We start from the raw sequence: 72,089 nt of genomic DNA, 5'->3' as shown, positions 1-72,089 counted from the left end.
TAACCATACTACCTTACTAAGTTCAAAAGTACATAACAACCCTTCTTTGTGCATAATATGCTCAGGAACATACATCTTACTATTTTGCTTGGATTGTTAGCAAATGCTACTTTTCAACGGTAGTCCTAAACCAAAGCCTATGGTTTTTTTTTCATCTGACAAGCTAAATTTTGGATTAAGTGATCATACAAGTACGGAGGCTAGAATTTATAATTCGGGTAGTCTGGCTGACTTCGTGCAATACACCCGCTCCGTATTCATTATAGTTTTTACATAAATCATTTAAATTTTAGATCCTTCAGTTTGCATATAAATATCATATTATTTAAATTTCGTTTACAAACTTTACATACCAGAGACGAATAGTAACATATGGATTAGTACAACATGCATAACATTTTATTTGATGTCACCAATTGTAAAAATGTAAAATGAAACAATAACTTATTATACCAACACAGACTTTTGTTGTATGTTTATACAAACCGAAACCACTACAACATGAGGGGGTTGACACGCTCAAATTTACAAAATTGTGTTTCAGAGAACCAAAGCACCAAATAAATTTTATAGAATTTAGTTTTACATTTAAACCTGTTCAGGGGATGTATTACTGGACAAGAACAATTTAAATGTAGGACAAAATCGGCTTACAACACGAAATCTGTTAAAAGAATAGTACCAAGCATGTGACAAAATGACGGGTATGTATATATAACAGAGGTATCGCAATTGCAGATGGATTGGTGGATAGTTGCCGTTTGTTTAACGTCCAGTGGCAAGTATTTCATGCATATTCAAGACCAAACTAAGTTGGGCAGACGTCAAAAGCGAAATGGTGACAAATTCATTGTTATATATTATGGAAAGTAAATTTTACTATTATTTATTGAACAAAATAAAAAGATCAAAACCGCCAAAAGAAAATAAACCCGTTGAATGAAAGCTGAAATAAATGAAATGTAAAAAAAAACTATTACACAAACAACTTTAAACTTTCAAGGTTACGAAAATAATGCTGATTTTTGATTATAGTAAAAAAATCATAAAAACGTTTCTTGAAATATAGCGGAGAACTTTTTTTTTTAATTTTGATTTATTAAGTTGAATACCTTGTGTCATCTATGGACACTCCTTGTTGTTGAATTTGGGATTGGCTGACCTAAATTTAACTACGTTTTATAACAATAATTCAATTTTACAGATATCTTTTACGAATAAAAAGAAAAAGCAAGTCTGCCCAAAAATGATTGATATTTCAAAGAAAGATTTATAGTGTGTTCATTATGTTCATAGTAAACTTTAACCAGAATGCGTATAGATGTCACAAATCACTTCTAAATATTAAAAATCAACGATGTAACATTTATGCATTACTATTTTATCGAAAGAGATCGAGATGCGCTAATTGCGTAATTCAAATTCTCGGACACAGAATTTTTTCCAAAACACATTATAGTTAATATCAGAGACATATAATACATGTATTATATGCTGAGATTATATGTCTCTGCTCTAATGTCTCTGTTAATATGCATCCTTCTTTTAAATTTTTTTTGTTATTAAACACTTTAGGACCGTATCTCGGGGGCACTGCCGAAAATAATCTTTCAAACAGCAAATTTAAATTTCCATCTTTAAAACTTGTATATCAGATAAATTTGACCACATGACAAGAAACACTACAATAAACATTGGTCACGCAAGACATATTCCGAATGTAAGACACGTGCCGTTACAATGTCATAGCCAGTTTGCACGCATTTGTCGAATAGGCCAGTTGATTGGAGGAAAGTTACCAAAAACCACGCCTACCTTAAACTAATACCCAATCAACCGCCTTTGACAGAAACATAAATCAAACATGGATAAGATTAGAGAGATTTGGTTGCGTATTCAATATTTGAAAAAATTTAGACTCTTTATTCAAACCTAGAAGTATAGAATATGCACGTAATGCAAGTTTCGCGATTTTACAATAAATTGTATACATCATTTTCACCTACCTAGTGAGGAAAAAATCCAAAATTTAATAAAATTTGCAAATTAAAACTATTTCGAATTGTTCTCTATTCGTTCAAAAAATCACCAGCAATTATCTTAATTAAAAAATCAAAAAGTTCTTTTACCTGTATGCAATCGCAAAAATAATTCTTTTTAGTCTTTGATCTAGATGCAAAAGACGACAATGCTCCCTATTACAAGTTTTATGAGAAATAAAGTATTCGTATTCCTTTAAACTATAAATTACATGATGACCGCCTACGGGTAAAATACAAGTGTATATAATACCATACAGTATTTAATCCTCATCCGTCCTTATAAATGCAAAACTCTGGATTCTCTTTGATATTTACCTGAGATATCATAAAAGACAAATCTAACAAGACTTTCAAAGGTGTTTGCGAAAAATGAAACGAAATAAAAGATTTTTTTGTAGACGAGTAACACATTGAAGTAGGAAATTTGACCGAATGAATGAAATAAACTTTAAAAAAATCATTGCACATCTTTCTAGTGGCGTAAAACACGCATTTCGAGTTACGAAGATGAAAAAGAATAAGTATATTGATAATAATTATGATGTCAATTTCATAAATTCAAGGATTATAACTAGAAAACAATCTTAAACACGATTCGTGATTTCCCATGTATATAGATTAAAACAGATTTATAATTTTTATTCTTAAATTAAATTCTGAAACACAAAGGCATGGCTGTGTTACTTGGCAATTCATCGAACAATTTTAAATGAAATGCACAATGCTATTGATCGAAAACAAAGGTGAGAGATTCAAATTGTAAAATCAGCCGTTGGACGTTAGAGTTTCTATCAATCATTCAATGATAATAAAAGACTTTTGAATGTAAAAGTATGATAGAAATACCTTTAATTTATTGAAATTACTTATTTTTTTTTATCAAATGAAATTTTTGTAAAACTGCTCCAGACATGGTTATTAGTAACCGTCAGTCCATTGCGATATTTCATAGCTCTTTTACAAATTCCGAAAAAAATAATAAAGAAAAAATTAATGTTCCCATGGAAAAAATATATCTTCCCATGGGAAGAATTAATGTTCCCATGGGAAAAATAAATGTTCCCAAGGGAAAAATGTGTTCCCATGGGAAGAAAAATTAGTTTCCTTGGGAACAAAAATTCCCTTGGGAAATTTAGAATTTCCCATGGGAAGAAACTATCTACTAATGTTCCCATTGGAAATTGTAGTTCCGATGGGAACTTTAAAATTCCCATGGGAAAGTACTTTTTCCGATGGGAACTTTAAATTTTCCCATGGGAACTTCTAGTATTCCCATGGGAATTTTTAAATTTCCCATGGGAAATGTACTTTTAATCAGCTGTGGTGACAACAGTGACAACAGTGACATGTTGGGACATATGGGGAAATTTTATTTTTTTAATTATCTATCACTTGGCCAAAAAATACTTTTGTAATTTTGTAAAACAACAAAGTCAGATTTGCCAATTCTGGAATGGCAAATTTGTCCCGCACAGTGTTCCAACTATCAACCAAGGACCTTAAGGTTATGATGTAAATAATTACCGGTCACCGTAAGCATGCGATCTTCAAAATTGTACACAATTCATACCGTAGTATAAATTTAAAAGTCTCTATGCTGACAGAATGTTAAACTATTCAAAAAGAAAACCTACGATATAATTTTTACTAAAACTATCAACGAAAAACAGATATGAGAAACAGCAACCAACGACAACCACTGGAATACAATATAATCATTTGGCAAAATCTATTTCGTATGTAGAATTGCCATTGTACGGATACATTTAACAGAGACTATCAAGAAAATAACAAAATAACATAAAAGATATAGACAACGCCTAATACTGTTCCTGACTATTGAAAAGTTGAGGAGTTTAACGGCTTTTCAAAAAATTTAACACATTGAAATATATATGTGTATGAAGAAGAACAGTCAGTTAAAAAGACAAAGTTATAATAAACCAGGTATGATAGATAAAAACAAGAACGCACCCGTTGACGTGCTAAGCATAACCCCTCTTGTACATATTGAGAAAAAAAAATCGAAGTATCGGTTAACAGTAAATAGGTATCTGACAGACCAGAAAAATGTTCAAACGTTAAATCTCATTGATACCAAGCTGCTGACCCAATATGAAATCATTCTTTAATGTAGTTTCTGAGAAAAGTAACAAAAAATATTTGTTTGACGACCGGACGGACGGACAAACACGGTGGTTGCAATATTGATCCACTCCTAGAGTGGAGGTATAATACAGAAAAGTAAGTCAATGATCATGCGTACCGTGATAAAGAATATTACCCTGAAGACAAGCTAATGTAACTTATCTATTGATATAGAAATCATGCATTTTCATGTTCTAATACCGGCTGCTGTACTTCCTATGAAATGTTATAGTACAACGTAATGGGCTAATTAATGAGACCAATATGACATGAATTGGCACGAAACAGCTCTTAATATTCACTTTTCAAACATGTTTATGGCTTTTATTGAAAAAACAAGCACATGGACCCCTATTTATTTCTTTTGCAATCAATCGAGTACTGTTTCAAGAACGCTCCGCCAAAATTTTAGGAAAAAATCAACGATAGATTATTTTCTGCACTTCTGTGTAGACGCAAAAACATTGTCAGCTTCTTTATTTCACTTATAGTGATATAAATTCAGGATATGATAATTGAGTTTAACCTTAAACTTGTTACAGCATGTTTGATCCAGGGAACATTTTACAAAAAAACCGGTTAGAAGTATATTTTTCTTTGCATATTTCAAAAGTACACATTTAAATTGACCTTCTATCAAAATTTAAAGAAAAAATCAACGAGGGATCTCTACTGTATCGTATGCCCTTAGAACGTGAGCTTTACGCACAATTTGTTTATTGGATGTACTCAGTACTCAGTACGTTGAACAAGTTGTGCAAAACATCATATTTGTATGATAGTGAGTTCTCACCGTCAAGCGTGGATGTCAGAACAAAATAAGTAATAAACAAATTGTGAATATAGGGGACAAAGGAGCTTCACTGAATTGTGTATGAGTTAACTTTCATAAAATTTGGATGAGGAAAACTTAAGCAAGAGTGCGGAAACGAAAAAAAAATGCAATTTTCCAAGTTATAAAGGGGCAAAGTCAAGGGTAACATTAAAAATCATAACTATCAAACAAAGAACATGTATGTCTATACAGGATTTTCATTAAAAAAAGACAGGTTGAAAGGTCAAATGGAGACATTGCATGAGCTGTAAGACAGGGTAAAACCCAATAAAACAGTTATGTAGCTTGTAGTCAAGGATTAGTTGATTGTTGTTTGCCTAACGTGTTGTGTAAATCTTTCAATGTTTCCGTCATAGAAAAATATGCATAAAATTTTTCGAAATATGTAAAAGCTATTAAACCCCTATTTTCCAAGATTATTAGGTACAATGATGTACATTAGATAGTTTTACTATTCCATCTTTTCATAGTTAGAACTTAAGAATTTTTTTCATTTAGGATCGTTCTACATTCCCGTGTTACGAGCTTTCTGTATTTTATAGAAAAATGTTTATACAAAATATAGCAATTCTTCACTTACTTCACCGAAAAGTATAACTTAAGCAAGAATTAGATTGTGACAAATCAGGAAACTGAAGGTCTATATGTAGATATACAAAAATATGTAAATTTGTCTGATTTTTGTGTAATAAACTGAATAGTCTTTAAGACTTCAGTTTGTCAGCTGATAGTTCCAGATGACAAATCGATTGTGTTTGTTACATGTTAATGACAAAGGAAGTACTTATAGATGGATATTTTAGTATAGTTTAATTTGATTATCGGTGTCCCTTCTTAACCATTGCAGTTTCGTCTCACTAACTCTAACTAATTATTGGTGCTCAACATAGGTAGAAAGGTACGGAAGCGTATTAGCGCCACACAACTTTTTTTTTGATATTTCTTCCTTTGTTTGCGTTATAACGCAAACCTTTGCGAAATAACGCAAACATTTGTGAAATAACGCAAACCTTTGCGTTATATAACGCAAACCAACGCAAACCTTTGCGAAATAACGCAAAAAGTATATGATTTAACAAGAAAATAGATATGGTATAGGTATATTTTAATTGAAAGAGCAAAAATAATGTCATACAATTGTGAAACTTGCAAGTCAAATAGACAAAATAATCTTTCTGCTTTTAAATGAATTATTAATAAAGAAACATTTTTTTTTAAATTTTGATGCAAGAAATCGTTTTTTTAAATCTCAGAATATGATAAAGATTCTTTGATAGAAAGTCATAGAATTTTCATTTCAATCTAGTAAAGTAACTTTTAAGATGCTTCGGTAGAAATTTGAATGGGGAGAACATAATTCTAATAATAAAACATCTTCATTTTATTGCAAAAAGGTAGCTTGTTTGGATCTAACCAACCTTACACAATCCTCAAACGAGAGCTTACTTTGGAAGTATATTTATATTTGGCTATAGCTGTATTAGCAGAGTTGATTTTTTATATTCTTCGATATAACTTCAATTTACTCAATTTTCTTTGTTAAATATATATACATGTATTATAATGTATATAATTTTTGGGACCCTTTATAGCTTACTGTTAGGTATGGGCCAAGGCTCCGTGTTGAAGACCGTACTTTGACCTATAATGGTTTACTTTTAGAAATTGTGACTTGGATGGAGAGTTGTCTCATTGACATTCATACCACATCTTCTTATATCTATTATCCTACTCATTATTAGTCAATGATATGTTCTAAATATTCAAACATTTCACTTTGCAATGAGTACAAAGGGGGATACATTTTAATATATGCAGCCTCCTCCATTTATAACTGCTGCTTCCTTTGAATCTTAAATAAGAAATAAGATAAAACAAATGTTTGCGTTATCTCGCAAAAGTTTGCGTTATAACGCAAAGGTTTGCGTTATTTTGGAAATGTTTGCGTTATAACGCAAAGGTTTGCGTTATTTCGCAAATGTTTGCGTTATTTCGCAAAGGTTTGCGTTATATCGCAAAAGGTTTGCGTTATTTCGCAAATGTTTGCGTTATAACGCAAAGGTTTGTGTTATCGCAAAGGTTTGCGTTATTTCGCAAAGGTTTGCGTTATGACGCAAACATAGGAAGAAATATTAAAAAATAAAGTTGTGTGGCGCTAATACGCTTCCGTAGAAAGGAATCTTGGATTTTCAACAGCATTTTCAAAAAGTTGGTTTAGCATCCGAAAATTTGTATGAACAAATCTATGATCCTTATGGGAGGGAGTGACTGGCAATTGATTTAACGAAACTTTGAACAAGATTTTCGGGTATGGGCTGTTATGTAGCACTGCTCTGTTTCTAACATGGGCATGCAGTGTAGCATGCATGGTTTATTTTTATAAATTGTTACTTGGATGGAGAGTTGTCTCATTGGCACTCATACCACATCTTCCTATATCTATGTGTAGAAAGTTTATGAAATTGTACATTTGAGTAATCAGCCGGTCTTAATTAAGACGTTAAGTCTAATAATTCTTATTATAGTGAAATGCCACGCCCTCTGCACACAAAAGCACACTTTGCAGCAACTTTTTGTACGTGGCGTGCTTCAAAGCTATCAACTGTATCTACTTAGAAATAAGAAGATGTGGTATGAGTGCCAATGAGACAACTCTCCATCCAAGTCACAACGTGTAAAAGATAAGCAATTATAGGTCAAAGTACGGCCTTCAACACGGAGCCTTGGCTCACACCGAACAGCAAGCTATAAAGGGTCTCAAAATGACTAGTGTAAACTAATTCAAACAGGAAAACTAACGGTCTAATCTATATAAAAAACGAGAAACGATAAACAGTTAAGAACCATATCAACAAACGACAACCACTGAACAACAGGTTCCAGACTTAGGAGACGTGCAAACAAATGCAGCGGATTTAAACGTTTTAACAGGCGCCAACCTTCACCCTAACCTGAAATAGTACTGTAACATTACAACATAGAAAGACACACTATAAAATATCAATTGAAATGGCTTAACTCAATCAAAAAGACATATTAACAAAAACAAGTAAACATACACTGAACGAATAAATTTACATTATTCTTGTTTCGAAGTAGCTTTAGAAATGACCGCCATTCGTTACGTTTGACCCCCTTTTACATGAAATGTCATTTTTTTGGGGTTTCAATTATGATTAAGAAATATATCCATTGACTGATGACACATGGATTGAACTTGATTCAACATTATCACCACTGTGTATCTTAAAACAAAGAGATAATTGAATTTAATTAAACTGAAATTAAATTCTTTTTTGGAATTAACAAATACGTGAACTGACGGACTTGGCAAATCGAGTCATCATTTACTGCTATTGTTATGCTAATATGAGCATGTGAGAATTAAGCCGTAAAACTCCGTGCATTTAATAGTCATTTATTTTTGAAAACCAAACTGAGAAGACGTTGTAAAAAATTTCGACCCACCCTCCACGACCCTTATAAATTGGGGCTTGTTTTGCTGCTGTTCTTATTTAATTATAATTTTTAGATGCTCCAGTCTTCATACCTCTATCCGTCATGGTAACATATTGAAGTACAGTTAAACAACCGGAGCGAAATTTACTAATTTTATGCAGACTATTGATAGCCAAGCTGCCACATGTGAAATATTGCTGACTGGACTGCCTTCAGTACATCAGCGTTGGATTGCCCAGCTGTGATAGTGATTAGTGCAATCGTCATCTAGATTTTATTGACTGACAAATAATTTGGTTGTGTACTGATGTTGTTGTTTTTTGAATTTTGATTTTGCCATGACAATTCAATATCCAAACAAAATCACTGTTTATTATTTGTTATAGTGATATACAAATCATGTCATCAATGACGTCTGTTTGTAAATTTTGGATGAAAATTTTGTCCTGAATTTTGTTTAGTTGTAATCTCTGTCCTGCCTTTTTATTATTCACTCTATTCGGTCCTGCCCTTTTTTTATTAGTTTATCCTGACTTTTTTTACATAAATTGTCATCCTGCTTTTCTTTTGCAAAGATGCTCATCCTGCCTTTTTTTTACTCAAAACTCCTGTCCTGCCTTTTTTTCAAATTTCATCCTAGCCCCCCATAAAAATCAAATGGAAGCTCCCTAAAGCGGAAACCATGTCTTATAGAATGCGTTTCAGCTTTAGGATATCGTTCTTGGTTTTAAAGGTCAAAGTATAAATCCGCTATAAGTATTCTATAAAAAGGAAGTTGAATGGATGTGAAAATGTATCACAAGGTACGGCATCTTAAAATGAATGTTGAAACAAAACTTCAGGGTGCTCTGGGTTGTATTGTCCGACAAAAAAAACGAAAATATCATACATGGTTATTATATGTAGGAATTTGGTATTCAGTTAACATGAAAAAATGTGAAATCAATATCAAAATGCATCATACGATATAGGTATATATGGTCACATGAAACCTGATAACACATTTCAGGAACCTTTGATGTTTAGTTCCAGAGAAAAAAAGTGGGATAAAAATTTCATACATGGTCAATATGTATAAGAATATATGAATATAAAGAAATTTGGTAGGAGATGAATCTGAAAACACATAATACTGACAGGAAGCCTGATTCCAAATTTTAGGAAGATCTGATTTAAAGTTCCCATGAGAGGGGGAATACACGGAAGGGAGGACGAATCGGGTGGAAACTTCGGAGCAGGGGTACAGTTGTTAATCAGAATGTGGATAGAATTTCAATTATATCTTATATTATTTTTGCTTCGGCATAAATTACATATTATAATCAAAGCATAAAACGTCATGTCTGATACTAAATACATAAAAACTGGTGTACCACAAGGCTCTATCCTTGCCCCTATTATTTATTTTATACATCAATGATTTACCACTGAACATAGAAAAGTCATTATTAGATTTATATGCAGATGATTCTACTTTTCACAGTAAAAGTAAAAATGTACATGATTTAAATGCTAACCTTCAACATGATATTTATATAATTGAAAACTGGTGTTCGGTAAATTGTATGAAACTAAATGCCAAAAAATGTAAATCAATGATTATTGGTTCAAAACAGAGGCTTTATTCAACTGGGGACAGTTTAGATATCAATATTTCAGATGAACAAATAGATAATGTAGATTGTGAAAAACTTCTTGGTTTATATATCGACAAAAACCTAAATTGGAATCAGCAAATAGATAAAATGTCATGTACAATATCAAATAGAATCAACTTAATAATATTACAAAAGATAAAAAAAAGTATTTACCTATGCATATACGTATTATTTATTTTAATGCTTATATTCTGCCATTGTTTGATTATTGTTGCAATATATGGGGTAGTTGTTATGAAAGTGGAATAGATAAACTTAATAAGTTATTAAAGAAATCTGCTAGGGTTATAGTAGAAGCTGACATAATGACATCCTCAAGTTTATTGTTTAATAGTGCAAACGGGTTAAATGTGGAAAAACGAATTCAATATCAAAAGGCAATACTTGTATTTAAATTATTAAAGAATATGGTTCCTAACTATTTACAAGAAAACTTCCATTTTACTGATAATCAAAATTATAATTTACGTTCAGCTGATGAAAAACTATTAAATCTTCCGAAGGCAAAAACATTTTTTTTAAAGAAAACATTTATATATTCTGGTTTTCAAATATGGAACAGTTTACCAAATGAAGTAAAGATGAGTAATACACTTGTATGTATCTTTTAAAACAAAATGTTTCAAATTTTTCACGAATTGTGCAAATTAATATGTTTTTTCATTAATATCTATATTAAATTGTATATTGTGTATATATCATTATAATGTTGAAAAGTATATTTTAACAAAACGTATTTGACTAACAGGTCGAACAACTGATTTTCTTAAACCCTGCTGACTGCCATTGGCGATTGCCAAATACATTGATCACCAGATGTAACATGGATCTTAATTATTAATTAAATACCAAACAGAAAACAATAAACTTGCGGAAAAGATGGTATATCGCAAACATGAGGTGCAAAAGTTTGTACACCATATCCGGATTTCGACAATTAATGTCTCTTCAGTGATGTTAGGGATCGAAACGGTATTTGGAAGGCCATATAATTTACCTCAATTTAGGATAGACTCTTGAATTTTAAAGAGTCGAAATAGAATGAACGGATCATAAAAACCCGAAGGAAAATATAATACAAGCCCAAACGAAAAAATATAAACAAGTTTAAATTGAAAACAACGTCCAAACCTATGATTGCGTTGGATAAAAACCGCAATTTTTATACGTGTGCATGTAAAACAAATTTCTTGGTAGAGGGGTCTAAATGCAGCACAAATGACATTTTCCAAAAGACCAAAAAGTGAAAAGTTTATTTTAACAAAACGTTAAAACTATTTATACACAGTGTTTACAGTTCTACGGGTAATTAGGTCAGATCAATTGCATTTTTAATTGTAGTGTGAACGCAGTGGTTCAGATTAGACCGATAGAGAACAAATTGATGGTAAAGAACTTTTATTTTCTCTACTTTTTATAATAATTTTATTATCGTTTGAATTGTTATCATTTTTAAAATAACCATAGTGTTTTTATTAAAGTAAATTATTTATAATATATTGTCTATTGTAGCAGACGAAAGAATGTCTTTAAGCAGAAAGTACATATAACTTAAAGTTTTTAAAACAGTCTTTTTATTCCAATTTCTTCTTAATCCCCTATGAAAATACACGATTGTTCCCTTAAGTTAAGCATTTTACTAATTGAAGGAAATAAGTAACACTTGTATATATATGTTTTGTGGTAGTCCATTTTTCAGCAGACATTTTTGTTTTTAAATGTCTGCATTCTTAAGTAAAAGGGAGTTTCTATATCGTTTTCCAAGACAGGCAAATGTTCAGAAAGTTTGGCGTGTACAGCCTCCTGTTTGTCTCGCTTGACGGAGTCAAAAAGCGAGACATAGGTATGCTGTTTCCGGCGTCGGCAACGACGGCAATGTATTAGTTTGTGATTAGGTCTAGTTTGTGGTGAACCACAAGTGGTAGGTCAATGATATTTGGTATACAGTTGTATTAGCATTAGCACATCTCGTTTTAATGGAGATTATTTGGCCCTGCTCCCTCAGTCATGGTCTATTGACTTTGAAACTTTTGCTTATTTTACATGTATTAGTTTGTGATTAGGTCAGTTTATGAGGAACCATTTGTGGTAGGTCAATGATATTTGGTATGCAGTTGTATAAGCATTGTCATATCTCATTTCCATTGAGATTATTTGGCTCAGCCCCCTTAGTCATGGTCTATTGACTTTGAAAATTTTGATTAGTTAACATGTATTAGTTTGTGATTAGGTCAGTTCAAGGGGAACCATTAGTGGTAGGCCAATGTTATTTAGTTGTATAAGCATTAGCAAATCTCATTTCAATGGAGAATATTTGGCCCCATCCCCTCAGTCATGGCCTATTGACTTTGACACTTTTGCTTAGTTTACATGTATTAGTTTGTGATAAGATCAGTTTAAGATGAACTGCTAATGTTAAGTCAATGATATTTGGTTTGCAAATTTTTTGGCATTTGTAAGTATCGTTTCCATGGAGATTATATAGCTCCACCCCCTCTTCATGGTTCATTGACTTTGAAACTTTTACATACTTTACAAGTTAATGTTTGTGTTTAGGTTTGTTTAAAGGGAACAACTTATAATAAGTCAATGATATTTGGTATGCAGTTGTATTAGCATTGGCGCATCTCATTTACATGGAGATGGTTTAGCCATGTACCTCAGTCATGGTTCATTGACTTTGAATATTAGCCTAACTTGTTAAGTATTGCCATTTTAATTTCAACATTTGCATAATCAAAATTACAAAAAAGCGAGACATATCTCTGTGATAACAGTTTATCTGTTGTAGATACACACTTCTTAAAGTTTTTTTTTAAATCTGTGCTTTAATTTTCCAAAAAATTGAGTCATGACTATCATACAGGCTTTTGGTTTGTATACATTAAAACGTTATCTCCAGTTGAAAGTTCATGTCCCAAGTTTAAAATGTGATAATAAAATCTGTTTCACTAAAAATGAAAGTGAAGCTATTTTGCCACTGAATTTATGAATTTTGAAATCTTAAACGAGCTTAAAATTTATTTCTTCGCGCCGCATTTTTATTTTCAAATTTGATAACTGTATAAATCTATTATATTCTTTAAGTTACCATAATTATCGCAAAAAAAGTTTTGTTTTACAATGACAAACTATGAAAAAAAAGTAACAACTTGTAGTTTGAAGTTTTTTTATATGATAAATAGCATGATATAAACTATATCTTTGTAAAGAATTAAACATTCTATCGTTTTAAATGTAGACCCCCCCCCCCCCAAAAAAAAAACAAACAAAAAACCTGCCTTAAGTTTATAAATTTAAAAAAAAATGGCTGATGATTTGTAATGATGTGCTTCGAACAAGCTTTGTCAGAAACAAGAAATATATAAAATATTCAACTCGTGTGTACTTGCTTAAAACGATTGTGTTTTTCTAAAATAGATTAAATAACCTTTCAAATTCTTATTTTTTATGACGTCAAAGTTTTATACTCTTCAGAGGGATATTATGAGTGTAATATGTCCCTGCTTGTTTGCATTCATGCCCACAAACCAAAACAATGTGCCTACAATTACACATGTCGAGGTTAACAGTATAATTTAATGACTAGAAATCCTTATCATTTTTGTCACCTTAAGAAACAAGAGGCATACTGTGAACAGTAAAAGAATATTAATAATAAATGGGTCGAAAACAATGCTAGATTATTTAGTTTTAAACAGTGCTTGCAAGGTAAACACAAACGTTCACAAAAACTGGCTGATGTTTACGCGATTTTAAACGGACAGTCGATTCAAATCAATATTAGAAATAATCATTTCATGCATAATACATGTATCAAGCTTATTGTAACTGATCAGATGATATAGGAGTCAGTTGCACACTCTTCACTATAGCCAACTGACTCCTCAACTGCTTTCATCCTGCAAATACAATGAACAGAGCAACAAGATAACACCACCTTGTCAATGCACGTGCATTGTAACGTGTGTGCAAGATTCAAATACAGCTAAAACTTGACCTTTAAAGGAGAAAAACCGTAGTAACATTTATTGGTTCAAAATGTAAAACTCGATGACTAGTTCAAGAGATTGAAAAAGATTGTCACTTAGATATATATTTCTTTTTTTTTATATTTTTTCATGCCATATACATTTTTGTCATATTTTCCCGTTGATTAGTAGTTGTATTATTGTTATAATATGTAAAATAGCATATTCAGAAACTGTAATAATTTTTTTTTTGAAAGACCTTTAAACTTGCTCTTACAAGAACAATATACTTACCATGAGTTAGCCATGATACATGTACAAACAATAGGAATAATGAATGCAAAAATTGTACGTACTCCATTGTAAAGTTGTTAATTTTAATAAATTTTGAAAGTAGATTAAATCTATTAGATATTAAAATTTGTAGATTATTAAATACTTAACAGATAGGAATTTATTGATAGATTAACACTAACTATTTGGTATTTGATAACCTAAATCCACGTTCATATATATATGAAATAACCCATATTTCCCACTCAACAAACTGGCGTGCCAATTAAATGATTGTTGCGTCATTTTGAAATTCTCTAAAGACTTCTGATATTGTTCTTTCATTTGTTTTCAATAGCTTCCGTGGTTACGGATGCTGGTTAGTATTTTAAATTATAAATGCAAATATGTAACCGGTTGTATTGTCATCAACATTGATTAATCAGTCAGTCGCTTCGGTGATAATAAAACTCCAGGTCAACTCGAAAGATAAATGACCCTATCAATTTAGATTGTACTTTCGTATTTTTTAAAAGGTCTTTTAATTATTGTAAAATTATACTAGTATGTACAAATATGTATACATGTTAGAAAAAGGATGCAAATTAAACATAATAAAAATCAAACAAGCAAACAAGCAAAAACAACGCGAGATGCGAGGATCATAATTGTATATATAGAATGCATCTAGACTTTTCATGCTCAGAAAAATGAGGAAATTCATTAGGTAAATAAAGGAGCAAAACCTACATTTTTGTTCTTTCAAAAGGTTAACCTAACCAAATATTATATTTTTCATTAGTTGTCAATCTCCTTATGATAACCACGTGTCAGAATCTCTTGAATTCCAAAAACAATATTTATTTTAGCCAATTATTTAGCAATATTGCGGAACTGTAAAAAGATGATGAGGGTTAAACAATATGACCCAAACTGTAGAAGGAGTTATCACCTCTTATGCAAGTAAAATACTCCAAAAAAAGAAAAAAGTTCAACTATCTCCCAAAAGAGCAAATATCAATAAAAATCAAAACCCTGACCACATGCACACCTTCAATATATGTATAAACAGCCAGCAAAGTGAAAACTTCCTAGCATTCAAACTGTAGGAGGAGTTATCTGGAATAGCTATATACCCATAATGGGACGAACGGACGGACAGGGGTTAAACAATATGACCCCACCTTTCAGTTGCGGGGGCATAATAAGTGAGATTATAGACATGCAATCGAGCGAAGTTTATTTTTTTATTTATATTTTCCGTGCGTTTCTATTCGTTTATTAAACTTACCCATAGTCATTACATTTGTTAAATGATTTGGTGTATTAATTGTTTTGTTTCATAATCAATAAACACGTCTATCTAACTTCCACGTGTGTTTACCTTTTCTTCCATCACGGGTTTCCCCTCGCACTTGCGCTGTGCGATCGCCCAAGAACTAAGGAGAGGTCTCATGGTTAAGGTTACTTCATGCTGAATGCTATTGGCGAATTAGTGCACGGGAAGACCATTATTCATTTGCAGTACGTTCTTAAAGAGTTTGACTTTGAAAAAAGGCTATTTATAGTTAAACTCTGCGTTTCAAGTATATAAAACATATTCATTTTTTATTTAATTTGAAGTATCATTTGACTTTAACGGAACATTAATTGTCAAATTCATGTTTTCCGATTTAGCATAAATTCTCATAATTTATTTTTAACATACTAAAACGTAAATCCAAATTACAAAAAGTCCAAAAGAAACAATTAACAATACATGGACTCTCTATAACGTATCAGCATTTGGTACGTATACCAGACGCCATCTAATTTTCCATCGAAATGAACTCCGAAGACTGCCGACGGTCATATGACCTGATATAAACATAAATATAAATAGATAGCGAGCACGTGCAATCTTATTTTTCTAGGTCTGTTTGATTTCATGTTGCAGGTTAAAAATATATTTAAATCATCGTTTTACCTTTATAAGAATGATTTGTTTATGGGACCAATCAACACAATGGTTATTCCTGGTGGCTCCCTTGTTTCACGTTTCTATGTTGACATTTTTTCTTTTAAATGAATGAACCACATGATAAACACATGCATAAGAATGATTTGTTTATGGGACCAATCAACAAAATGGTTATTCCTGGTGTCTCCCTTGTTTCACGTTTCTATGTTGACATTTTTTTTCTTTTTAATGAATGAACCACATGATAGACACATATACACCATCTCCATAAAGATCAGATTGTCTTTTTCTTTTCTTTTCTTTTTTTGTCATGGCGTTGTCAGTTTATTTTCTACTTATTGTGGAGTTTGAATGTCCCTTTCGGTATCTTTCGCCTCTCTTTTAAAAGGTTACATGAATACGGATTCAAATGAGTTGAATTATTGCAAGTCAATAATTCATCAGCGATTTTTTTTAGCCTATTTTGACGAAATTGAACAAAACTGACTGTTAATAGCAAAATAGTATTTCTATATTCCGATTTTATAAAATTAATTTTTGAAACAATAAAAATCATAATTTATATTGTTGTATAATTCGTAGCTGATATAAATAAGAAAATGTGGTATGAGTGCCAATGAGACACTATCCATCCAAGTCGCAAAGTGTAAAGTAAACAATTAAAGGTCAAAGTACGACCTTCAACACGGATCCTTGGCTCACACCGAACAGCAAGCTATAAAGGGCCCTGAAATGACTAGTATAAAAAAATTCAAACAGGAAAACCAACGGTCTAATCTATATAAAAAACGAGAAACGAGAAACACTTATGAATCACACCAACAAACGACAACCACTGAACAACAGGCTCCTGACTTAGGACAGGTGCATAAAAGTGCAGCGGGTTTAAACGTTTTAACAGGCGCCAACCTTCATCCTAACCTGAAACAGTGGTGTAACATTACAACATAAAAAGACACATAATAAAATATCAACTGATGCCCTTTTACGGGGCTTATCTTATATCACTGTCTATTGAGACAAATATGTTTTGTTTGTTTCTAGCTTATTGACCCCACAATCAAACTATAAGTAGAAAGTTGCCCACTAGACTGAAGAGCAGTTATAACAACAAGAACAGAACACAACAACGGCTATTGATTTCTCTGAAAACACCCAACAATGCCAAACGAGAAAGACAACCATTTAGTAATTGCCGCTTTGAACTTTGATAGTACAATTAATGTTTCATGGAAAGAAACCTTTAGTTGGATCATGCATTATGTCATGATTTAGTCGAAATACTCCAAGGCGCAGGTAAAATTGTATCTTTAAACAAAGAGTTCCAAGTGGTGAAGTTGAAATCATCACTTCGTAAATTTTACGGACGCCATCACGAGTTTGTTGACCGTTATGGAATATCCGTTTCACAGATGACAGCGGATATGTTCCAGTTGTCGTAACTACAATCCCGTCACCTTTACCCCGAATGTGACCTACCGAATTAGACTAATTACCGTTTGTACTAACATGATTTACACGACGGGTACCACATGTGGAGCAGGATCTGCTTACCCTTCCGAAGCACCTGAGATCACCCCCAGTTTATGGTGGGGTTCGTGTTGCTCAGTCTTTAGTTTTCTATGTTGTGTTTTGTGTATTGTGGTTTGTCTGTTGGTCTTTTTCTTTCTTTAGCCATGGCGTTGTCAGTTTATTTTCTACTTAAGTTTGAATGTCCCTTTGGTATCTTTCGCCTCTCTTTTAAAATGTATGATTAAACAATTGTCGTCCATTCCTATCCTTGTCCATGTTCTTGGGAGCAGGTCTGTTTAAAGATCAATATCTAGTGACTCAATACTCTTTTTTACCAAAATAAACACATAGCTGAGAAATGTCGTCAAACGCATATGTCTTCCTCTCCATACCCTCTCCCTTGCAACCTGTATGTAGAATGTTAAACGTATTTTCAAATACTGTTTTTGAATACATACAAGGTGTAGGGTTGAAGCAGAAACGTAATGAAGAAAGCCGCATCACTTAATAATTTATATTCTTACTGTTCCTTTCAAACTATAAAGACCGCATACACCAGCCCAGCCCAGTAGTCGGCATTTCTGTGTTGACATGAATTATTGTTGATGGTTATAAGTATAAATAACTGCATGTTAACAAAACTTTGGATTTTTCGAAATACTAAGGATTTTCTACCCCAGGAATAGATTATTTTAGCTGTGTTTGGAAAAACCTTTCGGAATTTTGTGTCCTCAATGCTCTTCAACTCTGTATTGGCCTTTTTCCAATTTTTGTATCAGAGCGTCACTGACGAGTCTTTTGTAAAAGAAACGCGCGTCTAGCGTACACAATTTTCATCCTGGTATTTATGACGAGTTTAACTATCATAATACCTCTATTCGAGCTAATTCTATGATACTTCAAAGCAAATACTGGTTTCAAAAAGTTCTGTACAATGAGTGGAGTAATTATAAATTGCGTGTCAACTTTATTATTTTTTAAAAATTTTGTAGCATGTAATTGGCAGTAATCGAAAAGTCATGTTATTACTTTGGATAAAGTAATCGATTGCAATCGATTACATACAAAAATTAGAGTAATCGATTATTACACAAAAATCCTTCAGTAATTGTGTCTATTCCTGGTGTCAAGTATGTCTGTAAGGTCGTTGATGAAACCAAAATAGACCGGGTTTAATACTAGGATGGATATATTAAGCCGAATAAGATTCCATTACATAGTGCATCATTTGGGATATTAGTTGAGAAACAGTTACTATTGTCAACCAAAAATCATTTAATTAGGCGTGTTAGCAATAGTTGCAGTCTGTGTATTCTTCATCTTTATGTAGTAAAGAAAAGAGGCCTATACGTTTTAAAAATGTAATTTTTCAAATGGTCTGTGCTAAAAAAAAATCCATACAATGTACATGTTAGTACAATCAATGATAATTTTACAGCAGATTATATTAAATAGTTTGATAAACAGATTCAAGCTGGTGGAGGTGTGTAAATTCCAAAAAAAAATAAAAAATTGTCAACATGCATAACTGAACGTAGACTCAAAGCATGATACATATGGAATCACGTGTAGATGATAGACATTATACTTACTTTGTTGTAAATAGTTAAAGTAATCATTATTTGTAACTGTTTCAACAAGGAGTTTTATGAACAATAGGAACTCCTGTACACGACGAATTAGGGTTATAACACTGATTAGTGAAAATCAAAGCGAATATCATAAAATTGAGAATGGAAATGGGGAATATGACAAAGAGACAACAACCCGACCAAAGAGTAGACAACAGCCGAAGGCCACCAATGGGTCTTCAATGCAGCGAGAAAATCCCGCATCCGGAGGTGGTCCTCAGCTGACCCCTAAATAAAATTGTGTGCTAGTTCAGTGAAAATGGACGTCACACTAAACTTCAAAACATATACATGAACTAAAATTAAAAAAACCATACAAGACTAACAAAGACCAGAGGCTCCTGACTTGGGACAGGCGCAAAAATGCGGCGGGGTTAAACATGTTTTGTGAGATCTCAACCCTCCCCCTATACCTCTAGTCAATGTAGAAAAAAGACACATAGCAATACGCACAGTAAAACTCTGTTTAAAAGAAGTCCGGGTCCTTGAGAGAGAGCGAGGACCGATAACTTTGCTTGGGAGATTGCAAACGTTCTTGAGATATTCTTCCGCATGCGTTAACACGCATTTTCTGTACGTGTGCATAGATATTAAAGATTGTTTACTTATATATATATATTTCTAACGACAAAACATTTTCATATTATTTATTTATGTTTTAAAAAAAATATTTTTAGGAGTATCCATTGAAAAAAAATGAATTTATAACAAGCGATAAGGAATGTTATTTTGCACTAGATAATGTCCGCGTATTTATCATGTTTATAGATCGGTAACAATCCCAACACGAAAGTTACGTAATGGAAATCTATGCACAACTTTTAAATTTGTGTGCACAACTTTTAAACTTGTGCGCACAACTTTAGTAAACTTGTGCGCACAACATTTAATCTTGTGCGCACATCTTTTAAAATTATGCGCACAACTTTGAAACTTGAACGTACGACTTTTTAAACTGTCCACAGAACTGTCAGTCATATATGTCTATAAACTTGCTTGCATTTGCCAGTTAATCAAACAAGGATGGACCTGAACTTTTTTAAACTTGTGCGCACAACTTTTTTAATCTTGTGCGCACAACTTTTAATCTTGTGCGCACAACTTTTAATCTTGTGCACACAACTTTAAATCTTTAATGTTTTAATTGCACCAGACTGAGTTGTATTTAGAGAAGCAATGTTTGGTGAGCTAAAATCGGATATTACGGATATCTTTTTAGTACATGTCTCCATGTGAGAATGAAACTGTGTTATGTGCTTTGGAAAACTTTGCAGGGGTCAACACAATAAACCTTTCAGATTTTCTAGATACCCACTCTTGTAGAAAGAGGAACACCTGACAATTTCAGCAACCAAAGTACATTGTCCGGACCTTGATCGATCCAACGAAATAACAACAGCTTTACAATACTTTACAAACTACTGTTAAACACGTTTTGGGGAGCCTTATCTTTCTTGAAAACCTTTCTTCTGCTGATAGAGATGCCATGCAGTACTTGAGAAAATGCATTAAAGAAAAAGATCAGTCCAAATTGAATTTGTTTTTATGTTTTTGTACAGCGTCTGACTTAATGTTGAAAGACCAGGCAGATATTTCCATTCAGTTTGTTTCACAAGATGGTCTGGCTCTACGATTTATTGCCCACACAATGAGTGGGAGACTTTTGGAAGTACCAAAGAGTTACGAAAATTATCCCTCATATGGAACAGAACTTAACCGTTTCTTATTGATGATGTTTGGGCAATGGATATCATTTAATTACCAAATTGAAGTTTTGATAGATACATGTTTGTCTGCAGATCAAAAAATATTTTTTTTCATTTTTGGAATTTTACTGTAAAAACTGTTGTCAAGAGCTACAAAAGTGCACTTATGACTAAATTGTTCATACAGTAGAAGATTTGATCTATCACAACTGGTGGAAACTAGTTTATTATTCGTCCAAAAGTACTTAAACATCAAGTGACAGTACCGAAAGACAAGCAAACCAAATATTAACGATGAATGCTAGAAGTTCAGGACGCAAATACTGATGAAGTACTGCAAATTCAGAAATTGTTGCGATGATTTTATTAATGCGAATAATGCAACAGGATGTTCGTCGCATTAATAAAAACTCTCATTTTGTTTTATCAGTAACTATATTATATAATATTTACTGAAATCGCAATAAAAATATTAAACTCATATTTTGGACAGTTATCAAGGAATCGCAAAAATAAATGCATGCATTGATTTCTGAATTTCAGTACTTATCAAGCCGACATAATAATTGTATCAGTCGCAAAACTTTCTTATTTATTTCGTATTTCAGCATCGTAGATGATAATGTTCACTTACTGGCCTTCTTCATACAATACCCCGTATATGCCAGTAAGAGAACGTCACAGACATCTTATGCTTATTATATATTTAAGGAATGACTGTAATATTTTTCTGTCTATGAAGAAATAACATAAGAAATGTGGTGCACCACTTTTTTTTAGGTTGTTTCGAATAGACAGAAAAAATATTACAGTCATTCCTTATAATTTAATTCTAAAAAGGAGTAAATCATGAGAAAAACGTTGATTACGTCACGGTCACATGACAAAATTATGTCTATGAGCTGATAGACAAAACACTTTCAGCCAATCAGAAGACGTGTTACATCCAAAATTAAATTATTCTAACATATGTAAAATAAAAATTAAGGACTTTTATCTAGACCAAAACGTTGTTATATGGACCTGCTGAACCAAAATATCAACCTCGGACTACGTTCTTTGTCGATATAGCTTCAACAGGTTCGTATAACAACGAATTGACCTCGTCAAAAGTCCATAATTGATAAGTAATTGATGGCATTAATATTTCAGGTCGAGGTCGAAGGCTTTTGATCATTATAAAATATTTTGATTAAATCAGTTTCGATAAATTAATATTTTACAACTTCAAAGGAAAAAGTTAAAGAAATGACTCTGGCTGTAATGCTTAATGCAAAATACAACTGCCATGTCATTGCTGGTTCTAGAGAGGATTTTAATAGCTTTTTTCCAATTAGAGCTTATTTCAATCTTCGGACTTCCACTGCTTGGATCCTAGACCTTCATCTCCTACTTGTGCTTCATTCAAGATATGACTGCATTATCATTGTTGGTTCGAAAGAATATTTTTAAAGCTTTTGTACATTGAAGATTATTCTAAGCTTTGTCCTCATAAATGCTGGTACCAAAAGATCACTGGGCATTGATTTATATAAATTTGAATCTTTATGTACTATTCATGCTTCGTGCAAAACATGACTGCCTCATCAATGCTGGTTCGTGTGAAAATATTTTAAAATCTTTTCCCATTTAAGCCTATAGATATTCAACTTTGGACTCCTGGAGAGCTAGCATACAAAGGACACTCTCACATTCATTTGTACGAACTTGAATATTCATATCTCTCTCCTTTGCTTTATGCAGAATATGACTGCCTTGTCGTCGCTTATTCTAAAGATTTATATATACATGTACATGTATATCTTGTGTTTTGGGAAAGGATTTATAAAGGCTGAGTCTTTATCCAATCCCTTTGTTTGAATATTTAAACAATACAATCTTTGAATTGGTATATCTGTGTTAAACTTAGAGCATTAAGTACTCGTACCGAATGGACCCCTACTCATTCATTTGTTCAAAATTGAATCTTCATATCCTTTTGATGTTTCATGCAAAATATGACTGCATTGCTACTGTTGATTCATAAGAACAAGATTTTTAAAGCATTTTCAAATTAAAGCTAACTATGGACCCCAATTGTTGTTCGGATCCCATTGACCCCCGGACCTTCATTTATACAAACTTGAAACATCATGTACTTCTGATGAGTCAGACAATATGACTGCCTTGCTACTGCTGGTTCTTAAGAAGATTTTTAAAGCTTTCCCTATTTGAAGCCTATATTAAAACTTTCGACCCCAAGTTCTTAGTCCCCATGGACCTATTGACCACCACTTGAGAAAAAAAACACGAATCCCCTCTTACCAAGGATCCGATCCCTGCCAAGTTTGGTCCGAATTGACCCAGTGGTTTCAGAGGAGAAAATAAAACTGTGAATTGTGGACGGGCGGACGACGGACGCTTATTGATGACAATAGCTCACATGGTCCTTCGACCAACATCTAGAATATTCGAATTAGCTTCAATGCCAGAAAATACAGTATATCCTTATGGTTTATTCCCAAATGAAATACGTAAAATCAGGTCCATCCTTGTTTGATTAACTGGCAAATGCAAGCAAGTTTATAGACATATATGACTGACAGTTCTGTGGACAGTTTAAAAAGTCGTACGTTCAAGTTTCAAAGTTGTGCGCATAATTTTAAAAGATGTGCGCACAAGATTAAATGTTGTGCGCACAAGTTTACTAAAGTTGTGCGCACAAGTTTAAAAGTTGTGCACACAAGTTTAAAAGTTGTGCGCACAAGTTTAAAAAAGTTTCGCGCACAAGTTTAAAATAGTTGTCCGCATAAGTTTAAAAGTTGTGCGACCAAATTTAAAGTTGTGCGCACAAGATTTAAAGTCGTGCGCACAAATAATTTAAATTTCATCTTTGGCACTTAAGGGGCTCCGTAGGTAATGCTATTCTTGCATGGTTTAACCATTTTAATTTTTAAATTATTTTTTTTAATTTTTTTTTATGTTTTTTTATTTTATTATTATTTTTTTTTTGGGGGGGGGGTTCCCAATTCTATGAATTATACAGCTACTCTATCAAATGTATTTACAGCGATTTTGGTTCATCTTTAGTTGTGTATGTTATCCAGAACGTCGAATATACAGCAGCTATATTTGACTTCGACCACTAATGTATATTAGTGACAGAACGAATAAACAGTACAGTACTAAAAGCGTATATGAGTCACAAGATTCTCTATTTTTTTAATAAGATTTTCATTGATTTTGGCACAGTACCAAATTTATTCGAGTAGACGTGTAACAATTTGATTTGAGTTTACTTCAAGACTAAGTCTTACGTAATATACAAAAGGTTCATTTACTATTCAGAGTTCGTAGCTCCAAGAAGTCAACATCGTAAGTATAAAATGCAGTTTTATTAATTATAAATTAATTCACTGTTTCATTATTTTATAAATAACCTGCACAAATGTTAAAATAGTATATAGTTCGTATATTTGTTATTGTTAAAGGTACATACATTCCATTACTTACAAATACGATAAAGAAAATTTGAATGACCACTTTCATCTGTTATTACGCTGAATACATTGAATACTTTTTTTTAATTTCCATTAATGAATTAGTGAATTGTTTATTTATTTTATTTACATTACAGTTACATTTGCTGTTAAAATAACTATAATATATACTGACGTCAATAATCAATTTATACACCTGTGAAAATCCAAGGTATAGTCCTAAATTTAGGAAAGGGACTTTCATATGCATTTACTATTTAAAGAATTTAACGACGTTACTATTTATAACGACTATTAATTCCAATTTTAATTATTTTTAGATAAACACTATGATTACCAATGATAGATGATTTTGGGTGAACGTCAATACGACAGGATCACATCAGCACCCCCACTCCCCCTAAAAAACAACATACAAAACCAATAAACAAAACAAGACAAACGTATTAACATGTCGACATACTTTTATTATGTTTAATGAAGAAGTTTAAACTTTGTGTCAAGCTGTAAATAGCTCGAGTCGGTGTCCTTTTGTATTCGCGTTGTATATAATATATCTTATAAAAATTGGTTATCAAATGCACGCATACACACATGTACATGTATTTTTATCCTTATCATGCCCAAAGTTGCTGAGGGTACATGATGTTTTTTTTGTCACGGTCGTAATCACTTGTCGTCAGGATAGGGTTCTATTTTGTTTGTCTGGATCACTTTAAATTTGTATATTTTAAAGTTTCCACTACTCAATTACCTCGCATGAGTTCAATAATAAAAAATGGAGCGGGAGGGAGGGGGGCTTGTAAAATACTCTATATTACTTTTTTTCTTGTCTCCGGAACTAGGCACTTTATTTTTCTATCAGATCCTCTTCAATTTCATCTCAATACCTCGAATGACTTCGACTATCAGGAAAATCAGAAATGGGGGGGGGTCATTATTCTGGAGGGCACTTGTAGAAAAATATTCCATATGATTTCTTGTTGCTGGGATAGCATTATTTTTTATCAGATCCTCTTAAAATTCGTATTAAGGTACTCCGGCACAGGAAATTTTAGCCAATAGATATCATAGGACATTTCTGTATAGCAATAAAGTATAACCCATTTTAGCGCCAGATTTTTAGCCCATTTAAGCGACATAAATTAATCTTTAATATTGTTTCATTCTTCATAACATTACATATAGTAAAATAATTAAATTTAATATCAAGTAGGCACAATGTAAAAATGTCTGTCCAATAGAATGCAGCACTGAAAGTAAATATGGAATAAAATCAATCATCCACTATTGTAGTTCCGTTTGTGGACTCAACTGTAGCCAGGAATAAAGACAACTCTACTGTTGAAAAGATAACTTAAATGAACGAATTATGTCATGCATTACAATATTTTTGTGTAATCTGGTAATATTGTTATCGATCATATCCGTGCTATATGCTGACCTTTCACAACTTTGTCTTTCCAAGAATGATAATCGTCATCTATATTGCACTTGTCTTTCCTTGGTGTGTTTCAAAAATGTGTATATCCATGCAACTTTAAAATTAAACCAGCGCAAATTACTGTTCACGGTGTCAGTATGGCGAAGTACGTTTTTCGCTAAAATGGACTGTTGCAAATACAGGTGAACGGATTGAACTGGCGTTAAAATGGGCTTTAATGTCAGTGCTAAAATGTCCCCAAGTATAGTTTTGAATTTTTCGTAAAAATTTCCCGCGCCCTCCCACTCATCAAAATCTGAAATGGGGGATATTTGTATTGGTAGGGGTGCTTTTTGAAATACTAGTATCCCATATTAGTTATGTGGGGGCGTAAGGTCTAATTAAATTGGAGATTGTTAAAAACAATAAAAAAATTAACAAAATGATAACGTGGCACCTGTTAAAGTAGTCTCCATAAATGCAGAATTCATGTAGTACCCGAAATAAAAAAAAAACAAATCAGTTTAGATTAGAATATGATGTATCTCCTTATTCTATATACACATACATTGCTTCATAAATTTAAATCAGCAAATAATTAAAAAAACAATCAGCTTGTGAAGGCAAAGTTTTATCATGCAAGCAACCAATCATACCGAATACGTTAACCTGTTACATTTTCTATAGTACATATTAAATTTTTTTTATGCAGATTTTAGAGATAAAACTATATAGACGACGATAAAATGGTATCATTTTCATGTTTTTCGGACATGTGCCAACAAGGTTTGCAATTTTGCGAGGGTCAGTCTCTGAGGTGTAGAAGTTGTCTGGACTTTACAGAGGATTGTTTTAAAAACAACAGACACATTTCAAACTGTTCCGAGTATTGTTTGGGTACGCAATTAAATTTAGCAAATTACATATATATACGCATAGATTCTACCACTACCTCTTGTAAAAAGTTTACATATGTCTGCTCGTGACAGTTCTTTTTTTCACTTTGAAAATGCCAGGCTTACCGACTTGCTTAGTTTTGAGTTTTTAATCTACTATAGCTGTTCATATTTAGAAAAAATAGCATTAAGGTCGATTTAGTTGGATGATTTTTTCTGTTCCCTCTTATTATTACTGTGTGGTTTATCATTCGCTTGTTATCTTCTGTAACAACATCCAACACAAATCAAGGTATTCAATTTTATTCGTATTGAATATTTGTACTCCAAATCAATCGTCACAACGAAGACAGCAATGCACATGTATGACAAATAGAATAAAAATCTGCAGCTCTTTGAAATAATTAGAAGCTTAGTCAAATCAAATTGTTGATAGATGTATGAAACTTTTCAGGACTGAAATTTAAAAAGTTCTTTTATATTAAAACAATATGGAAGCACAATCAAACTTTTTCGACTGCAATTGTTATAATAATTGTTTTTATTGTAAGAACTATTTAATTGCAGACTGGTTGAAGAAAAATATTTCAGAAACTGACAGAACAATACAGAACTGCTCGGCTTCAGGTTAGTAATCCTGTAGTACAATAAACTGACATCTATTTACTGTGACTTGATTGTAAGTGTTCCTACGTATCTATTGCAATTCATTCAAAATTCTGACCAAGTTGCAATATGTTTTATCAATTAAACTGTTCAACAGGTCAGAAATTACCATTCAACACAAATATTCTTATAGCATTGAATTAAAATGTCAGATGAGAGATTCTTTGAAGCCTTTCGTGTATCTTTTGTGAAAAACTATCATAAAATTGACTTTTGTAGCGAATGTCGATAATTTTGGCCTTAAATTCATTTTAAAACCCAAGTCTAAGACTTCCTTATGTCAAAAAAGCAGAATTTGTGAAATATAAACTATTTTGAGATTTAAATCTCTTGTATTTACCAGCCTGTACAGGGCATTTGAATCACCCTGTGGAGTCCTACATGTATGTACAATATTAATTGGACTTTTCAGATGGGTTCACATTGCAAGAAGAGCACCATTTTCTGATTGAAACGATTTTAATATGCATAATAGTGACTGGCCTAGCATTTTGTCTTCTCTGCAAGTTCCAATTGTTGCCTGACTTTATTCAGAAGATATATGCCATTCAAAATGAAAAAGGAAAAGTAATTCCTGTTGTGGATGAAAACCTTGAGATGAATATGAAACAACCGTTAATGTGTGATCAAAAAGGTAAGGCAAGTTTAAAGTCTAGACTTACTACATAGCATATATGCATCTGGCAAATATATGGCGTATAAAACATGCCCGTTTGCTTGCATTAAATTGCATCAACAAATGTTTCTTAAAGGTATTTTTTTAAGATGTTTTCATAATAGCTACAATTCTGTAAGAGTCAATTTCTGGAACTAAAATGAATCACATGAAAAGGGGCTGCTAAAAAACCAAAATGGGTTATCACACATGCATTTTATATACCCCGCTAACACAGTTTGGAGGGGTATCTATAAATCACCATGTCTGTCTGTTTGTCTGTCTGTCTGGGCTTGGGTGTCTCATAAACCAAAGTCAGGTCACTCTGACCTTTGACCCCTATGATATTTAAACCTTGTCTGATTTGTGTCCTGCTTATAACTTTTGTAGCATATAACTAAGTTTGCCCAAACTTGGTATGCTGATACATCATATGATAGGGGAGGGGTCATATACCAAAGTCAGGTTGCTTTGACCTTGCATTTGACCCTATGATAGTAAAACATTGTCTGATTTGTGTTTGGTGCATAACTTTTGTACTGTAGCACTTAATATATTGGCAAAACTTTGTATGCAGAGGCATCAAACTGACCTTGACCTTGACAGTTAATTTCTGATTTAACAGTTTAAAAACTTAAGACTTTGTTTCTGGGTCAGTGTATTTTTATAGATTGAACTATCAGTAGTCATGTGTCAATCTAACACAGAGGCAAATTGAATGCTTATAAAAAATGAATAGATGAAACAAGCAACTAAAATGCATCCACGGAGGGTATTAGTCCCGCTATGCGGACAACTCTTGTTTTTTTTTATTCTTTCCAACCAATACACTCCAGTTAAAATAAATGTTCCTCAGTGTTTTAAAACTGTTTTAAGTATTTTCAAGTAAATGTTTAAACGTTAGCTGTTTGACTCCTTTATATTATGAACATCGTGAAACGTGATACATCGGAATCACTCGACTCCAAATCTCATGTACGTAATCATTATTCTTGAAACGTTTAAACAATACCTACTACATGTACAAACATGCATATCAGAACAATTGTAGTAGTTGAAGCTTTGGAAATGTGATAATAAGACTTTACGAGCTCGAATCGCGATATTGGGTATGTTTGTCTTTCATAAAACGTTCTCTTCACAAACTAAAATTAAACTTTCAGTAAAAAGTTCGAAGTTGAGATATGATATACACTTCACTGGATATACATGTGTCAGTTAATTGGATAAAATATATGACGGTTGGATGCGGCCACTTTGAACAGGCGACCACGCGAAATCCGGTCGATACAAAACGGGTTAACGCGCATTTGATGACACACATCCGGTTAAAAATGCGAGAGGAATATTGAAGATATAAACAAAGAGAGGATTGTCCTGGAAATTCTCTGATCTTGAGTACCTTGAATAACAAAATATATGCTCCATATAGCTTTCTAAATAACGTCTTCAGCCTTCAAGGTTGCCATATAATTTGTGAATTTTCAATAGTATAATGTTTTTGTTTTTGTTTTTTTTTTACAATTAGAACAAGAAGCAAATAATCATGAAGACAAGTTAAAGGAGATACGTGTTGATGGTAAATGTGGATTTGATCACCATAATCAGATATCCAATGCAACGAGAGACGACCCTTCGTTGTGTTTAAGTGGATGTAGAGTTGATCCTACAACAACATAAAATGTCATGATACAGGTATACAGCTTTGTGGTGAAATGGAACTTTCACCAGTCAATGAAATGTAAATAAACGAGCTCATAAAGGAATATCACAATCAGTAAGGGTAAATTTTGCATGGCTGAATGTAATTCAATAATGCAGAGTATATATGAAATTCCCCTTTGTGCCTGTATTTGCGATTTATACATACGATAAGTGTTAACATCCATAAAACAGCTTTTAATGGGAGAAACGATAAATGCTTTCTTGTTTAAAAATGTGATATGCCGCATACGGGAGTTTAATTTATTAATTGATTAATCATTATTGTTTAACTCGGCAATTAAACTGGGGTGATATTTGCTGTTCGAAACATAATCTTAAGACCTGCGTATACTTATTTCCCTTTATACTACGAAATGGTCCTTTTTACTTAATGTTCAAAGGCAACTATTTAATGCATATTGAGGACGCGGTCAAATTGAACAATAAATCATTCGTAAAATACATGTAAGCAGATTTTGCAAAATGGTTTGAGCGGGATAGAAGGCGCGGCATTTGGACCATAATTAGGGAAAAAAATGTATGTTGCAATAAGTTTCTCATGGAACTCAAGAATAGTTGTTGCAATGCTGTCTAATTTCAATAGGGCATGATATTTTCCCAACACGAGGTTTCAAGGTTAACCTCCACTTCCTATAGGACATGGTTGTATACTCGTATATTCAACAGTACAAAAAGGACGGGTCCTCAACACGAGTCTTACTGAGATGGAAGAAGTCTAGCATATTTTGCGTGCCCAGTCAACCACAGGGGTGAATAAATGGATAAAATAATATACAACCCTTAATGAATAAATAAATACAACGACAAAGAAACGTTGTGAGATGCGATACAATGCAAGCCTATGCTTATATAAGCTTGTATATGAATTATAGGGAAAAATGTGCAAAAACTTGTTCATGAGTGAATATGAGCACACACTTAATTTTCACATAAGACATACAATACGCTGCTTATGTATACATGTAAAAGTGAGGAGATATGATGGGATTGTCAATGAGACAACCAGTGGCGGATCCAGAAATTTTCATAAGTGGGGACCCACTGACTGCCTAAGCGGGGGCCCGCTCCAGTCATGCTTCAGTGATTCCATACATACTCAACCAAATTTTTCCCACAAAAGGGGGGCCCAGGCCCCCTGCCCCCCTAAATCCGCCTCTGACAACAGGACATGGATGTTTACATGTACAAAAAAAGTCATGTACTTCCTTTAGTGAGCGTAATTCTGACAAAATAGGAACAATACTATGAACACAAAGTAATTAGAGTTCGGGAGTTCCCTGTTTGAAAAACAAATATGCCATATCAGTTGGTACAGAGCAATGGGAGGGGAGGGAGACCTAAACACATAGACGATGAATAAATCATAGACATTTTCCACTAATAAAAGTGTTATTCTATCGGATCATACATGTATCTAGTACATCTTTTTTTCATGATCATATTGACTAATTTTTCAAGTCTCTCTCAATTCCTGGTGAAAGTTCCATTTTAAAGCTGTATGCTTGGATGTGCAGACTTTCTGTGATTAAACTACTAACAGTAACTCAACTTTAAAGTGCTGATTTAATTCTTGTATAAATATAAAACCACACATATCATGATTTGCTAACTTTGTATTGTTTGAATTCTGACATTGTGATAGATGTAGACGTTAAATACCATCATTCATTAATCACTCACCATTTCATAACATTTTATACTGTCTTGTAGATATTTTGCATGATTTATTTAAAATGAAATGATTTATGCACTTTCTAGAAAATATGACAGTGTGATAGACGTTAGATATGTTCCTTCGTTTATCACTCGCTATTAATAACATAGCATGCATGTAGATATTTTGTATGCCTTATCATTTGTACTATCACAAATCCAAAATAAAATTATTAATGCACTTTCTGGAAAATATAAATATCATAATTTTATTATATTAACATAATTTAACAATAAAATTTATGTTTAACACAACTGTCTGCGAAACATCAAGTGACGAAAGTTTCATGCATATTGAACAGATCATAACTGTTCCAAGGAAAAACGGCCTAGCATCTGTTGAAATGGGAAATATTGTCGGTAAAAAAATCTTCCTGCCCCCTTCCCTTTCCCCAGAGAGTCAAATAGTCGTTTCCTTACCACACGTGTCTATTGTAGAAATTGTCACACTTAAATACCCATTTACATTTATGGAAATCCTTGATTTATTCATATTTATTATTTATTTCAATTTTGGTTTGTGAAATTATTTTAGATCTGTATACATTTTACCTTCAATATGTTCACTTGAGGAAAGGCTTTGGACCGCGTGAAAAAGTTCATGAATATGTATATGACACAAAACATTTACAGTACACTTTAGGAGTTGTAAGTGATTGATAATGCAGAGGCGTGCATGGACATATTCTTGTCGCATGCAATCACTTACAACTCCTAAAGTGTACTGTAGATATAACAAAAGACATGGCCACAAAATGGTTGAAAACTTTGTCAAGCCCATTGTATTAAGTCGTACTTAATAACATGCATGATTTATCTCACAGAAACACGAACAGAAATCATATCATGCGGTTTTTGATAACTCTATGTCATGTTTTATTTTAGATATCATTATACAAAACACTAGAAAAATATTCTGCGACAATTTGGTAAAAACAATTTAGTACAGAACTTTTTTTATTTTATACAAAATAAATTTACGTGGAAATATAACGTAACGCAATTTGTCATTTCTTTTGTCCTTTTGAAAGACTAAGCATTATTTAATCTGAATCATACAAAACAAAATTGATGAGAACTTGTTTCAAAGGATTTTTGTAAGTGTTTTAAATAATTATCGTAACAATGAAAAGAAATGAAATAAAAAACAATCTCAATATATACGAAGATTTGGGATAGAAGTCCATGAGACAGCAACCGAACAATACAATACTAGTATGATAGTCATCTAGAATAGAAAGAGGTTTTATTCCGAGGACGTCTGTTCCATATGTCAAGCTCAAAATTGCCCCCCCTCCCTCCCCCTCCCCAAGTCTAGACAAATGAATTAACAGACACAACTGACGCAGTTCCTGACTAAGGACAGGAACATTAACACTTGGCGGAGTTAAACTTTATAGCTTGCTCTTTGAGTTATATTACCCCCCCTCCCCTTTAAATATTTTTTTATGCTAGAAAATTTTCAGTGGGAGGTTGTACTGGAATGAAAGTATAATTAATCTGCACTTTTTTTAAACATCTTTTGAAAGATTAGGCCAGTTTGTAAGTGTCGGTTGTAGGAAGTTCTATAAGACTTTATTCGTTGTACAATTGGCAGCTTAATATGATGTTTCGGAGACGTATATAATGTATGAGTAAAAACGTCTTATTTATAATGAAATGTTTCCACTTTTGTAAAATTGGCAGGGTAGTCCTTTTCTATTTTCTATGTTGGATGAAAATTTTTTATGGGAAGCATTATCAAATTGATGCAAACTTTCAGAAATTAATTTGATATTCTTATTAATCCGGTTATTAAATATGATGACTAACTATCACAAATCTTAAAACTTATGTTTTGCTATTGCTGTGCTTCATCAACAGGTAATGGGATTCAGTGGCGGATCCAGGGGGGGGGGGGGTTACGGGGGTTGGAATCCCCCCTTTTTTGACGATCAATGCATTTGAATGGGGACATATAGTTGGAACCCCCCCTTTATCCTGGGTTGGGAACCACCCCCCTTTTGAAAATGGCTGGATCCGCCCCTGGGATTAATGTTACATCTATTACTCTTGCACTATATTGTTGGGGCTTTAAGAATTACTGATAAATTCTATCTAAAAAGTGGGTCCTTTTTGGTTATTATTCAAGTATTTATTTATCCTTAAGGGGCTTTCAAATTTTGGAGTTTGAGAGTTCCTAATGAAGGCAAACTAATCGTATGATAGATCAATTTATGTTATCGGTTCTGGTTTTAAGCCACATGATATTAAATTCCTCCCTTATATTGTTAGATTATTACTGTACAGAAAAAAAACCAGTCAGTGCGTCTAGGATTTTGTGTGATTCATATGCAAACCAATATTCTTAGAATGTCAAAAAATCAAGTCTTTCCATAGTGTTCGTGACGTTTCTGTTTGTAATCTGCTCTGAGGAATAGTCGCCGATATCACAGAGTACACGGTATCACTTCATATCTATTGCAGGTTAAGTTCTTCAAAAGATAAATATGCGAGTTACGACAGATAATGATATTAATCAGATTGCTTGAACTCGCTTTGAGTTTGAGTAACTGCAAGCATTTTTTTTATTCGGTATTAATTTTTTTCTTGTATTTGTATTATCTAATAAATTGTTATTAAGTTAATGTGTGTTTTATAAACTGGTATGTATTGAACGTTCTTGTTGAAGACCCATTGGTGGCCTTGGGCTGTTTTCTGCTCTTTGGTCGGGTTGTTGTCTCTTTGACACATTCCCCATTCCCGTTCTCAGTTTTATTCTATTCAGGTTTTTAATTCCACTAATAGAGATTAAAAATGGAGAGGGTTGATTGCTTGAATTTCAACCGAAGACCTGTGCATGTCCCTATCTTAATCAGTGGTTGTCTTTTAGTTGTGCCTTAATGTTTTGTCCTTTTACAGTGAATTGGCGTTGATGGCATAACTTCGATAGTTATTGTTTAAAATTATATTATAGATAAAAATAACGAAATGTGACCATGATGATCAATGAGACATCTATCCATTAAAGATCAAGATACAAGGATGTGAAGAAATACTGATCACCGTACGGTCTTCAACCATTAGCGAAACCCTACCGTAGGTAACGGTAGGAGACTTGTCAACTGTTGAAGAACGCGTATGTTAACCTCGAAATGATTTTTCCCCTATTTCGCACATTCGTGACATTGTTTAATTACATGTTGTCAAAATTTGGTTATTTCAGATTTATAATGATTTAAAACCAAAGTCTGCATGATAAATATACAAAACAGCTGCTCCTTTTGACTATATTTGCTTTACAAAGTTCATTCACTCCAAAAGACAAACCTTTTATATCTTAGACTAATATTTTATATACAAATAATACACGATTACAGAATATTAGGTAAATTTTATATGATGTAATACATGAATATTGTTCAAGTCAATTACGTAACGTATATAAAAAGATTTATATTTTCAAGCGAAAATTTTCACTGATCTACATATTCGGTTTTTCCGATTCAATTGTCAATGTCATTGGAAAAACATAATGATCTAGTTTTATTTTTGTTTCAAATGAGGTAGGTATAAAATTGGGGGTTGAGAATGTAAAATGTTATGTTCATATCAACGAAAGAGATGTGAGACAGCAAGTTCTCAACAAATGCTCATGCAAAATAGACATCTATTTTCAGAATTCCCGACATGTTTTTTTTTCGTAGTAAAAATTCATGTACAAAATGTGTAAATGTACTTAAAAAAAAGGTACAGAAGATATCAAAAGTACAACAGACATGAATCACAAGACAAAGTAACACCAACAACGCCATGACTAAAACAAAACAACGAACATCAACAACGCCATGACTTAAACAAAACAACGAACATCAACAACACCATGACTAAAACAAAACAACGAACATCAACAACGCCATGACTAAAAAAAAACAACGAAAACGACGAAAGCAAAAACAAAAGTTCACAAAACATTACATAGAAAACTAAATACTGAGCAACACGAATACCAATAAAACCCGAGGTGTTCTGGGTGATTTGGAAGGTTAAGCAGATTATGTTACACATGTGACACCCGTCGTGTAGCTCATGGTAAGTTCAAATTCGGTGATAAGTCTCATTCGGTGAAGTCAAAAAAGAGGGAAAGAGATAACAATTTAGTAAATCTATAATTATAGTCATACGGACAGTTCCAAATAAAAAAAAAGAAAACTGTGACATTTCCAAAATGTAATTACTGACTATCTTGACTATCTTGCTACTTTTGGAATATTTTAGATTTTTTATGAATATTCCTACATGTAAGCCAAACATATACATGTACATTTTTTTCTTTTCATAAATGAATATGTATATTCTATTACACCAACTAGCCATTAATAAGATTTCAGTATAACGTTCATATAATCTGCATTTCAAAGTACCATTTCGGATCTGGGGCTATGAATAATTAAGATTATAATTAATTACATTATTAAACTGTTAATTGGGTTAATAAATATTTTACTCAAATGGAAAATAGTAAAAAATTTATGATACAACTTACTGCAGCAGATGTGCATTTTGACAATTAAAGTCTCTTCAGAGGTGCTTGACGTCAAAATATTTGAAAATCCAAAACCTCATACAAACAGCGAGGAACTGATTTAATAAAAAAAGACCATGAATATAGCCAAACCCGAACAAGTAACCAGAGGGAGATACACGATTTATTAGTTTTAAAAGAGTTTTATAACCACAAATTTTAATAAAACAATATCCGTATTTTCATGCCAGTTCCTATGCACTCGGTTGTACAAAATGTACATTGTAGCTTGGCTGGTGATACTCTCCGGAACTAAATCCACCACAGGTATGGACATAATAAAAAGTTTTGAAAAAAAGCAACATGTACCATGAACCTTACAAGTAAATGTGGTATGTTCACCATGTACTAGGCCGGACATCCTTGTGTTGATGACGAGTTTATGTCAGGTTGATTTATATAATTAGTTGCTGCTAGAAAAATACTGTTCTTAAAACAACATACACATTAACACTATCTAATATAACATTTTGACACTTTATAAGGTGAAGTTTTGAAAAGTTTGAAAATAAATTCCCCTTTTTGTAACATTTAATTTATCTTAAACCATGTTCTAAGATGTGTAATTTATTAGCACTTGTTTTACTGTAACACTAAAGATGTTGTTATAAACAATACCATTAATTACAGGTAAACCACTCTCTTTTATCATTTCTTCCGAATAGTGTGTGGGGATTCAGAATGCAGCATGCTGTTTGTAAGTTTATCTTAGATTTACTGTAAATATTTTTGTGGGTCTCTACTGATGTGACGTTCAAGCTTAGCGTATGTCTTCATAACATCCATATTCTACACTGCCTATTATCATCGTATTAATGCTTATACATACTAGCAATTGAATATTTCTTAATCGTTTGTTACTACATTCCTCTTTCATGTCTTCTTCAATTTTCACAATAAAACAAAACGTTTCGTTAAAGATATGAATGATTGACTAAAAAATAATACAGAAAATGGTCCATATCTTGACCGGAAGCATTAAAAGCTTCACATATAAAAATGTAGGGTAGATACACATCTACTGTTGAAGCAATAATCTGACCTGTAGATAAAACAAAAAGACCCCAGTGTCGTTGAATTGTTGTCTCATTCACGTATACCTTATATCACGCTTATGGTGGCACGGTAGTATTTCCTGGCCCATAGGGATAATGATAGCCTTTTTAGAATTTTCACCACTTTCTTACACTGACCAAGAACCTACATATTACACAATAAAACTGAAGTACTTTCATTATAATATTCAGAAATAAATTTGGATAATTTTTATGTATGATGACCGTTTAATTGTTCTGCTATCTTTATAAATCTAGTGCAACTAGTGCTTTATGTCTTTTATCATGCAGTGAATACAAAATTAAAAAAAGAAATCTCAAAAAATCATTTTCAACTGTTTGTAAAATTATTTCATATTTTTCTACACCTGATTCATCCCTCAGCTTGGAAAAGTATGTTTAGTAGATACTGTATTGTTTGTCCAATCACAGTGTTCAGATACATTGACTTAAGAAAGGTACACAAAAGAGCAACCTAAACTCCGGAATGTAAATATTACCGTGCCACCTTTATTTATACTTGGGAATGTTCAGTAGACAGGGATTATGAATATGATGCAAATAAATAAATTTCATTTCAACAATAAAAAATAAATACAGGAACCATTAATTTTAACTGAAACAAATACGCCACAAGACTATGATTTAATTTTCTTTTTCAGAATATGCCACAATATTTTATTGGTTTGGTTATTCTTGTGTCAGCTGCATTTGGTCTAATACAAGAAGATATAATTCCACCACTGCTACAAGATTGTTACTCTAGACATGAGCACTTAATGACAACATCGAACGAATATGCTATCCAAACCGACTGTCTTCACACATTTCTAAATACAACTTTCGGGACCAAGACCGTTCTAACTTTAGATGAAACCGCTTTGAAATGGTTTGATTCTCTTGGGATGAAAACTCGCCGTATATTGAAGCGACAAGCACCCAAACGTCGCCGAAGAGAAATACGTACACTGAGTAATTACGAACGCCGAGCCTTTTTTAATGCAATAAACGCTTTAAAACGTGATAAGGTAAGTTGTTTGAACATTTTCGTAAAATATATAATTAATCTAAAGAAGTTAGAAAGGCGGTCTTTTTAAAGCAGCATCACCTGGTATAAAACCGGAAACACTTGGTTAGCATGCAACCGCTTAAACAAACCGATCTAGATGAAGGCTTTTCTATTTCATTTCCAACTGGTAACTTCCCATTCCTCAGAAGCAACTTCCTATCTGTCCTATTGTATGGCGCTACATACATACATTTTGTGTACATTGTTTCTAAATTGCTTTGTTACGAGCGTGCACGTTCACATTTTACGTACTTGATTAACGAGCTGTACTCTCGGTCTCGCTCAGCTTGGAGTTCATGATATTCCCTCAGTTTGTTATTTTGATTTGTGTACTTGTTAAAAATGGAATTTTCGAGTTCCGAAAGTAGTTGAACTATTTTTGTCTTTGGCTTACTTGACAAGTAACTTGTTATGCCAGGTGTGTCACAATGTCACATGAGATAAAGGCAGTATAAGAGTGTAAGAGTATATATATAAAAAGTCTTTACAAAAATACCGAACTCCAACGTAAATTCAAAAGGGGGAAGTTAATAAAACCTGATAAAATCAAACGTTAACCTATATCAACCAACGGAACGAATGGAAAATATTTCAGACTTGTTACTTGAATTTCCGACAAATATGATGGGTAAACCTGGTTTTATAGCTAGCTAAACCTCCCATTTGTACGAATAGATAATTAATAAAATGTAGCATAAATAGTAAGGTCTTATAAAAAATCATGACTACCTAAAAAATATTTGACGTAATTTCTCATGTCTATAAATTCATATAGAAATTAATTGTTCTCTTTTCTTTGTTATATCAATTTTATAGATCGAGACATATTTACTGTTTATCGTCAATTAACAAAGATAAGTTGATAGATGTGCGCAAGTGAAAGTCAGCAAAACCGTTTTGATAAGTACTTAGGGACAGTGTATAAGAAAATGTTTTTCGTCTTCAACCGTCGAGGAATTTTGCATACTTTACAAAATCGTCTGTCAGTCGGGATTCCACGCTATCGTCCTTTTTCATTCTCCAATTGATAGGTTCCACTTCATATTCTAGCGATTGCCGAATGTTGTTGTCTTGACAAGGTTTAATTGACACGTGATTGGACTGCGAAATTTAAATATAAAAGTTTGAATGTCCGTAACTTTGGCATACTGTTGACGTCTCTTTTCCAATTTTCGAAAAAAATATCGTCTCATCATTATTTCAGAAAAATTAGTTATGAATTTTCCGTTTAGTTCATCAGTTGTATTACCATTAAACAGGTTATTTAGTCCACAGTTTTCCATCAACTGTTTTATATCATTATACCAAGTGTTTTATATGTAGCTGAGAAAACGAAGTCCCATTCAAAAATTCGACAAAGCAATCTACTGGTGTTCATACTCATGATTTGATGTCACAGTCTAAAAATATTACACCGCCTACGAATATAGGGAGGTATCCAACACATGTCACCACAAATTGGTGGATTCGTTGCACTTTTTCCGACACCAAGAAAAAATCTTATAGCTCTGTTCTGGAGATTGTCTAGTGTACCGTATACCTTGTAACCCCCAAACTCCTAATGAATAGTCCCTGACTGGGGTCACCATACTCCTGAAAAGCTTAATGATTGTTTCATAAGCTAGTCCATCAATCTGATAATACTTTGACGCTAGTGTGCCAAGAGCTCTGCTACCGGCGGTAATCAATTCGTTTACACTGTCCGTATAGTCTATCGTTTCCGTTTCCGATATCGTGAAGCCTAAGTACCTGTATCTCGGTGTGAAGCCAACAGTTTTATTTCCTAGGATAAACTTGTTATTATTATAAAAAAATATAACAAAACCACCGAACTCCAAGGCAAATTCAAAAAGGGGAAGTCCATAAAAACTGACAAAATCAAACGCTATCAATCAACGGAACAAGTGGAAAACAATTCCATATTCCTGACTTGGTACAGGCATTTTCCGAAGAAAATGATGGGTTAAACCTGGTTTTATAGCTAGCTAAACTTCCCACATGTATGACAGTTGTTTATAGTTCCGTTATATTGACAAAATTGGGTGAACAATGTATGTTTGAGTTTGAGCGTTCCTGATGAAGGGAAATAATAAAAAAAAGCGCTGCATGCGCACGCGCGAAATGTATAAAATGTTATTATCATTTACTTTAAAATACAAGTAATCTTATGCTATCTTATTGCAATCATGTAATGATTATGTATTTTCAGTCCGTTACACCAAACAAGTATGATGCATTCGCCTTAATGCATCAAACACTAGCACTACCATCGGCTCATGGAGGTCCAAACTTTGTTAGTTGGCATAGATACTATCTCGAACTGTAAGTACTGAATTATCAAGTCTCATTGACTGAGAAGTTATGAATTATCAAGAAATTGAAAAATAACTTAAACTAGTGTTTCAACAAGGAAAACAAAAGTAAAGAATCCAGTCTGGTGTTTTAGGAATTGAAGAAAAATTTAGTTGAATGAAAAAAATTTGAATCCTACTAAATAAAATTTATTTCATGCAGACTGTCATGTTTCCGTTCATACACAGTAATGTACAGTGATTAATTTAAACAAAATTATGTAAATAAGACGAAGATTAAAAAAAAAAGAATTGTCAATAAATGTATGCTATTTATTTTTACAAACGGATATGGGCGATATTCTACAATACTGCGAGCGTTAAAAGTAAACACTGTGTATCATCACCACCGCATATAGGTACCCTTGGACAGGAGTCAGTTTCACAAAACATCTTACGACTAAAGTTGATCGTAAGTCTTACACAATTCAGTATACTTGCGACCAACTTTAGTCGTAAGATTTTTTGTGAAACTCATTCCTGGTTCTCTGTTCATTGTCTAAGAAAAACAACATTACTGTACAAATACTAGCGTATAGCTACCTGGGTACCTATATGTTGGTATATGTACAGTAATGTAGTTTTTCTTAGACTATGAACAGAGAACCAGGCCAAGGGCACCTATATCCGGTGGTGATGATACACAGTGGTAAAGGAAACAGATATTAGTATTTAATTTTGTTACATATACTATACATTTACAGGTTTGAGAGTGCTTTAAGAGAGAAAAATATCAGAGTAACTCTGCCATACTGGGCTTCAAATCTAGAACATGAAATGGACGATCCGACACAATCAGTATTTTTTACAAGCATGTTTGTTGGAAATGGGGTTGGACGCGTTATTTATGGACCATTTGCAAACTGGACAACACCAGCAGGAGGATATTTGCAGCGAAATATTGGAGCCGAACGAAGTTCACTCATTAATGCCACAGCGCTTCGTAATGTTTTCCTAAAGCGTTACAATAGAGAAATCTTAACTCCTACTGCAACTAGGAACATAGAAAATTTAGAGAGACACCATGACAGCGTACATGTGTGGGTAGGGGGTCATATGAGTGGAACACCTACTAGTCCCCAAGATCCAATCTTTTTCCTGCATCATTGCTACATCGATTATTTGTGGGAAGTCTTTCGGAAAAGACAGTCACAACTGGGAATAAACCCAGATACAGATTATCCCCCAACAAGAAATCGATTTCACCAACCGAACAGAATAATGGACAACTTACGGCCACCAAAACGCAATATTGAAGGGTATAGCAGTTATTTTACGAATATAATTGAGTATGCCGAACCACCGGCTTGTCCGTACTGTGACAGAAAACTATTTTTGAGATGCAACAGCACAACCAATCGTTGTCAATCTAGAACAAGAAGTGAATTTCTGGAAATGATGCTTGAAAATATGATTTATAAAGAAACACCACTAGTTTTACAAAAATCAGAAAAATTTGAAGCTACAATATTTGATTCCAGATCTGGCGGAGGCGGAGGTGGTGGCGGAGGTGGCGGAAATGGTGGAGGTGGTGGTGGTGGAGGAGGCGGCGCTGGGGGTGGTGGTGGTGGTGGGGGCGGAGGTGGGGGTGGTGGCGGAGGAGGTGGCGGGGGAGGTGGTCGGCGTAAGAAAAGAGCAAGTTCATTTTATAAAAGTGGTGCTGATGGAAAAGTAAACGTATTAACAGGACGGTCATTTATGCATTATTCAAAAAGAGTCTCAGATGAATCAAACCTTTTGAAATGGGCTATTGCCCCGATCACTATTATTTTTGAAAAAACCCAAACGTCTGGTATAAATGATATTTCAATCGCTAACCGGATCTCAGAAGACTTTACGCACAGTGGATTCGGAAAAGTATTTGAACCATCCCCCTTTCCGGTTACCGTAGAAACAACTGGGTTCTCGTACAATGGCAAATATGTGGACACTGTTGTATTAGATAAAAGATCGATTATGTCGGTGACACCTTTCTATATAGCCTTTCAATCGCCTATGCTTAAAGAGACAAAGGCTTATGTAAGAGTATTTGATTCAAGAGGGAAAATGTGCCAGCCCCAATGCCTTATTACCGGTTCTTACCCACCGATCTACCATTACTGCTCCGGGGTTATAAAAATCAACCAGTCGTCTCCTAGAATGTACTACAAGGAATTAAGACTACTAACTGAAACTGATTTGATGAAAACGTTGTTAGCAGATAGCTCGTTTTTAAGCTTTAAATGCATGCTTTAAAACTAACATAATAGTTTAACCTAAATTCGGTATTCAAAAGCAATATTTACCAACATTTCCTCTTCTCCCTAATTTTCGTTTGTCTTACTATGTATATGATACCACTTTGGAGCTCATGTTTTCTATCAAGAGACATTAAATAATCATATTAGACTAATACGTATCTTCTCTTTTTGCTTTCAAACTATATGAATAGAACCATGTTGTCGAAAGTTATATGGTTGTTACAAAAAACATTAAAATAGTTTGTCAACTTATCTGAATTATCTATTAAACACAGTGTTTATTATGAGTCTGAACGATGAAATGTTTAATAAAAAAAATTTCAACGTAGACTATTCAAAATGTGTAGTTTAACACAATATTTGTCAAAAGACTAAATGTCCATGTGTCTTAGAAGTCAGGAACCCTGTCGGACTTGCTGGAGCACCTGATATAACCATTGACTTTTGGTGGAGTTCGTGTTGCTCAGTCTTTAGTTTTTTATGTTGTGTCTTGTATGCTGTTGTTTGTCTTTTCGTAGTTTTTCGTTTTTAGCCATGGCATTGTCAGTTTGTTTTCAACTTTTTCGAGTTTGGATGTCCCTTTGGTATATTTCACCTTTCTTGTCAGAAGTTGTCCTTTTGGGCAGATTGGTGTCGATGACAATTCTTTTTTTCTCATTGTTTAATTTATTCACCATTTTTCTTGACTCTGGCTTGCGTGACATATTGTAAAGGCACCTTTCTGTTTATGAAGAGCGTATATTGACCTAAAGATGTCATTTGTTTTTGTTTTTGTTTTTTGCTTTCTATTACTGTCTCATTTACTGTTTATCTCACAATTTTTTTTTCATTTTCTTTCATCATTGACTGTATTACCAATTTAGATAATACAACCTAATAATTTTATTGATATATATATTGAATAGCAAACATATGATTAATATTAACCATACGAACAAAAGGAGATGCGATATAAACACCAGTTAGACAGCGACAATACGAAACAATGTCAGTCATTGTTTCACAATTATTTAAAAATAAACAGCATTATATGACCTATGCCCATTTACTCTTATATTCCACACGGAAAATAATAATAGAGGGGCATCGGTCATACTGTTTTTATTGTTTAATCGTTAAGATAGTAGCAACAATACGATAAAAAGGGGGAAATAAGTTAAAATAGTAAAAACAAAATGAATTTTTTACTTGAATTGAAAAAATAAAAAAAGGAGAGGGGGGAGTGGTCCATCCCCCAAGCGCCTTTGGTACAAGAAAAATAATAATAGTCTATATACCGATTCAAAGAATTATTATTATGATCAGCTACTAACTGAAATATCACATACCGAAGTCCATAACTCAAACTGAGGTCAAAGTTAGAGCTCATTTCATAGTTCTACAAATTATTTTGATTTTTGAAAATAGGATATATAAGTTAGGACAACAAGCAAAATGTTACATTTTTTTAAAGAAGTTCTCATGCGATTTTTTTGCTAATTTTGATGAGGACAATAGCGTATGGTTAGATTTGTTGAAAAAACCAAGGCATGAACAAATTTTCATCACTTCCCTTCCAATTTGTTTTTAATTTTAAATCTAAAGCATTTGTTCGCGTCTTTTATTTTCTTGCTTTTATTTGCACATATGAAGATTGTAAATGAAAATAACAATAAGTTCAACAATAAGCAGTCAACAAACAAAAAGAATAACATTGAAATAAAACCATAGCAAACGCTTGAAAACCCAGATAAAGTAAAACCAAGTTCGCCGACAAGATAAAAATCTGCTGACAACATGCATCATACACCATACAAGTCCAAAGTCCTATATAGTAGCAAATATACATAAAAAACTTTTAGTGACGTCACATGAACGACCAAAGTGGATATGAATGCTACTATATAAATAACACATAGCTGAGAGGGTGATACAGCAGATTGTTACCCCGAGAAAACATTGTCAACTGGGGCGAAGCCAAGGTTGACAATGTCTTTTCGAGGGATAACAATCTGCTCTATCACCCTCGCAGATATGTGTTATTTAATTTATTATACTGAATGTTCTGTTATTACTGACGATTAAATTTCAAATTCAAAGTAATAAACTATGACGTCTTGTACATAACAACCATCCGTATTTAATAAAGCGCACACTTGACCAAGCGTCTCCGTGAAGGGTAATAGAGTATTTACCATAGAATAGAGTAAATTAACACCCTCGTATGTCCAATCAAAATATTGCATTTTTACGTGAAGTATAATAAAAGTGTATATGACATGGAAAACGCGTCTGGAACTTGTAAGGTGATAAGATCACTTCAGTCGTTCATCTTAGCCATCAAATGAAAGCAGTTTTTTCTATGAAGAGTAAATGGGAAAGGACATATAGGCACAAACAAAAATAAATAAAAACATTTAAAAAAACCAGACCAAAAAATAAGCCATTCTGAGTTACTTTAAATTCGTTACCTGAAAGAACTAGATGATAGAATCTTTTTAACTCGAGAATTCGTCCTATAGTATGTACGGTTTTGATTTGCGGTGGTCGTTAATTGTATTTTGCAGTGTAAATGTCTGTGTAGAGAGGAATATTTCATATTGCTTGACAGGACGGTTTATAGTGGAAGCAGTAGATCTGTTTCATGTCTTTGTTATTAAACGATGTCCGTGAATGAGATGAAATGTGAAGTATACACCAATGAGCCCGCAACCCAACGACACTAATGACCGAAAGACAACAAACTGTTTTCCACAATAGACAGCCCTAAAAACGTTTTACCTCAACATTAGTATCAACTGCTTTTACCTCATCTTTAACCTGTTAAAAGTCAAATGTATACTGAAAGGTTACACTTTTTACAGCGGATGACCATGAGGGCATTCCGTTGTTATGTTGCCACAGACATTTCTACCCACGTGACTTGCGTTTTTGACTGATAACCGAACGTATTTCGTATAATTACGCGGATATTATCGAGTGCAAAATAACATTCCTTATCGCTTGTTATATATTAATATCATCAATAAATATCAACGAAAATAATTTTTAAGAACATAGATAAATGATATGAAAATGTTTTGTCGTTAGAAATATATATATCAATAACAAATCAAGAATACCGAAAATTTGTGTTAACGCATGCGGAAGAATATCTCAAGAACGTTTCGCAAGAAACGCGGGAAAATATGAATGCCTACTCAAATCCAATCTATTAGAAAAACGAATTATTACAGAAGAGTGTTCACCATGCACGTGCACTGCACTATCATTAGAATAGTAGAATAAAATGATATACAAAAACATGAAAATTATATATAACTGTTATACAAATATTAATATAATATATAACAACAAACCAGAGTATACTGATAACAAATGATTATATCACTACAATATGATAGTTATAACGTTGAGGTTAAATTCCCTGTCATTTATTCATCATCCACACAAAAGTCATGAACTTGTATCAGAAAAAAATATATTTGCTTGTATACTTGGAAACTTGACGAGGAGAAACTCCGAAAATGAACTTATTTACATGTACTTAATATTTAGATCTTTTAATGGAGATTTCTTTTGAAAAACACTCGCATTTTACTCTGTATAAGAGAAGAATAAGAATAATCCTTGAATATTTATTATTCCAATCAAGGGCCACTGATGGGCAGCTTGATGAGTAGCATGACATGTATGACATGTATACACACAAAACAATGAATTGTGATTTGTGACAGATAAAACTTTTTTTCTTACATTGAAATAAAATATTAAAAGTTCATATAGATGTTATCATGATAGAGCATTGCATATAAATCATGTACATTTAGTTCCAGGCAGGACCAGAACCATAAAATCATTTCAACAATCATCGTCATTACGTATATTAATTTACGTTTCGTCTTACATCTAGACATTTAATAACATAGTTAAGAAATATGAAAAATTAGGACAAATATTGTTTAACTCCTTGAAAAATATCTCCCAATCATCTTTTTTAAGCTGGACAACGTGAAAATGTATAGTAAACGTATTAGTACGTACCATGTACATATCAACATAAATAGAATTCTGTTTTGTGTAAAAATTTAATACATAATACTTTTTCCTTGTACAGTATTTGATGTGTTTCTGATTTGATACTTGGCATGACCTTTTTAACCTCGTTAAAATCGAGATGAATAAACAAGTGAAAATAACAACTAAAAACCAAACTTGAGACTTTCAACAAAATTACATGTTACAGATAAACAGATTCAGAAACATCATATTTAAAAATCTATAAATTTGTAAAGGTTGTCTTTAAAAATTCAATGACAATTTGTTTATGAATACCCAATGTCACAATATTCAACTTGAGGAAACTTGTACAAAAACAATGAAAAAAAGCTCTATGTCAGAAATAAACAGTGTGCAATAGTTAGTCTGTAGCGAGCGGTAAAATGCATACCTGTGTGACGTAAAAAGATTGCCACCAACCAGGAAGGTCATTGACATGCAAAATCCTTGTTTAAGTTGTATTTATTCGGCTGAACAAATGGTGGAATATTCTACTGAACAAATGTTGAAGAACATGGAGACGAGGAAAACACAAGCATTGTTTATCAGCTTTTCTGTTGGTGACAATGCATGCAAAGTGAGAAATGTCTTTTTAATTACCTCTTTCATTTCCATTCAATATGGCGACACTTTGACGTGAAGAACATTTTGCTTAAATTTAATTACTTTATAAATATCAAATCAGTGGCGTAGGAGCAGGCTGAAAAGTGTTTGCGTGTGTGTGGAAAGGGAACAAACTTCTGAAAGTGAAATGCAATAATAAAAGAAACTTTGAAAAGGGGGGAGACTTGCTCCAGGCTCAGCTTGTGCAAATAAATTCACATTGCGTACACCAATTCAACTAGGATTAAGCCTTTTAAAAACGTAAAGCAGAAGGATTGAACTGATGCACCTGTATGATTATATTTATAGATCTATTTATCAAGGTCGTTGATCATATGATTGTATACCTGTTTAAAAAGGCGTATACTACGCAATGTGTAACGTAATGACTAAAAATAGATTGGAAATTATGTATCTAAATATAGCTGGAACTTTCTAAGACATTCTCTTCCGCTGAAGATTTAGACGAGACTACACGTAAAATTTTATATGTAGGTAAACCACATAATATAAACTTTCTTCTATAATTTAACCTTTTGATTAATTAAATATATTTGAGTATTTTGTCATTCGATATGCAATTATCTTATTTACGACAGCATATGCATATATTTTTATTATTTATATTTAGTTGTATTACTAATCATTACATATATATCCATTTCATTACATGTGGATCCATGTTCGGTTAAACTGTGTGTCCAGGGTAAAATTAATGTAATTAGATAAAGTCGTATTTCGTAATCCGTAATTCGTAGTCCAAAGCCGGCTTTCAGGGAAAACTGTAGTATTTATTATGCCATAGGCGACAATACTAACATTTTCTAAATTTACCACTTTTTATAATAAAAACCTGGACAAAACAGTTATGTGTGGTATTAGTTCTTTATTATTTTGCTTTAGAAATTGAAGTCAAATAGTATCATGACCATCTTCCAGCGGTGCTTGTTTATGTTATCCATGCCCACCGTCATTTTACATCAAATTTATGAAATTTTGGAAGTCTTTTCGAATAATTCTCAAGAAAATATTCAAGGGGTTTCAAAATTTATATTGTAAATATACACACTGCACTTATTCATAGATAAATAAAAAAATATATTGTACCCTTACATCCAATATCAGCGCTCCTAAGTTGACTTCCTTCACCTGCCTTTGGGTACACAAAAGGCCAACCTAAAGCTGGGGAAATATGACATAAAGATAAAAAGAATTCTTATGACACTATCAATGCAATACTGAGTTATTGTGAAAACCTTGGCTATAAGAAATACTTTTATGTTCTATTACTTAATGGAACATGGAACATTTTATGTCCCCACCCCTACATGCTGGTTCACACCTTCTGTACTTCTTTCAGATAAGGCTTGATAAACTACCTGTATCCAATTCTATCTTATCTTATTTAAAAAATAATAGTAAACAGTGCCATTTAAACAGATAAAAATGACAGTTCCATTCAATTTGTCATTTTATTCAAAATTTACAACATAAGCACAAACTCAAGATTTTTCATACTTATCTCCATTCCATGCTTTAGTATATGCCATATTGTGGTCCAAATTTTCAAAGCTTGTTATAAAATCCATTATTCTGTCTTGAGATGATAAAACAACGATGTTGGACACTTAAAACATTAAATATGCAAAAAACACAGCTGTAAAGTTGCCTTTGTTGCCTGTATTAATCTATGAAAAAGCTGAATTACATTGTATGTCTCTTGGAAGTATTCATTTCCAACAATTGTCCTTTCAAACAGTAGGAAATGAAAAATTATATATATATGATAAAATAAAAGATAGAAACTACAAAATGAAGCACTATTGAAATATTTGCTGCATGAACTGCTAAGAATGTGAATAATTCTTTTCACAGGAGAGTACAAGTTCTATCTAAATTTAGCCTCAATTGGGCCTCTTCTTTTCTTTGATAGACGTCGAGCGGGCGTCTGGGAGGGCTGAACTGAAAAGTTTGTGCCTAATTTGTTAAATCATCTCCTCCTACAGTTTTCAACCCAGATCCCTGACAATTTACCGGAAGGTTGCACCCATTTTGAAGTTGTGTACCTGCTATTATAGAATTGTCTGAGGATTTGTTTTTCTTTTTTGCCGACTTCGGAACTTTGTCATTTTTCCGAAAAACTACGAAAGAAGGTGTGTAATCAACTCCCCCAACAGTTTTCAACCCATATCCATGACACTTCACAGGAAGATTGCACCGATTTTGAAGTTGCTATTATAGAATGTTTGAGGAATGATTTCTCAATTTTCCTGATTTCACAACTCCAGTCATTTTTTCAGCAAAATTTATGAAAGAGGGTACCAGTTTTGTGTAATAAACTTTCTCTATGACTTTTAGCCCATATCCCTAAAACTTCACATTTAGATTGCACAAACGTTGAAGTTGTGCAACTGCTATTATGGAATTGTATGGCAATTATTTCTCATTTTTCCAGACTTCCGATCATAGACACTTTTCAGCAAAATTTTTTAAAGAGGTTACCAGTTGCGTGTAATCAATTTCTCCTACAGGTTTCATCTCTGATACCCGAAACTTCACAGGAAGATTGCACAAATGTTGAAGTTGTGCGCCTAGTACAATATATTATAGAATTGTTTGTTTTTTCCCTTATTTTACCAGACTTGAAAACTAAGTTATTTTCAAGCAAAATGTACATCCTTCATGTAATTGCAACTAGGTTGTAAACATTTTATATTGGTCACAAATATTAAAACCAGGCCATTTGAGACTTTGACCCTTTTTTATACGACCGCAAAAAAATTTTGCGGTCGTATATTGGTATGACGTTGGCGTCGTCGTCGTCGTCGTCGTCGTCGTCGTCCGAAGACACATTAGTTTTCGCACTCTTACTTTAGTTGAAGTGAATGGATCTCTATGAAATTTTACCATAAGGTTTAATACCACAAAAGGAAGGTTGGGATTGATTTTGGGGGTTATGGTACCAACAGTTAAGGAATTAAGGGCCAAAAAGGGGCCAAAAATAAGCATTTTTGTAACTTCCAGACATAACTTGTGTGTTAGTGTATGGATCTCTCTGACATTGTACCACAAGGTTCCATATCACAAAGGGAATGCTGGGATTGATTTTGGGGATAATTGCCTCAAAATTTTAGGAATTAGGGGCAAAAAAAGGGGCAAAAAACAAGCATTTTTCTAGTTTCCAGACAATAACTTGTGTGTTAGTGTATGGATCTCTCTGAAATTGTACTGCAAGGTAATATACCACAAATGGAAGGCTGATGTTGATTTTGGGGGTAATTGCCTCAAAATTTTAGGAATTAGGGGCCAAAAAGGGGCAAAAAACAAGCATTTTTCTAGTTTCCGGACAATAACTTGTGTGTAAGTGTATGGATCTTTATGAAATTGTACTACAAGGTTCCATATCACAAAGGAAAATCTGGGTTTGAGTTTGGGGGTAATTGCCCTGAACGTTTAGGAATTTGAGGCCAAAAAGGGGCTAAAAAACAAGCATTTTTCTAGTTTCCAGAAAATAACTTGTGTTCAAGTGTATTGATCTCTCTGAAATTGTACAGAAAGGTACCATACCACAAAGGGAAGGCTGGTATTGATTTTGGGGGTAATTGCCTCCAAATTTAAGGAATTAGGGGCCAAAAAAGGGGCAAAAAACAAGTATTTTTCTAGTTTCCGGACAATAACTTGTGTGTAAGTGTATGGATCTTTATGAAATTGTACTACAAGGTTCCATATTACAAAGGGAAATCTGGGTTTGAGTGTAATTGCCCTAAACGTTTAGGAATTTGAGGCCAAAAAAGGGGCTAAAAAACAAGCATTTTTCTAGTTTCCAGACAATAACTTGTGTTCAAGTGTATGGATCTCTCTGAAATTGTACTGCAAGGTACCATACCACAAAAGGAAGGCTGGGATTGAGTTTGGGGGTGATGAATCATAAGGGGGTACAAAAAATTGGGGGGGGGGATTTTTTTCCCCTTTTTTTTCTTTAAAATTTTCCATTTTAAATTGGTTATTTCTGATTTATATATAAAAGCAAATAATAATGATATGGTTTGAATAGGTAAATTAAAAAAAAATAAGTTCTTAGACCACAATCATTCTGTGTCTGTCAGAAACCTATGCTGTGTCAAATATTTAATCACAATCCAAATTCAGTGCTGTATCAAGCTTGAATGTTGTGTCCATATTTCCCCCAACTGTTCAGGGTTCGACCTCTGCGGTCGTATCAAGCTGCGCCCAGCGGAGCATTTTATTTGATTATGTATAAGTACAAAATTCAGTACACTAAAATATACACATAATATTTAAACGAGGACATCATAAGAACAATGATGTCAAGTGATATTTGGCTTCCGTAAAACAATGCAATCCCTGGTTTTATTCGTGGTCATACTCATCTTATGTCATTTGATATGAAAGAGGGGAGGGGGAATCATTCCAAACCAGAAGGCAAGATCCCATGGGCATGAAATGGATAAAAGAAGTTTTTAAGAGACCATAACTTTCCAACATATGATAATAATAGGGGGAGAAATTGTGACTAGATTTAGGTTGTCTTATGATTACCAATGAGACAACTATCCATCAGAGACCAAATAACGTACATTTAAGGATATATGCATGGGTACCTGTACGGCAAATGAGAAAATGTATACTTTATAGTAAGCTATAAAAGACCCGACACGATAACATGTAAACATTTTCAAGCGAAAAAACTAATAGCCTGATTTACGTACTAAAGAAAATGTACAAAAGACAAATAGTAACCAACGACAACCAATCCGTTGAATTACAGGCTCCTGACTTGGGACAGGCACATACAGAATGTGGCGGGGTTAAACATATTTAAGAGTGCTCAACCCTCCCCTAATCTAAATGATTTATATGCAACTATAGTTATATACATGAATGCAATAGTTTAAGAATATGCAATAGTTTCTTGATAACATAAATAAAACGAAAAATAGAATGTATTATTTTTTTTAGCCTTTTCGAGCAAAACACTATGGATGTAGGAAAGTTGGAAGTAATATTTTCGATAGGATTAATAACACAATTTTCTGGTAAGTTTATAGATGCTAGTGTAGTTTGTTGATAATTTCAAAACAAGCACTTAATACTTGAAGTATTATATTATTAAAACAAAATATGTATTTGTAATTCAAATGAATGAAAATGCACTATGCAATTTCAATACATGTATATTTATTTGTTATCTAATTATTTTGTAACTTAAAAGCATGACTTGTTTGTGATAAAACATTTTTGAGAAACGTTATACATATAAATAAGATCCCAAAAGTTATTCGCAGCTTACTTCGAATTATTCTTTCATTTCACGTACATTAATAATCTTTTTGAAATTAAAATTTTAAATTGGAGTATATTTTTCAAAGTGCTAGCAGCGAATATCTTTTTTAAAAGTAACCTAACTGTATTTATTATACCTCAGTATGTTTTTTCTATATAAAAAATAATGAAATAGTTGTGCTATTTCATTCCACAGACTATTTGCCAGTCAATAGTTTCAAAGACTATTACCCCGGTTAATAGTTTCATAATCATCTTTCCCGTACCTTTTCATGCTTATTTTTCATTGGACAATAATGATGTCATTGACTATTTTGCTTGTCAACGTCAAACTCTAATATTGTAAACGGTATAATCTGTTTGTGTCGATTGTAATTTCACTTACAAGAAGCAATTATAAAAGAGAGAAAATCTTTTAAAGATCTAAAATATAGTACCTTATTCATAATATGGGTTCGGTCGTCGTATTCTAAAAGCGAATTTGCGTTTGGTGTACTTTAGCTTAAATTTATCATATGCACGGAAAATTTAACACAAGTATTTCTAGTCTTGATTGCAATTAATAAAATATTTACAAATACAAGAAGAACTATAAAAAAAAACCGTATAGTTCATCTTGTGCATGTCAAGTTATGTGACATTTTTTCTTTTCTTTCAGATGATATATGTACACTTTTAGAAAATTAGTTAATTTGGTATATAAAAACACTTAATGACTGTGTTGTTCAGTATAATAAAACACCTAATGACTGGTTGTGCGGGTAATAGCAAGTTTGTAGTCCCTTCGCATACCAACTATTGCTCTCGGCTTTGCCTCGAGCAATAGTTGGTATCTCAGGGACAACAAACTTGCTATTACCCTCACACCCAGTCAATAGGTGTATAATATTAACTGCTTGAAGAGATTTTGACATTTTAAAAGATTGTTCAGAAAGCACCAACTTATAAATGCACTTGATACGGCATGAGTGAAAACATGCAGTCTTAACTAGTTGAACTATTTTTATACTTTTCTTTTCCGAAAAAGAAGGAAACAAATAATCAACATATGAACAACAAGAAAGACAAACACAGCTTAATTCGTTTTGTCAGATACTCGGAATCCTCTAGTTGTATCCAATTAGTGCCAATAATAATTTTGCCCGCTATAACCTACTTTTCTTTTCATGATTTTATTACATATAGTTTAAAAAGCCAATTTTTGAAAATCTTAAAAAATCCTTGTTGTGTTATCATAGTTTTTGAAAGAAAAAAAGTGTCTAAGAAAAATCTAGAGAGAATCATTTCCCGCCAAATTTTCAATTGATTATATCTTAACTTCTCTTTTAAGTTCAGTTATTTATAAACTATCAATTTATAACAGTCTATTAAAAAGCTTGTTATTTTGAAATAGAGGAGCGAACATCCTTAAGAATTCATGTACAGCTAAATAATCCAAATTAATGATTTGTTTTAATTCAAATATTTGCTTGCAATATAATGTTTAAACTGTTAGCAAATAATAGATATAAGAAGATGTGGTATGAGTGCCAATGAGACAAATCTCCATCCAAGTCAAAATTTATAAGATAAACCATTTGATAAAATGCCTTTTAAAAAATAACCAATATGTAAAACCTTAAAAGGTATTAGACATGCACTCTTTAAAATTGTAAAGAACGCATCAACTTTGTACATGTACTTGATCTGCATGCACAAAGTGTGCAATTTGACTTGAAACATATTTTACGTTTTCTTTCCTTAAAAAGGAATAAAGAGTTAAATAATGCCACTTCAACTTAAGGTTGAGATGTATAACTTGCAAAAAATATTTCGAAAGGGAAATACACTTTTTTTTTTATATATAAATCAGTTTTCGTTTATTTACTTTTGTAAATTTTGATAATAAAGACATCTCCGACTTTTTCAGTTATCCTAGCAGATTGTGATAACCAGCTCTGCAAACTTGGGTATGAATTTTGTGAAACCGAAAAACAAGTGTGTCGACAGTGTTCTGACTTTCAAGACTACTGCTGGGTAGATAACATGCATTTATCCAACTGTTCGTCATACTGTAAAGGTATGTTCATTTTTATTTGTGAATATTTGTTAAGTCAACAACAATCTAGTCTTTTACAATGCATGTACATGTACCAAGTCTGGAATATGACCTTTGTTTTCTATTTGTTCCGTTGGTTGATATAGACTAACGTTTGATTTTGTCAGTTTTTATGGTCAGGACTTCCCCCTTTTTGAAATTAACTTGGAGTTTAGTTATTTTGTTGATTATTTTTTGGGTATATTCTCTAGAATAAGATATCGACTGAAAGACATGAACAAATATCTGATTGATAGCAAACGGACTCATTTTTGCTTTTAAAGGAAATGGATTACACTAGATTAATTATTTCTGATTTAATTGGAAACCCTAAAATCCCATCTTTAATTTCCTACCTTGTCTTTGGTTGGGTGTTGACCTACAATGTAATTAACGAAACTGGTATCAATATGTCCCATTTGTAGTTTTTAGTTCTAGCTGGAGTTGAAGTCTCAAAGCTTTAAACAAATCAAAATTAAAAACGACATTATTCATTTACATGTACTACATATTTCTAAATAGACCTAGATAGTGCGAAATATTCATGCTAGAGCATACACCATTGCGTCGGATAGGTTAATAACATCATTTTGGTAGGCTAGCTAAGCAGAATATTGTTCAACATAGGTAGATATTTATATAGCTAGGAAATAGTGGCTATAAAAGCTGCTATGATATTAAACAAATCCATGTATGTCAACAGGGTAAGCAACTTTCTGATATGCCAGATGCGAAAATGAAAATAGAATGCGTGCATCAAACCATGCAACCCTATAACATATAGTCGCCTATAGATACATACTGTCAGTTCATTGTTAACCGGATTTTCGAGGGAAATATCAGTTATTGATTTGGGGATGTACGGCGGGCGGACGGGCGGCTGCCAAACAGTGTCTCTTCAATAACATGAAAACGCTGTGATGATTTTTTTTTCAAATTTAGATATGTTGTTTCTTGTGACTAAATGAAGGTCAAGTTCAATTTTCACGATTTTAGTATTTCACCTTTTTGAGTTATCGCCATTTTTAATATCCAAAAGTGGTATTTTTAAAAATATTTTTCTTTTGTTATCATATTATGACTAAGCATAGTAAATGTCTTATCTCAAAATAAAAATTGGAGTGACAGATTTATTTGAAAATTTTCTATTTCCTAAGTGGTGATGATTATAAGCTATATTATTAGACATTTTGAAGTTAATTACATTATTAATTATTATATATGTAATGTTAGAGTACTATGTTAAACAATAGTTCTGTTCAAAGGGAAATAACCCTTCAGATTTGCAAGTATGATTTTCATTATTAATTAGATCTGGGAAATATCTTAGCATATGATAATGATTGGAGTGACAAATTTATTTGAAAATTTTCTGTTTCCTGATAAGATCTGTAGGACTGTATATATAAAGTTTGAAATTTACTAGTAGGACTGTATATATGCAGTTTGAAATTTACTGTTCATAATTAGACATTTTGTAGATAATTAAGTCTCCCTAAACCAAATATATTCTTACCCCCACCCCCTTCAATTTGAGAATGTGCTTTTATCTTGTAAACGGTCGAGATTCCCACCCCTAAACCAGATATATTCTTGTATTGGACAATAAAACAAATCAAATGAAATATTGGGGGAGTCCCCGGGTTCACCCCAGCCCCCCTTCTTTTTGAAAACTTGAAACGGTCAAGATCCCCACCCTGAAACCATATATATTCTTGTATGGGACAATAAAACAAATCAAATGAAATGAAAGGCGAGTCCCCTGGGGTCACCCCACCCCCTCCTGTTTGAGAACTTGTAAACGGTCGAGATCCCCACCCCTAAACCATATATATTCTTGTATGGGACAATAAAACAAATCAAATGAAATATAGGGGAAGTTCATGGGGGTAACCCCCACCCCCCTTCTTTTTGATAACTTGTAAACGGTCGAGATCCCCACCCTGAAACCATATATATTCTTGTATGGGACAATAAAACAAATCAAATGAAATATAGGGAAAGTCCCTTGGGGTAACCCCCACCCCTTTCTTTTTGAAAACTTGTAAACGGTCAAGATCCCCACCCCGAAATCATATATATTCTTGTATGGGACAATAAAACAAATCAAATGAAATAAAAGGCGAGTCCCCTGAGGTCACCCCCACCCCCTCCTGTTTAAGAACTTGTAAACGGTCGAGATCCCCACCCCTAAACCATATATATTCTTGTATGGGACAAAAAAAAAACAAATCATATGAAATAACTGGCGAGTCCCCTGGGGATCACACCCCCCTTTTTTGAGAACTTATAAACGGTCGAGAACTACACCCCTAAACAACCATATATATTACTGTTCGTCATTTCAAGAAGATTTGAATGACATACAGGGTCAATCCATAGGCGTCACTTATGCATATCACAAACCAATTTGTACTTGACTTTGCCCAATGTCAGGCGACCATGGGAATGACGAATTATTGGAGCTTTGTTTGGGAGACTTCTTAACAGCATCCTGTTACAATTATTTCTTGTTTTAAAATTCAAATGACAAATTGTTATTAAGAGTAGCATTGCAAATTGCTTATTATTGTTTGTTTTGTTCACACTTTGTTGTCAATATAATGGAATTCTATGCGACTGTCATACAAGTGTGAGATTTAGCTAGCTATAAAACCAGGTTTAATCCACCATTTTCTACATAAGGAAACGCCTGCACCAAGTCAGAAATATGACAGTTGTTTGTCATTCTTTTGATGTGTTTGAGCTTTGATTTTGTCATTTAATAAAGGACATTCCGTTTTGAATATTTCTTGGAGTTCGGTATTTTTGTTTATTTTAATTTTTGCTAACTCAAAGAATTGTTCAGATAATTGTTATTCGTAGAAGTTCGATATGAAAGTGTAATTATCCAACCATGTTTTGGCCATTATTTAACTAATTTTATGTCCTAATGTCAGAATATTCTGTTCATCTTTGATCTACTTGAAACTGTTTACGAATATGGGTAAGATTTTTAATCACGCCTGTAACGAAAGTCGCAGAATGCAAGATATATGGTCATTTGATGCTATTCCGGCGGTGGTGACGACCGCGAAAACTATTTGTATAAAACTTGTCACATATCTTGTATAAAATGTCTTTTTTAACGAAATTTTCGTCTGTCATATGTCCATTGTCCTTGACCTCATTTTTATACGACCGCAAAAAAATTTTGAGGTCGTATATTGGTATGACGTTGGCGTCGTCGTCGTCGTCGTCGTCGTCTTCGTCGTCCGGCGTCGTCGTCCGAATACACAATGGTTTTCGCACTCTAACTTTAGTTTAAGTGAATGGATCTCTATGAAATTTTACCATAAGTTTAAATACCACAATAGGAAGGTGGGGATTGATTTTGGGGGTTATGGTACCAACAGTTAAGGAATTAGGGGCCAAAAAGGGGCCGAAAATAAGCATTTTTGTAACTTCCAGACATAACTTGTGTGTTAGCATATGGATCTCTTTGACATTGTACCACAAGATTCCATATCACAAAGGGTCAATGCTGGGATTGATTTTGGGGTTAATTGCCTCAAAATTTTAGGAATAAGGGGCCAAAAGGGGGCAAAAAACAAGCATTTTTCTAGTTTCATGACAATAACTTGTGTGTAAGTGTATGGATCTTTCTGAAATTTTACTACAAGGTTCCATTTCACAAAGGGAAAGCTGGAATTGAGCTTGGGGGTAATTGCCAAAAAAGCTTAGGAATAAGGGGCCAACAAGGGGCCAAAAATAAGCCTTTTTCTAGTTTACATTTTAAGTTAGTTATTTTTTATCACGAAGAGAAAGTATGAATTGAGTTTTGGGGTTAATTGCTCAAACATTTATGAATAAGGGGCCAAATATTGGTCAAAAATAAGGATTTTTTTAGTTTGCAACAAAAACTTGTGTTCAAGTGTATGGATCTCTGTGAAATTGTATTGCAATGTACCATACCACAAATTGAAGGTTGTGATTGAGGTGGGGGATGATGAATCAAAAGGGGGTTGAAAAAATGTGTGGGAGGTAGGATTTTTTTTTTTCCTTTTTTTTTCTTTAAAATTTTCCATTTAAAGATGGTTGTTTCAGATTTATATATGAAAGAAAATAATAATGATACGATTATATATCATGAGGAATTGAAATTTAAAATTATGTATATTGGAAATTTAAGTTACATTGGAAAGTAATAATTGGCTTTGGGGGGGGGGGGGGGGGGGGGGGGTTATGGCTCTAATGTTTAAGGAATAAGGGGAAAAAAGGTTAAAAAACAAGGGTTTCCATTTTAATAGACAAATAATTGAGTAAAGAACATTATTTAAAAGCAGTGTAAGGTTGGTAATTCAAACTCATTTAAATATCTCATTTACACTGCTTTTAAATTATGTAAATTGGAAATTTGCCAATAACTTTATTGTTAATAAATGCATTGGAAATTTGCCAACAATTTTAGTGTAATAAACTTCATTGGAAATTTGCCAATATAAAATTTTGCTGATGAAGGTTTTTTGTTTACCTTTAGCCTTGACTATGAAGTCATTTTCTATTTTTATAGCCTTATGATGTAGTTGAATTATTTAATACTTTTATGATGTGTTTTAAATGGGGTTTTATCATGTTTATGGTTGCAAATTTATTGTTTTAGTATAATAAACTCCATTTAAAATTTGCCAATAAAAAAAATTTTCGTTTATTTTTAGCTATGATTATGATGTCATTTTCTATTTTACTTTTATGGTTGCAAAGAAATTTTTATTTTTAGATATTACTGTTAAATGATGCTGATTAAGGTTTTTGCTATGTTTAGCCATGACTATGATGTCATTTTCTATTTTAAAATCTGTTATGATGTATTTAAATGAGCTTTTATGGTTACAAAGGAATTTTATTTTTAGATATTACTATAAAATGTTGCTGATGCTGATTAAGGATTTTGTTTATTTTTAGCCATGACTATGATGTCATTTTCTATTTTAATACCTTTATGATTTAATTTCCATTTTTAGATATTACTGTTAAATGATGCTGATTAAGGGTTTTTTTGCTTGTTTAGCCATGACTATGATGTCATTTTCTATTTTAATATCTTTATGATGTATTTAAATGGGCTTTTATGGTTACAAAGGAATTTTATTTTTAGATATTACTTTAAATGTTGCTGATTAAGGATTTTTGTTTATTTTTAGCCATGACTATGATGTCACTTTCTATTTTAATACCTTTATGATGTATTTAAATGGGCTCCCATGTATTTAGATTTTTGATTATTTATACATGTTACCAAATTGGTCCACATTGAACAAAAACGGTCCAAATTTCAACTTTATTACATTACATCAAACATTGAATTCTACATATTCTTTGATATATTGAAATTAACAAACAATTTAGTTTATGGATATTCCACCATAATAGGTAAATTAAATTTTTTCCAGTTCTTACACCACATTCATCCTGTGTCAGAAACCTATGCTGTGTCAAATATTTAATGACAATCCAAAGTCATAGCTGTATCAAGCTTGAATTTTGTGTCCATACTTGCCCCAACTGTTCAGGGTTCGACCTCTGCGGTCGTATCAAGCTGCGCCCCAGCGAAGCATTTTATTTTCATGGTTAAGCGGCTGCTTTAAAAAAATTATATTTTTTGTTACGTGAATAACTTTATTTGGTGTTTAGGGATCCTTGCAAGTCTGTATGTCTGTTACTTGACCTTGATCTCATTTCATGAACCAGTGATCAAGGTTGAGTTTTCATGATTAGGTTTGTTTGTCGGATACTATAAACCGTAGGTCATCAGCATTTGGTGTATGGAAAAGTTGTAAGGAATACATGTCCGTCTTGCAGGTTCCATTTGACATAGAAATCATTCTCATTATTCGTTGGTCAATGTTTATTCTTTCGTTTTTATACGACCGCCAAAATTAAAAAAAAATTTGGTCGTATATTGGTATCACGTCGTCGTCGTCGTCAGCGTCGTCCGAAGACAGATGGTTTCCGGATAATAACTTTAGTATACGTAAATAGAAATCAATAGAATTTTAACACAAGGTTTTTAACCACTAAAAGAATTGATTTTGGGGGTTATGGTCCCAACTGTTTATGAATTAGGGGCCAAAAAAGGGACCCAAATAAGCATTTTTGTAGTTTCCAGTCAATAACTTGTGTTTAAGTGTATGAAACTCTCTGAAATTATACCATAAGTTTCCATACGACAAAGGGATGGTTAGGATTGATTTTTTTTTGGGGGGAAGGGGGGGGGGGGGTATGGCTTAAACCATATAGGAATTAGGGGCAAAAAAGGGGGAAAAACAAGGTTTTTTCTGGTTAAAGGACAATTAAGACAATTTTAAAGCAGTCAAAGGGAGGTAATCCAATCCCATTTAAAAACAACAATGTTTGATTAACTCCCTTACACTGCTAGTAAATTATTTATTAAGAAATGATGATTGTCTTAGCTGTCAATTTTTTTTTAGAAGTTACAATTAATTAATATTAATTTTAGCCATGACTATGTATGTCATTTTATATTTTAAGACTTTCATGATGTATTTAAATGGGTAATTATGGTTGCAAACTTTATTAGAAATTTGAATTGAGATAATGACTATATCTTGAGGGAAAGATTTTTTTTGGAATAAGGGAAAGGGGGAGGTGAAAAAAAAATTTTTTTGGGGAGTTTTGTTTATCTCATTTCAGATTTCAGAAATTAAAATCAAATATTTTTTTTGGGGTTAATATACAACAGCATAGTGTATTGCACAAAAGCAAAAAAATGAATATATATTCAAATCATATAACCAGTTTTTAAGTTCTTTGACTACAGTTATTCTGTGGCAGAAACCTATTATGTGTCAAATATTTAATTACAATCCAAATTCAAACCTGTATCAAGCGTGAATATTGTGTTCATTTTGGTCCCAACTTTTCAGGGTTGGACATCTGCGGTCGTATCCAGCTGCGCTCAGCGAAGCAATTTATTAGTAGTTAGGTACGTTTCTCAGATACTATGAACAATAGGTTAAATATATTTGATAAATGAAATGATTATAATGGAGGGTTAATCTAAACCTTCACCTTATTGACATGGATGGTTGATCAATTGATAAAATTTTATTATGTTTATCGTACTGATCTTTTATCTTAAAGACTTTAAACATAAATTCAATAATGACCAGTAAAGCAGGCGCGACATTTCAGCGTGAACCTCTAGTTTCAAACGTGTTAAAAAATAAATTGAAAATAATGTGAATTCAAAAGATGGTTTTACTATATGAGGCATACGTAATTATGTATATCATTTTATTTAAACGAGTTTAAAAATCAAAAGCAAGACAACTCTTGCAATATGAATATAAACATTTCATGTTTTAAAATGTTTTAATTCGAAAATTATTGTACACATGTAGAAGAATATAGATTATTTTACAGAAACATTGAGTCCCTCCAGCTGTAAAGAGAGTTCGTTTATATGGCTGTATCCAACATTGATAGGATTGGCTATATTGGCCATATTGGCTATAGTATGTTCTTTCCTTATATATCAGAACCTTAGATTGCGTCGACAAATTAATCAAAAGCTGAAAATGGATGATTCTAGGTCTTCAACTGAAATAGACGCCTCATCGGAAGAAGAAACAGACTTGCTCGAGAAAAGTCAAGAAGGTATATATAACTGTATAATACAACAATGCATTTTGTATTTGATATGGACACTAATTTTGTATTTGATAATAGGCAATAATTGGCCTTTTCTATTTTTACCTTTGTCGCCGAAGGCAAAAGCAGGTTTATTAACCGCTTGATTCAGTCCGTCCGTCCGTCCGTCCGTCTGTCCGTCCGTCTGTTAGATATTAGGTAGAAATATTTTCAAAGTTTTTATTGCTTCTTTGGAAGAAAAAGCTTTTACATTTGGTCTACATCTTGATATGATGAGTTGTCACCTCACCTCACCTATCCTCTTCATGTCAGTCGGCATTTAAGGCCCGGGATGATGAGTTGTAGCGTGTAAGCAATTTTTATACGACCGCAAAAAAAATTTTGTGGTCGTATATTGGTATGACGTTGGCGTCGTCGTCGTCGTCGTCGTCCGGCGTCGTCGTCCGAAGACAGATTAGTTTTCGCACTCTAACTTTAGTTTAAGTGAATGGATCTCAATGAAATTTTACCATAAGGTTCAATACCACAAAAGGAAGGTGGGGATTGATTTTGGGGGTTATGGTACCAACAGTTAAGGAATTAGGGGCCAAAAATAAGCATTTTTGTAACTTGTGTGTAAGTGTATGGATCTCTCTGACATTGTACCACAAGGTTCCATATCACAAAGGGAATGCTGGGATTGATTTTGGGGGTAATTGCCTCCAAATTTTAGGAATAAGGGGCCAAAAAGGGGCAAAAAACAAGCATTTTTCTAGTTTCATGACAATAACTTGTGTGTAAGTCTATGGATCTCTCTGACATTGTATCACAAAGTTCCATATCACAAAGGGAATGCTGGGATTGATTTTGGAGGTAATTGCCTCCAAATTTTAGGAATTAGGGGCCAAAAAGGGGCAAAAACAAGCATTTTTCTAGTTTCATGACAATAACTTGTGTGTAAGTGTATGGATCTTTATGAAATTGTACTACAAGGTTCCATATCACAAAGGGAAAGCTGGAATTGAGCTTGGGGGTAATTGCCAAAAAAGCTTAGGAATAAGGGGCCAACAAGGGGCCAAAAATAAGCCTTTTTCTAGTTTCCAGACAATAACTTGTGTTCAAGTGTATGGATCTCTCTGAAATTATACTGCAAGGTACCATACCACAAAGGGAAGGCTGGGATTGATTTTGGGGGTAATTCCCTCTAAATTTTAGTAATTAGGGGCCATAAAAGGGCAAAAAAACAAGCATCTTTCTAGTTTCAGGACAATAACTTGTGTGTAAGTGTATGGATCTTCATGAAATTGTACTGCAAGGTTCCATATCACAAAGGGAAAACTGGTTTTGAGTTTGGGGGTAATTGCCAAAAAAGCTTATTTCTGATTTATATATAAAAACAAATAATAATGATATGGTTTGAATAGGTAAATTAAAAAAATTTTAAGTTCTTAGACCACTTTCATTCTGTGTCAGAAACCTATGCTGTGTCAAATATTTAATTACAATCCAAATTCAGTGCTGTATCAAGCTTGAATGTTGTGTCCATACTTGCCCCAACTGTTCAGGGTTCGACCTCTGCGGTCGTATCAAGCTGCGCCCCAGCGGAGCATTTTATTACATCTGCCGTGCAGCCACTTCCTGTCTGCCGATAGTTTGAAATCTTTGTTAAAGTGTTAAGAATGTTGCTACATAGAAATGAAAAGCTTACAATTGGGACTCTGAATCATCTCTTTTGTCGTATAGTTGTGCTCAATCAACATTCATTGTCAATTTCTAGATTTGAGTCAATATATGATTCAGACGTAACTGTACCTGTTGTTTTAATTATTTCAAGTTCGATTGGATATAGATGCGTTCAACATATTCACCAAATTATTTAGTGATAAGACATCACCAGTAACTGCGAGTTCACTCATATCTGTTTGTTTTGTGTTTTGTGTTTTGTTAGTTGTTTTTGTGTTTTGAGTAAAGCCCTTTCCAATTGATTGTACTGTTTATTTTCGTATCTGTGTTGTTACGCCACTGTCATATGTTAGGGGAAAGTTGGGCGCCTGCAAATATGTTTAACCCCTCCACATCCTGTGCCTATCCCAAATCAGGAGCCAAACTCAGTGGATGTTGTCTGTTGCTGTATATCATATATATATATATATATATATATATATTTCGTTTATTGTTCTGTAAATAAATAGGGCCGTTAGTTATCTCGTTTGATTGGTTTTACATTGGTCATTTTGGGCCTTTTATAGCTTGATAAGCGGCATAGGTATTGCTTATTGCTGATGGCTGTTCGGAGCGAAAGTTGCACATTTCTACGTCATTTCGTTTCTTGTGGATAGTTGTCTCCTTGGCATTTTTTTAAAAATATGTTATACAATACCATGTTCAGTACAAGTGTATATGTCGTGTTTTTATCAATACAAAGTCCATAGCGATTTCATCATTAATATATAAATTTTATTTACAGAAGTCGTTCATCTACAGGATATTAAGGTGGACAATGATAGCAGACTTCATCCCCGAGCAGATTCGAATGGCTTTGTACCTCCAATTCAAACGGCAACAGCCGATTATCAAGAAACCGGAAACATGGCAATCAGTGGCAGACAACTTCATCAGTGTGATTAAAATCAAATAGAAAATATCGATTTATAGATAAATGGTATACATTGTGAAATCATATGGTCTACCCTATATTTCACACGTAGTTGTAAATATTTAGTTTTTTTCTGTGTAGTGTTAATTAGACAACACTCGACGAGAAATATAGGGAGTTGAATATATTCAAGAAACTTCTTGATCATAAACGGATGCATGAAATTTATTAAGAGGGATTTTCATTTATAAATTTGGGGCGTCAGTACTTAATTTTAGCATTGAGGTTTTTGTGTTTGTAATTTTTGCAATCTGATTAAAATATAATTTCATGTACTGTGTCCATGCTTCACTTACAACTCAAAGTAAGCATTTGGGTGCAAAGCGTAGACATAGGATCTGTAATTATTCAGATATTTGTTTCCATGTTAGCTTGTGCTTTCGAAGGAAAGTTTTACCTTTCGGCGAAATACCATTTATATTGTAATTGAATTTGAATGAATTCTAATTTATATGGTTTTGAAACAATGGTAATAACTATTTTTTTATTTAATATTAATAAAAAAAGCATCCATTGAACACTTGTCTCATAAACTTGAAAATATATAGGGTGCACATGTATCTTTTGAATCTGTTTTTAGAAGTAGACCTTTAGGGTTAATCACAAATCAACTATACCAAATGCATCTAACAGTAAGGTCACGAATGTTGTACCCTTTATGTTGAAATTGACACACCTTGTTGCTTAGCATTAAACTATTTTTCTTCAAAGCACTGTTGTCTCGTAAACTGAGATATTTTTTAAGGAAGTCAAGTAAAATCCATACAATTGCCATCATATTTCTGCATACTTCATTTTTTTTGTACTCGCCATTTACTTCAAGTGTATGAAATAGACATTTGCATATTCAGAATTTTGAGAAACAGAGAACAAAAGTGCTTTCCATTTGGTATCTTTGACATTTGAAATAATCTATTTGTATGCCTGTATAAATAAATGTTATTGTGAAACCTTATTATGGGAGACATTTAATTGCTTAATTATTTTATTTGTTAAGTCATTTATGGTTTCTACAGTTCTTAGAATTTTTCCTAATTTAAAAATGACTTGACAAAATTCAAAGTAGTACACACATATAGTTATGAATATATTGATGTCATCTAAACGTAACAACCTAAATGTATGTAATTCACAGCTTCAGCGCACAGTATTGACTAAGGGAAACATCATTTGATTTTCTGGGTGTGGGAGGGTGGTGAAGGGAGGAGTATTTTGAAAATGATCATTCTTGCATGGTAAGAGTTGAAAATGCATAATTTTTCGAATGATAGGATGAAAATGAATATTCTGCAACCATTAATGTCGCCTTGTACACTGATATAGGTGTAATCTAGATAAGTACTTTGTTCGATGGTTAATGGAGTTGAATGATATTCCCTTTCAGCTGATGAAGGATGCACAGGGGTCCCTGATTTCAAGTTCCCTACTCCACATCCCACTTCCCTCACCCTACTCCCAATTCCCTCCCCTTACTCCCAGACGAAAATCGGCCAAAAAAGAATTTGGCAGTATATCCCTTTTTTACCCCCCCCCCCTCTTCCCCCGGTTCTGTCCCTGACTTTCGCTTCCCGTCCACTCATTTACATGTCCCTCTACCCCTTTCCACCCCTCGCTGATATTCTTATCAATACTCCCCATGGTTTCCAATACATTTCAAAGGGAATACGTGAATAGATCAAATTTATTTGTTCAGTGTATGTTCACTGGTGTTAATATGTCTTGATTGAGTTAAGCCATTTCAATTGATATTTTATAGTGTGTCTTTCTATGTTGTGATGTCGCACTATTGTTTCAGATAAGGGTGAAAGTTTGGTACCATTAAAACGTTTAAACCCGCTGCAATTGTTTGCACCTGTCCTAAGTCAGGAATCTGATTTTCAGTAGTTGTCGTTTGTTAATGTGGTTCATAAGTGTTTCTCGTTTCTCGTTTTTTATATATTGGTTTTCCCGTTTGAATGGTTTTACACTAGTAATTTTTGGGGCCCTTTATAGCTTGCTGTTCGGTGTGAGCCAAGGCTCCGTGTTGAAGACCGTACTTTGACCTATAATTGTTTACTTTTATAAATTTTGACTTGGATGGAGAGTTGTCTCATTGGCACTCATACCACATCTTCTTATATCAATTGTCATAACAAATAGGAAAACTAATTTACAAATATCAGTAATGTGGACGTAAAGGTTTCCTCAATTTATATTTAGATTTACTGACAAGCTTTTCCATTTTTATATATTTTATTTCTGTGAATAACAATTTTATGTACTGATTCTTTCGACGTTAGGAAATGACAGATATGAGTTTTCATTTTCACAAAAACTTTGAATTCATTTTTAAGTCCAATGGAACTCATTGTTATTTTTCTGTTTGAATTTTTAATGAAGCTTCATAGAGATTTTAAACAAACAATTTATAAAAGCAGATGAATGGTGAAATTCAGAAAATTTATTTTACTCACTTCTTAAAACCGACGCTTCCAAGAAAGGATTAAGAATCGCTGAGTATTATTTTTAACGTACAAACTGCAACAAACTTTGGTGCTTTATCATTCACATAGATTAACATAAATCTCTTAAATGCCATTTTCAAGGCACGATATTTGAACACATTTAAATTGTTACGTTTTGAAGGACATCAGATCAAAAGGTATTGCCACAGTTCTTAAAACTGTGCGAACATGCCTTTCAGTTATTTATTTTTGTACAAATGTAATGTAATGTATCTGTGTATATATAAGTGCATATGTAAATTTATTATTGTTTATATGCAAATTTGTATTTCATGAAGTATACATACAAACCTAAGTATCTTTAGAACTTCCGGTTTACATCAAAGTTATTTATATTATTACTTTACACGACGTTGTTAACCAATTAAAATCACTGAATAACAAACTGTAACACTCTTGATCACTTGGTACTCAGTTGAAAAATATCAATTGTAACGTACCAGTGACGTCATTTACAAATTAATTTCATAATTAATGTAATTCTTTACTTAAAATGTTTATTTATTTTGTAAATATAATTACATTTTTTTGTGTATATCAATTATGTTGTTTGTTTTTAACTTCGTGCTAAAAGTTACATATATATTTTGAACAAAGGGCGGCAATACTGTCATTTTGCATAGGATAAACAAAGCTTAAAGGACGATTTTTGATTGATTGATTGATTGATTGATTGATGATTGAAACAAACACGTGTTTTGTTACATATATTTAAGGTAAAGCCATAAATACGACATTCCGTTATTACATACATTCCAAAGATTTATTATAAACTTAATAGAACATTGAAGAATAAACAATCTTCACATAGTTTTTTTCCCCATAAACCTCTCACTTTCCTCCTGTCACTGTATGATGACAAAATTAAAATTCAAAAGTCATTTGTAATTAAAATAGTTCTTTGTATTTATAATAAATCAGAAGGCAATTTTTAAGAAAAAACGTTTATATTGCTGCTTCGTTGACTACAAACAGGCATTTGACTCCGTATCCAGACTTAACTTATGGTAGAAACTGTCAAGAGTTGGTATAACAGGCATTTAAATTGCTGTCTGTTTTAAAATCAATGTACTCCACAGTAAAAGTATGTGTGAAAATTGATGGTTTTTATTCTGAGCAGTTTACAAGTTCAGTTGGTCTTATGCAAGGGGAAGTTCTTTCTCCCATACTTTTTTCATTATGTGTCAGTGACTTTGAAATGGAATTCCTACGTAAATGTAGTACAAGACTTATCGTTATTTTTACTTATGTACGCTGTTGACATGATTATATTTTCTGATTCAGTTATTGGCTTGCAAGTTATGTTAGACTTTTCTTATATACTTGTAAATGGGGTTTGACTGTAAATATCTCCAAAACAAAAATTATGGTATTTAGAAACGGAGGTTTTGTGAAAGACGAAAAAATCTGGTATTATGATGGCAATGCTATTGACATAGTTGATGAATTTTGTTACCTGGTGTACTGTTAAATTTTAACGATGAATTTGCTAAAACTCAGAGACATTTAGCTGAGCAAAGTAGAAAAGCTGTATTTGGTTTAAAGTCGACGGTTTCATCATTATATGTGAATGTTTTTACATATTTGAATTTGTTTGATACTTATAAAAGTAGTATACTATGTTATGGTTGTTATATATATAGCTTCCATAAAGCTCCAAATATTGAAAAAGTACAACTAGATTTTTGCAAAAATATTTTAAGTGTCAAACAGTGTACAACAAATGTTATGGTCTATTTTGAATTGGGTCGATATCAATTAATATATTTTAGAATGTATAAAATAGTGAAGTACTTGTTAGAATTATTATCCACAAGCAACTGTATTCTTAAGAACGGCTATAGGGAACAACTGTATAATTTTTGTAATAATCGAATCAGTTGGATTTATCAATGTCAACAATTATTATTTAACTTAGGTTTAAATGAGATTTGATATAACCAAGACAATTTGATTATTGATAGTAATGTATTATTGATTGTAAAAACAAGAATATATGATCAAGCAAAACAGACTTTAAATGATCAAATGAACATTTCATATAAGTGTTATTTAAGATATTGTCCATTATGTAAGTTTACAGAATTATCTCATTAAACATATGAAATTTAGAGTGTATTTAACTCGTCCCAGATTGTCTTCACATAATTTGTTTGTTGAAGAAGGACGTAATCATGGAGTAAAAAGGTTAGACAGAAAAATGTGCTCTTTGTACTTTGAATACCATTGAAGATGAATTCCATTTTGTATTGCAATGTTAATGCTATAGAGATATAAGGAGACAGTTTATTAAACCTTTTTATTATAGACGTCCATCGTCGTTCAAATGAGTTCAACTTTTCATCACTGAAAATGTCAACGATTTGCGTAATTTGTGTAAATTCCTATTTAATGCACTTAATCATAGGACAGAACTGTTAGTGGACAATACTTGATGTTTATTTGCTTCTCTGATGTAGTATGCCATTTTAGGTTTAACTTATAAAAATGTATTAGTATTTATTCTTGTACTAATAAGCATAATGTGCTTAAAGAAATAATGAATTGAACAATATGTTTTTATGCCCCCGCCGTAGCAGAGGGGGCATGAAGTTTTACCCTTGTCCGTCTGTACGTCCCACAAATTGGTTTCCGTTCTCTAACTTTAGTTTGCCTCAACCAAATGTTATGAAACTTATACACAATGCGTATTACCACAAAACACAGACAAAGTTTGCATTTTGGTGATGTCATTTTTACTGTTCTAGAGTTATGCCCTTTACAAATGGAAAAATTGCTGAATTTTTCGTTTCCGTTCTCTAACTTAAGATTGCTTCGACCAAATGTTATGAAACTTATACACAATGCTTATTACCACGAAATTCAGATCAAGTACGAATTTTGGGTAGCGTCACTTTTACCTTTCTAGAGTTATGTCCCTTTAAAAATGGAAAAAATTGCTGAATTTGTTGTTTCCGTTCTCTAATTTTACTTTGCTTCAACCAAATGTTATGAATCTTATATACAATGCTTATTATCACAAAACACAGATCAAGTTCGAATTTTGGTGGCGTCACTTTTACTGTTCAAGAGTTATGCTCCTTTACAAAAGGACAAATTGCTGAATTTTTATACTCTGTTCTCTAACTTAAGTTTGCCTCAACCAAATGTGATGAAACTATTACACAATGCTTATTACCACAAAATTCAGATCAAGTATGAATTTGGGTAGCGTCACTTTTACCGTTCTTGAGTTATGTCCCTTTATAACGTTATATGCAAGCGAGGGCATCATTCTCCATTTATTTTTTTATTTCAAAAACCTTTCATGTGAAATAAAACTCTTGTAAAGGAAAATATATTTCTTTGTTGATTAATTATATATAAGCGTCCGCAAGAACATTTCGTTTCGCAAAAGTCTCGTCCATTGAATTTTAAATGTGAAGTCACCTTTTTATTTAGAATTTCTGCTAATACTTTTCGACGATTTCTTCAGTCCGAATTAAACCTTTTGATTAGGACCACTGGAAAAATCGTTGTAAATTAAGAATAACTTGCTAGGTTTTTTGTCTCTAACCAACACTAACACGGTGAATTAAGCTTCATATTTGACATGGGCTTGTTGCTATATCCCTGTTCTTGAAATACTGAAACATTAAAAACTGCACATATTCTAATTTTATGATTTATAAATATGTTTTAGAAAAATACAAGATGATTCAAGTTATTCAACATTTGTCATACATAATATATTCAATGGTTGTAATTGTGCTTAATTTGAATAATTTTCTAAAAGTGTATATAATTCTATGTTCATTAAAACACTTATTATCATTTGAGTTTTAGCCTTTCTCCGAATGTTTGATTAATTCGACCTTACAATACCTGCATCTAAGTATCGAACAAGGATCAACAAGTAAACATTACATTAACATTTCGAGTTGATTTATTTCTGTTATAGTAAAACAACTAGTCAAAGATAACAGGCTTATAATTTTGTACGCCAGACGCGCGTTTCAAAAATAGATATTTGGTACGATTGCTAGTGAGGCAAGTAAGGCCAAAGGATAAAGTACAAATATGTTCACAATTACAGGTCACGTAAAGGCATATGACAAGTTACAAAACCTATACATGTACCATATAAAAAGCTACAAAAGTACCCGTAGACAAAATGTGAAATAGTTCAAATGTGAAAACAACAGCCTGATATACTACCACAGATGGGCGCAGCTTGATACGACCACAGAGGTCCCTGAACAGTT

The 72,089-nt window shown here is 32.8% G+C and overlaps 1 protein-coding gene and 2 long non-coding RNA genes across 3 annotated transcripts; all 3 read left to right on the top strand.

The window, feature by feature from the left end:
- Window positions 1–23,956: 23,956 nt before the first annotated feature.
- Window positions 23,957–32,750, top strand: LOC127708550 (uncharacterized). The gene is made up of 5 exons (XR_007985296.1): window positions 23,957–24,549; window positions 26,810–26,994; window positions 27,561–27,620; window positions 28,072–28,293; window positions 29,843–32,750. It is a non-coding gene; the product is annotated as an uncharacterized LOC127708550 (long non-coding RNA).
- Window positions 32,751–33,655: 905 nt separating this feature from the next.
- Window positions 33,656–43,908, top strand: LOC127709507 (tyrosinase-like protein). The gene is made up of 5 exons (XM_052215114.1): window positions 33,656–37,013; window positions 38,034–38,399; window positions 40,650–40,762; window positions 41,496–42,415; window positions 43,895–43,908. Exons 1-5 carry the CDS (start codon window positions 37,005–37,007, stop codon window positions 43,906–43,908), a joined length of 1,422 nt encoding a protein of 473 aa, XP_052071074.1. The 5' UTR covers window positions 33,656–37,004.
- Window positions 43,909–47,488: 3,580 nt separating this feature from the next.
- LOC127708551 (uncharacterized) lies at window positions 47,489–71,658 on the top strand. The gene is made up of 5 exons (XR_007985297.1): window positions 47,489–48,163; window positions 52,653–52,729; window positions 54,886–55,035; window positions 62,479–62,712; window positions 65,153–71,658. It is a non-coding gene; the product is annotated as an uncharacterized LOC127708551 (long non-coding RNA).
- Window positions 71,659–72,089: the final 431 nt, after the last annotated feature.

Source organism: Mytilus californianus, unplaced genomic scaffold (assembly GCF_021869535.1).
Source record: "Mytilus californianus isolate M0D057914Y unplaced genomic scaffold, xbMytCali1.0.p SCAF_7, whole genome shotgun sequence".
Lineage (NCBI taxonomy): Eukaryota > Metazoa > Mollusca > Bivalvia > Mytilida > Mytilidae > Mytilus > Mytilus californianus.
This window is presented reverse-complemented; position numbering and strand designations above follow the sequence as displayed.

Excerpts from the sequence above, each read along its gene's own strand:
- LOC127709507 (XM_052215114.1), top strand. Across the intron at positions 38,400-40,649 it reads ACGCTTTAAAACGTGATAAG|TCCGTTACACCAAACAAGTA; the intron begins GTAAGTTGTTTG and ends ATGTATTTTCAG. Across the intron at positions 40,763-41,495 it reads CATAGATACTATCTCGAACT|GTTTGAGAGTGCTTTAAGAG; the intron begins GTAAGTACTGAA and ends ATACATTTACAG.